We start from the raw sequence: 60,948 nt of genomic DNA, 5'->3' as shown, positions 1-60,948 counted from the left end.
CAAGACCAAAGAGCTGTCAAAGGACACCAGAAACAAAATTGTAGACCTGCACCAGGCTGGGAAGATTGAATCTGCAATAGGTAAGCAGCTTGGTTTGAAGAAATCAACTGTGGGAGCAATTAGTAGGAAATGGAAGACATACAAGACCACTGATAATCTCCCTTGATCTGGGGCTCCACGCAAGATCTCACCCCATGGGGTCAAAATGATCACGAGCAAAAGTCACAGAGCCACACGGGGGGACCTAGTGAATGACCTGCAGAGAGCTGGGACCAAAGTAACAAAACCTACCATCAGTAACACACTATGCCGCCAGGGACTCAAATCCTGCAGTGCCGGACGTGTCCCCCTGCTTAAGCCAGTACATGTCCAGGCCCGTCTGAAGTTTGCTAGAGAGCATTTGGATGATCCAGAAGAAGATTGGGAGAATGTCATATGGTCAGATGAAACCAAAATATAACTTTTTGGTAAAAACTCAACTCGTCATGTTTGGAGGACAAAGAATGCTGAGTTGCATCCAAAGAACACCATACCTACTGTGAAGCATGGGGGTGGAAACATCATGCTTTGGGGCTGTTTTTCTGCAAAGGGACCAGGACGACTGATCTGTGTAAAGGAAAGAATGAATGGGACCATGTATCATGAGATTTTGAGTGAAAACCTCCTTCCATCAGCAAGGGCATTGAAGATGAAACGTGGCTGGGTCTTTCAGCATGACAATGATCCCAAACACACCGCCCGGGCAACGAAGGAGTGGCTTTGTAAGAAGCATTTCAAGGTCCTGGAGTGGCCTAGCTAGTCTCCAGATCTCAACCCCATAGAAAATCTTTGGAGGGAGTTGAAAGTCTGTGTTGACCAGCAACAGCCCCAAAACAACATTGCTCTAGAGGAGATCTGCATGAAGGAATGGGCCAAAATACCTTGTTAAGACTTACAGAAAATGTTTGACCTGTCACGTTCTGACCATCGTTCGTGTGTGTTTTTCCTTGTTTTAGTGTTGGTCAGGACGTGAGCTGGGTGGGCATTCTATGTTGTGTGTCTGGTTTGTCCATTTCTATTTTAGGCCTGATATGGTTCTCAATCAGAGGCAGGTGTTAGTGATTGTCTCTGATTGGGAACCATATTTAGGTAGCCTGGGTTTCACTGTGTGTTTGTGGGTGATTGTTCCTGTCTCTGTGTTTTGCACCAGATAGGGCTGTTTTTGGTTTTCCACGTATATTGTTTTGTAGTGTTCATGTTTATCTGTTTTAATTAAACATGAATCAATATAACCACGCTGCGTTATGGTCCTCCTCTACTTCACCACAGGAAAACCCTTACATGACCTCTGTCATTGCCAACAAAGGGTATATAACATGTTGGGGCTAGGGGGCACAAGGAGAGGGAACACCCCCTCCCATTCAACTGAAAAAAATATTCTTTAGAAATATTTAACTTTCACACATTAACAAGTCCAATACAGCAAATGAAAGATAAACATCTTGTTAATCTACCCAGAGTGTCCGATTTTTAAAATGTTTTACAGCGAAAACACAACATATATTTATTTTAGATGACCACCAAATTCAAAAACACACACAGCGATTTTTCACAGTCACAAAAGCATAAATATAGATAAAATGAATCACTAACCTTTGATTATCTCTATCAGATGACACTCATAGGACATCATGTTATACATGTATTGTGTGTTTTGTTCGATAATGTGCATATATATATATATATATATATATATATATATATATATATATATATAAAATCTCAGTTTACATTGGCGCGTTATGTGCAGTAATGTTTTGATTCCAAAACATCTGGTGATTTTGCAGAAATACTCACAATAAACATTGATAAAAGATGCAAGTGTTATTCACAGAATTAAAGATAAACGTATCCTCTATGCAACCGCTGTGTCAGATTTTGTAAAAAAAATTACGGAAAAATTATAATCTGAGAACGGCGCTCAGATCCCAAAGAAATAGCCGCCATTTTGGCGTCAACAGAAGCTACAAAAACACTATAATTATTCACTTACCTTTGAATATCATCATCAGAAGGCAGTTCCAGGAATCCCAGTTCGACAATAAATGACTGATTTGTTCCATAAAGTTCCATAAAGCCCACCATTTAGCCACTTGTTGTTAGCTTGTTCAGCCCGGCATTCAATATTCAAAAAGCACGAGCAATTCCTCCAGACAAAAACTCAAAAAGTTCCATTACAGGTCGTAGAAAGTCAAATGATGTATGCAATCCATATTTAGGATGTTTTAAACATTAATCAGAAATAAAGTTCCAACCGGAGAATTTCATTGTCTGAAGAAACGCATAGGAACGCAAGAACACTCTCTCGTGACCAGGCGCAATGAGACGGAGGCTTTCTGCCAGACCACCCACTCAAAGAGCTATTATGAGCCCAACCTTTTTGCCCCACTGTATATCTGTCATTCTCATTGAAAGCAAGTCTAAGAAGTGGTAGATGTTAGCCATTTCAATGCTTCCTGTTTTTAAGTTTTGTTTTTGTGTCTTTTACTTTCAGTTTTGTACACCAGCTTCAAACAGCTGAAAATACTATATTTCTGGTTATTGAAAAGTTATTTTGGTATGATTCGGTACAATGATTCTCTACACTATACATAGCTTGTTATGTCAGAAAAGCTGAAATTGGGAAAACTATTAGAATTGTAGCAACCAGGAAATGGTGATTTCTGCATAATGCACCTTTAACCAGTAAGAATTAATGCCTACACCCAGCCATGATGTTTTTACTGTTTTAGACCTATCCTAAACCTTAACCCTTACCTTAACCAGTAAGAATTAATGCCTACACCCAGCCATGATGTTTTTACTGTTTTAGACCTATCCTAAACCTTAACCCTTACCTTAACCAGTCAGAATTAATGCCCAAACTTAACCCCCCAAAATTTGATAACTGTTGAATACTGAAATGAGACTATGAGATCTTGTTGGGAACAGAGGTCCCAGCCACGATGGAATAAAGAATGTCTGTTTCATGTGAATGAATGCCAAGTGTGACAGGCAGGTAATGAATGCAGAGATTTGCACAAATTACTGACCCTAACAAATTTGTGTTTTTGTTTTCTGAAGCTATGTGTTGTCTATCCTCCTGGGCCGACTTCAGTTAAAGATCTAGGTTTGTATTTACATTTGGTTGAATTGTCAACTAACCTGAATTCAAGGTGAAATCAACAAAAAAACGTCACCATGTCATTGGATTTAGGTTCAAAGTTGGGTGAAAAAAAGATTAAATTAAGTTAAATGGATTACTTTTTGCAAATCCAATTCGTTTTACACGTTGATTGAACATCATCACATTGACAATTCTAGGTTTGAAATGATGTGGAAACAACATTGATTCAACCAGTTTTTGTACAGTGGGATGGCACATTACTTAGAGAGAAGCCTAAGACAGTACTACAGGGAGACAGGATGGACAGCTGATCGTCCTCGTAGTGGCAGAGCACGTGTAACAACACCTGCACAGGATCGGTACAGCCGAACATCAAACCTGCGGGACAGGTACAGGATGGCAACAACAACTGCCCAAGTTACACCAGGAATGCACAATCCCTCCATCAGTACTCAGACTGTCCGCAATAGGCTTAGAGAGGCTGGACTGATGGCTTGTTGGCCTGTTGTAAGGCAGGTCCTCACCAGACATCACCAGTAACAACGGCGCCTATGGGCATAAACCCACCGTCAGTGGACCAGACAGGACTGGCAAAAAAGGCGCGGTTTTGTCTCACCAGGGGTGATGGTCGGATTTGCGTTTATCATCGAAGGAACGAGCATTGCACCGAGGCCTGTACTCTGGAGCGGGTATTGATTTGGAGGTGGAGGGTCCGTCATGGTCTGTGGCAGTGTGTCACAGCATCATCGGACTGAGCTTGTTGTCATTGCAGGCAATCTCAATGCTGTGAGTTACAGGGACGACATCCTCCTCCATCATGTGGTACCCTTCCTGCAGGCTCATCCTGACATGACCCTCTAGCATGACAATGCCACCAGCCATACTGCTCGTTCCGTGCGTGATTTCCTGCAAGACAAGAATGTCAGTGTTCTGTCATGGCCAGCGAAGAGCCCGGATCTCAATCCCATAGTGGACGTCTGGGACCTGTTGGATCAGAGGGTGAGGGCTCGGGTCATTCCCCACAAAAATGTCTGGGAACTTGCAGGTTCCATGGTGGAAGAGTGGGGTAAAGTCTCACAGCAAGAAAGGGCAAATCTGGTGCAGTCCATGAGGAAGAGATGCAATGCAGTACTTAATTCAACTGGTGGCCACACCAGATACTGACTGTTACTTTTGATTTTGACCCCCCCTTTGTTCAGGGACACATTATTCAATTTCTGTTAGTCACATGTCTGAGGAACTTGTTCAGTTTATGTCTCAGTTGTTGAATCTTGTTGTGTAAATATTTGTATGAACACATATTAAGTTTGCTGAAAATAAATGCAATTGACAGTGAGAGGACATTTCTTTTTTTGATGAGTTTATGTTTTCTATGGCGCAAAATAGTGTTCCGTTTAGCATTGCATGAGCTAGGCCTGCTGTTACTTGCACACAGTGTTCATTAAACACATGGAGCCAAATCATCCATCTATCATGGAAACAGGACTAGTAATTATAACAGCCAGTGTTCTCGTCTGCACTCCTTACTGCAGGATAGCCTCAAGTTTACTCGTCTCGAAGGGAAAGAGCGCGGTGGATACGTGCGCTGTCCATGGTGCTGGTTATCCATGGTGCTGATTAGCATAAACACAATGAGGCAAGGCGGAAAAGACAAAAACCTAAATCTCTGTTGAAGTGTGTTTTACAGACATTCATAGAAAAAAACATGTTTGTCTTCTCTGTGGCAAACATTTCATGAAACAACGATTGATATGCTTCTATTAAATGGTGTGTTTTTTTTTACAGCAACATGGATAATAGTTATATAATATAGGCTTGTTGAGACTACAATCAGGGACGTGCGGTAACATAAGTGTTCACACCACCGCTGGGAGGCGTCTCTCTCCCTTAATTTAGAATAGCCTGATAGGAAGATCTCATTCTCACCTATCATTACGACTAGCCTATGATATAAGCTCGTTTTTTATGTGGTGTTACAATCAATTAAACGGGTCGAGATAAATCAAGAGCACTACCAACACCTATCACTAAATACAAATATACAATTTGTTTGCTGCCCATCACATAACGGTACTGAGATGCGTATTACCCACTGGGCACAGACATAATTTCAACGTATAGTTGTGATTTACATTTGATTGAGTTGTCAACGTGAATTTAACGTTAAATCAACAACAAATGTCACCATGCTATTGGATTTAGGTTAAAAGTTGGGTAAAAAAAATAGACTTTTCACTAATCAAATCAGTTTTCCACATTGATTCATCGTCATCATATTGTTTCGTTGTGTGTTTTTTAATGACGTGGAAACAACGTTGATACAACCAGTTTTTGCCAAGTGGATGTCGTTTGTTGCGATCATCGGTTCTGCGTGTTGTTGTTCAAGGATATGGGTTGTGATCAAAGAGTACAGAGAAGTTCAGCAACACCAACATAATTGCTGCGTTTACACAAGCAGCCCAATTCTGATATATATTTCACTAATAGGTATTTTAACCAATCAGATCAGCTCTGAAATAGATCAGATGTCAAAAGATATGATGTGATTGGTCAAAAGACCAATTAGTGGGAAAACAATATCAGAATTGGGCTGCCTGTGTAAATGAGTCCATGATCTCAGTTGCCTCCTCACGTTCTGGCTCAAAAAGACGCCCGCGCGCCTGCATCTCCCCACTGCCCTGTCTTGTTCTAAGCTGCTAGAGATGCGCAGGTCTTTGGATACCCACCTTCACAAGCCAACCGACAATGAACTACTCATCTAGGATAACTCTGCGTTGGAAACCACACGAAGGATGATTGGATATATGACTGTTCTTAACCGTGGACAGCTGCTGGTTTTAATTCTGTAGCCCATTGGATTGCTGCCACCCGTGCGTTTATGTGGTCCGTTTGGAGACGTTCCTTTGGGTTGCCTGTATTCGGATGTAAATCGGAGGTTTTGTTCCCTGCGCACCTCTCAAATGACTAAGCGTGGCGCGAAGAGGAGACTGCGTTCTCCATCTCGCTTCTATGTTAGAACCTTGGGCTAAAGTTTTCATGGACGGTGCCCTGGATTTTCCACTGCTGTCCCTCTGAACAGGGTCTTTGCTTTTCAAGCAGAGAACAAGTATTTTACCACGCACACAAGAGGTGCCTTCTTTTGGAATCTATCTCCAAAATGAAGTCCGTTTTTATCCGAGGTACGTATGGGATACGTTTACATCAGATCCGAATGTGTCGTGTGTTTGCTTGTTTGTTAGTCTTTTACTGGTTTAGCAAACTCTGATTCAAATTGCAGACGATTTTATGTTGATTTGCAGAAACATATTATATAAATATCAGTGCTTGCTATTGTAAGTCTGAACACAACGTATTGATGTATAGCCTAGGCCTACTGAATGTGTACTTAACTTGTTTAAATGAGAATATACAGCCTGTAACATGCCAATGTAGGCTAATAGATATATAATAAGCAAAGTATTTATCGACGTTTATCTTTGAAAATGATATTGTAGCCTAATGTTGCATGCTAGTTGGAACACATGAAACATGCCTAGTAAACATGTAATGTTGTTTTCTAGTTACCCAAAAATAATCAATGTGTAAACACGTGACATCCCAAGGGCTCCATTTGTCAGATAAAAAAGTGGGGGGGTTCTGTTTGCACTAAGCTTTCTCTCTCTATCGCTCTCTTCTTCTTTTTTTACCAGCGCCTTTGAGACTATTGTGCACGGTGACCAATCACCCATGTCGTCCTAAATGTTGGCGAAGACCACCAGAGCTCATGAAAATGATTTATCAGTGTTCACTGCTCATTTTGTATATCGCATCTAGTCACGCGGTGGGGATTTGGGGACTGGGGAGTTGGGGATTGGGCGGGGTGTTTGTCTTACCTAATAGCAATTAAATAATATGGTTTTTTGTTTGTATGAGTGAGTGCATGCCTACTTTTGTCTTTGTTCTTTTTCTGTCTGTGCATGTGGGATGCCACTGCATGCCTCTTAAATGTTAATTCCTGGAGAGCCCAGGTCACAATACATAAAGTGTGATTCACCACCAGACCCAGGGAGGGAGGCTGCCAGGCTGGATCTCTGTCTATCACACCAGCTGGGGGGTAGAGGAGAACAGTCCTGAATAATGAATAATAATCCCAACTAAATGCCCAGTGTGATGAAAATACATCAAATGATCCATAGCTCAAAGGAAGCAGAGAAAGAATAGAGAGATAGGGAGAGAGCATAGGTTGTAAGTGTCTAAGTGTGTGCTAGAAAGCTAGACAGCAAGAAACTAGGGTGTGAAGTGTATGTGAATGAGAGAATGAGAGAGAGAGAGAGAGAGAGAGAGAGAGAGAGAGAGAGAGAGAGAGAGAGAGAGAGAATATGCGAGATATTGCAAACAGGGTGTTGGATTAGACTCATTAGAGACATGGAGAATACTTGAGAGCAGATGGTGAAAACCATCAAATCAAATGTTATTTGTCACATGCTTAGTAAACAACAGGTGTAGACTAACAGTGAGATGCTTACTTACTAGCCCTTCCCAACAATGCAGAGAGAAAAATATAGGACAAATAGTAACATGAAGAACAAGTACACAATGAGTAACGATAACTTGTCTATATACACAGAGTACCAGTACCAAGTTGATGTGTAGGGGTATGAGGTAATTGAGGTAGATATATACATATAGGTAGGGGTAAAGTGCCTAGGCAATAGGATAGATAATAAATAGTAGCAGCAGCGTATGTGATGAATCAAACGAGTTAGTGCAAAGAGGGTCAATGCAGATTGTCCGGGTAACTATTTGGTTAACTATATAGTAGTCTTATGGCTTGGGGTTAGAAGCTGTTCAGGGTCCTGTTGGTTCCAGATTTGGTACATCAGTACTGCTTTCCGTGCGGTAGTAGAGAGAACAGTCTGTGACTTGGCTAGCTGGAGTCTTTGACAATTTTTAGGGCCTTTCTCTGACACTGTCTGGTACAGAGGTCCTGGATGGCAGGGAGCTCGGTCCCAGTGATGGGCAGTATGCACTACCCTCTGTAGTGCCTAGCAGTCTTTCCAGCCTCTTGAGGGGGAAGAGGCGTTGTCATGCCTTTTGGTGTGTGTGGAAGCAAGAGCAAAGATTATAGGATAAAAGACAGTGAGGATGCAGGAGGAATGGATATGTAAGTGGTGTACTGTGTATTTGTCATTCTTACTTACTGGAGGAAAGACCCTGAACAGCCTGCACTGTAAATATAGAATGTTTTTGCAAATGAGAACAATGCACGAATCCTTTGCTATCCAATAAAATAATCGTAACTCCTCTGTTATGGCTCTGCTGTGTTTGGTCAGGTATAAAGATCAGACAAATGCTCATATGATATGGTATGTTGAGTGGAAACAGGAATCTCATCAGTGTAAAGGTCAATCCATCCCCAAACCCATCACCTTTCAAAGATTGAGCATGTCGTCATTACACTCAGCAGTGCGTGATGTCCCTCTAGTAGAAAAAAACACTGAGATGTGCACAGCTCCTCACTGTGCTTCCTGTACATCAACCACTCTCCCTCCACAGTTCAGCACACATAAATCAACGTCCCAATTGTCTGTTGCAGCCAGCCTCCTTTATTGAAATCCATTAGGCTATGCCTTTGGCCTCAGATTAGCTTTAATTGCAGAAGGGTTGAATCCATTCCTGTGTGTGAGCATGTTGTGGGTGAGCCCCTTCCATTAGCTCGCTGGAGACTTTATGGTTCAATCAGTTGTGGACACGGACGGGCGGTATCTACCATGAAAGTGTCTGGGAGGGTGGAGGGTATGTTGGTGGTTTATTGGTGGAAGGCATGTTCTTCTCATTATTATGCGTGTTGCAGAGGAAGGGAGGAATGGTTTGGTTGATTGATAATTGAGCCAAATGGAAGCAGCCATTTTAGGGGGGAATGAGGGTGTGGCAAATGTACATCATCAACTAGATATCACACACACCTGCATGGTTAAACCTGTGTTTTTACTTTATTTGCTTGGGTATTGTAGCGTGAAGTCACAGACCATTGACTGTGCTGTGAATGGTTTCCACATAAACTGAACATTGCTGCTCAATGGAGTTCGAATTAAACCAATGGGATTTACTTAGCTTAATCTGTAACTTCCTTTTAATTTAGAACACATTTTGGTTCATGGTCCATTCATGTTATTATAGGCAGAGCTCTGTGATGCAATAAGGCATTTTGTGATGGGTCTGTGAGAGTTTGATGATTATTATGACATTGATGACATAGGAGCATGTACCAGTAAACCAATATTCAGTGTTTCAATAAATATGTAATGCAGCATTAAGACTTTCTACTTGTGATCTACCCTTGCTGATTTCAGGCCCTGATACCCCAGGCTTGAGCTTCCTGACTGGGTAAGGGGAAAGAGGGAGCATCTTAACAAATCTATTTATGCCAATTAAAGTAATGTCAACTGAGAATATTTTATGTTCATAATTATTCTGAAGAAAGTCAGACTCAAAAGGTTGCACAGCTACTAGCTACTTTGTTATTCTGACGCTGATGGGCTTTTCAGAAGAGCTTGAAGGTGATGGTTCATACCTCTCCTCTGCATCGTAAATGCATCCCAGGAAAAATCCCAATTACAGTACATGTAATGACAGCATGCCAGGGTGGACTGCAGAGGTCTTGAAAAAGAACGGTCAACACTGCAAATATTTGACACTTATGAAATGCTTGTAATCATACTTCAGTATTCCATAGTAACAACTGACAAAAATATCTAAAGACACTGAAGCAGCAAACTTTGTGGAAATTAATATTTGTGTCATTATCAAAACATTTGGCCACGACTGTATAGGTTTAGACTGCAAACATTCACGAAAATTACAATTCTGTAGGCATATTTCTGTAGAAAGTTTCATAGAAGTGATCGATAGAGACAATGAAGAGCTTCAGCAATATTTCAGTGTTTTTTCTCAGTGTAGAAGGTTTGAAAATGGATCATCTGCCTTCCTTGCAGACGAAGCCTTTAGGTTTCATAATACCCTCAGCAAGTCAAACCTGTAGTTAAAGCAATTATCAGCTTTTTTTAATAAAGCCAATAATTATTGACGAGGTGTGAAAATGACGAGCTGCAAAAAATAAATGCTTACATGAGGGTTGTTGCCTGAACAATTTATGGATTGTTGATGTAAAAAAATGTTTTTATAAAACTGTAATAAACTGGAGCCTGTATGTTATTGTGATTATTGTCATGGCTGTGCAATTTGCCAGTATTTAGTGATTGGAGCAGAGCCGGCAATCATAATAATCAATAAAAAAAACATTTGAATGCCTTATCGTTGTATTGACATCATGTGATATCTAAATAAAATAAAATCAAATTTATTTGTCACATACACATGGTTAGCAGATGTTAATGCGAGTGTAGCGAAATGCTTGTGCTTCTAGTTCCGACCATGCAGTAATACCTAACAATTTCACAACAACGACCTTATACACACACAAGTGTAAAGGAATGAATACGAATATGTACATAAAAATATATGAATAAGTGATGCCCGAACGGCATAGGCAAGATGCAGTAGATGGTATAGAGTACAGTATATACATATGAGATGAGTAATGTAGGGTATGTAAACAATATATAAAGTGGCATTGTTTAAAGTGGCTAGTGATACATTACATCAAGATGCAGTAGATGGTGTAGCGTACAGTATATACATATGAGATGAGTAATGTAGGGTATGTAAGCATTATATAAAGTGGCTAGTGATAGATTGATTACATCACATTTTCCATTATTAAAGTGGCTAGAGTTGAGGCAGTATGTTGGCAGCAGCCACTCAATGTTAGTGATGGCTGTTTAACAGTCTGATGGCCTTGAGATAGAAGCTGTTTTTCAGTCTCTCGGTCCCCGCTTTGATGCACCTGTCCTGACCTCGCCTTCTGGATGATAGCGGAGTGAACAGCCAGTGGCTCGGGTGGTTGTTGTTCTTGATGATCTTTTTGGCCTTCTTGTGACATCAGGTGGTGTAGGTGTCCTGGAGGGCAGGTAGTTTGCAGCCGGTGATGCGTTGTGCAGACCTCACTACCCTCTGGAGAGCCTTACGTTTATGGGTGGAGCAGTTGCTGTACCAGGCGGTGATACAGCCCGACAGGATGCTCTCGATTGTGCATCTGTAAAAGTTAGTGAGTGTTTTTGGTGACAAGCTAAATTTCTTCAGCCTCCTGATAATGAAGAGGCGCTGCTGTGCCTTCTTCACCACGCTGTCTGTGTGGGTGGACCATTTCAGTGTGCCCATGATGTATACACCGAGGAACTTAAAACTTTCCACCCTCTCTACTACTGTCCCATCAATGTATATAGGGAGCTGCTCCCTCTGCTGTTCCCTGAAGTCCACGATCATCTCCATTGTTTTGTTGACATTGAGTGTGAGGTTATTTTCCTGACACAACACTCACACACAGTTTGGAGGGTACTATGGTGTTAAATGCTGAGCTGTAATCGATGAACAGCATTCTTACATTGGTATTCCTCCTGTCTAGATGGGATAGTGCACTGTGCAGTGTGATGGCGATTGCATCGTCTGTGGACCTATTGGGGCGGTAAGCAAACTGGAGTGGGTCTAGGGTGTCAGATAGGGTGGAGGTGATATGGTCCTTGACTAGTCTCTCAAAGCACTTCATGATGACGGAAGTGAGTGCTACAGGGCGGTAGTCATTTAGCTCAGTTACCTTCGCTTTCTTGGGAACAGGAACAATGTGGGCCTCTTGAAGCATGTAGGAACAGCAGACTGGGATAAGGATTGATTGAATATGTCTATAAACACACCAGCCAGCTGGTCTGCGCATGCTCTGAGGATGCGGCCGGGGATGCCGTCTGGGCCTGCAGCCTTCCGAGGGTTAACACGTTTAAATGTTTTACTCATGTTGGCTACAGTAAAGGAGAGCCCGCAGGTTTTGGTAGCGGGCCGTGTCAGTGGAACTGTATTTTCCTCAAAGCGAGCAAAAAAGTTGTTTTTATTCTGCCTGGGAGCAAGTGATTGACTGTAGACCCTCTCACATACCTCTCGTGTCTGAGCCTTTGAATTGCGACTCCACTTTTTCTCTATACTGACGCTTAGCTTGTTTGATTGACTTGCAGAGGGAATAGCTACACTGTTTGTATTCGGTCATGTTTCCGGTCACCTTGCCCTGATTAAAAGCAGTGGTTCGTGCTTTCAGTTTTGCGCGAATGCTGCCATCAAACCACGGTTTCTGGTTGGGGAATGTTTTAATAGATGCTGTGGGTACAACATCACCGATGCACTTGCTAATAAACTCTCTCACCGAATCAGAGTATTCGTCAATGTTGTTGTTCGTCGCAATGTGGAACATATCCCAGTCCACGTGATCGAAGCAATCTTGAAAGGTGGAATCTGATTGGTCATACCAGCGCTGAACAGACCTGAGCGCGGGTGCTTCCTGTTTTTGTTTCTGTCTATAGGCTGGGAGCAACAAAATGGATTCGTGGTCAGCTTTTCCGAAGGGAGGGCGGGGGAGGGCCTTATATGCGTCGCGGAAGTTAGAATAACAGTGATCTAGGGTTTTGCCAGCCCTGGTAGCACAATCGATATGCTGATAGAATTTGGGGAGCCTTGTCTCAGATTAACCTTGTTAAAATTCCCAGCTACAATAAATGCAGCCTCAGGATATGTGGTTTCCAGTTTACATAGAGTCGAATTAAGTACTTTCAGGGCTGTCGATGTGTCTGCTTGGGGGGGAATATACACGACTGTGATTATGATCGAAGAGAATTCTCTTGGTAGATAATGCAGTCGGCATTTGATTGTGAGGAATTCTAAGTCAGGTGAACAAAAGGACTTGAGTTCCTGTATGTTGTTATGATCACAACATGTCTCGTTAATCATAAGGCATACACCCCCGCCCTTCTTCTTACCAGAGAGAGATGCTTGTTTCTGTCGGCGCGATACGTGAAGAAACGAGGTGGCTGTACCAACTCAGATCAGATGCCTCGAGTGAGCCATGTTTCCGTGAAACAAAGAACGTTACAGTCTCTGATGTCTCTCTGGAATGCTACCCTTGATCGGCTCCATCACTTATCAGGGGTACATTGGCATATTTTCCCTCCTACCTCCATGTGAACAGACGGAGCCCATGCTGTTGGTATGTGGACAATGTGTGTATAAACTATGGACACAGACAAGTGCCAGAACTCTTGTGTTGCGATATATTGATGTACAAAGAAAGTGCTCCTACAACTTTCAGAGATAAAACATGATGCCATCAGGGTTTTCAGAGTAAAAACTGGTCTTTGTTATTCTACCATGAATCCGGTCAGAGTGCACCAAGCATTTGCATACCCACTCAGTATGGTAGAAGAGTAACCTTTAACTTAAAAACAGAATAATAACCAAGGCGTACAGCTGTCAGCTTCACAACATTAAACTTGCTCTTTTAAACAAGTGCAATACAGCTTACGTCTACGAAACTCAGCACAGTAGCAATTTAATATACCTTCGTGAGCTTGAGAGACTTAATATATTTATATATCACCTTTATTTAACCAGGTAGGCCAGTTGAGATCAAGTTCTCATTTACAACTGCGACCTGGCCAAGATAAAGCAAAGCAGTGCGACAAAAACAACAACACAGAGTTACACATGGGATAAACAAACGTACAGTCAATAACACAATAGAACATCTGTATACAGTGTGTGCAAATGAAGTAAGGAGGTAAGGCAATAAATAGGCCATAGTGGCGAAGTAATTACAATTTAGCGATTAACACTAGAGTGATAGATGTGCAGATGAGAATGTGCAAGTAGAAATACTGGTGTGCAAAAGAGCAGAAATACAAAAACAAATATGGAGATGAGGTAGGTACAGTTAAAGTCGGAAGTTTACATACACTTAGGTTGGAGTCATTAAAACTCGTTTTTCAACCACTCCACAAATTTCTTGTTAACAAACCAGTTTTGGCAAGTCGTTTTGGACATCTAATCTGTGCATGACACAAGTAATTTTTCAACAATTGTTTAGAGATTATTTCACTTATAATTCACTGTATCACAATTCCAGTGGGTCAGAAGTTTACATACACTAAGTTGACTGTGCCTTTAAACAGCTTGGAAAATTCCAGAAAATAATGTCATGGCTTTAGAAGCTTCCGATAGGCTAATTGACATCATTTCAGTCAATTGGAGGTGTACCTGTGGATGTATTTCAAGGCCTACTTTCAAACTCTATGCCTCTTTGATTGACATCATTCGGAAAATCAAAAGAAATCAGCCAAGATCTCAGAAAGAAATTCCGATATCGACATAACCTGAAAGGCCACTCAGCAAGGAAGAAGCCGCTGCTCCAAAACTGCCATAAAAAAGCCAGACTATGGTTTGCAACTGCACATGGGGACAAAGATCGTACTTTTTGGAGAAATGTCCTCTCGTCTGATGAAATAAAAATAGAACTGTTTGGCCATAATGACCATCGTTAAGTTTGAAGGAAAAAGGCAGCATCATGTTGTGGGGGTGCTTTGCAGAAGGAGGAACTGGTGCACTTCACAAAATAAATGGCCGGAAAATTACGTGGATATATTCAAGCAACCTCTAATTACATCAGTCAGGAAGTTAAAGCTTGGTCTCAAATGGGTCTTCCAAATGGACAATGACCCCAAGCATACTTCCAAAGTTGTGGAAAAATGGCTTAAGGACAACGAAGTCAAGGTATTGGAGTGGCCATCACAAAGCACTGACCTCAGCCCCATTGAAAATTTGTGGGCAGAACTGAAAAAGTGTGTGCGAGCAAGGAGGCTTACAAACCTGACTCAGGTACACCAGCTCTGTCAGGAGGAATGGGTCAAAATTCACCAACTTATTGTGGGAAGCTTGTGCAAGGCTTCCCCAAATGTTTGACCCAAGTTAAACAATTTAAAGGCAATGGTACCAAATACTAATTGAGTGTATGTAAACTTGTGACCCACTGCGAATGTGGTGAAATAAATAATAGCTTAAATGAATCATTCTCTCTACTATTGTTCTGACGTTTCACATTCTTAAAATAAAATGGAGATCCTAACTGACCTAAAACAGGGAATTCTTACTCGTATTAAATGTCAGGAATTGTGAAAAACGTATGTATTTGGCTAAGGTGTATGCAAACTTCCGACTTCAACTGTATTTGGTTGGATGGGCTATTTACAGATTGGCTGTGTACAGCTGCAGCGGTCGGTAAGCTGCTCTGACAGCTGATGCTTGAAGTTAGTGAGGGAGATATACGTCTCCAACTTCAATGATTTTTACAATTCGTTCCAATCATTGGCAGCAGATAACTGGATCGAAAGGCGGCCAAAGTCATTGTTGTGGGGGGTGCAGAGCTGTTGGCCAGGGTTGGGGTAGCCAGGTGAAAAGCATGGCCAGCCGTAGAGAATAGCTTATTGAAATGTTTGATTATTGTGGATTTATCGGTGGTGACAGTGTTTCCTAGCCTCAGTGCAGTGGGCAGCTGGGAGGAGGTGCGCTTATTCTCCATGGACTTTACAGTGTCCCAAAACTTTTTGGAATTATTTCTGCGGGATGCAAATTTCTGTTTAATAAAGCTAGCCTTTGCTTTCCTAACTGACTGTATATTGGTTCCTGACTTCCCTGAAACGTTTCAAATTGTGGGGACTATTCGATGCTAATGCAGAACACCACAGGATGTTTTTGTGCTGGTCATGGCAGTCAGGTCTGGAGTGAACCAAGGGCTATATCTGTTCTTAGTTCAACTTTTTTTGAAAGGGGCATGCTTATTTAAGATGTTGAGGAATGCACTTCTAAAAAACAACCAGGCATCCTCTACTGACGGGATGAGGTCAATATCCTTCCAGGATACCCGGGCCAGGTCGATTAGAAAGTCCTGCTCGCAGAAGTGTTTTAGGGAGTGTTTGACGGTGATGAGGGTTGGTCGTACCCATAACGGACGCAGGCAATGAGGCAGTGATCTCTGAGATCGTAGTTGAAAACAGCAGAGGTATATTTAGAGGGCAAATTGTTCAGGATGATATCTATGTGGGTGCCCATGTTTACGGATTTGTGGTTGTACCTGGTAGGTTCCTTGATAATTTGTATGAGATTCAGGGCATCTATCTTAGATTGTAGGATGGCCGGGGTGTTAAGCATATCCCAGTTTTGATCACCTAATAGTACAAACTCTGACGATAGATGGGGGGCAATCTATTCACATATAGTGTCCAGGGCACAGCTGGGAGCTGAGGGGGGTCTATAACAAGCAGCAACAGTGAGTGACTTATTTCTTGGGAGATGGATTTTTAAAAGTAGAAGCTCTGTTTGGGCGTAGACCTGGATAGTATGACAGAACTCTGCAGGCTATCTCTATAGTAGATTGCAACTCCACCCCCTTTAGCAGTTCTATCTTGACGGAAAATGTTGTAATTGGGGATGGAAATTTCAGAATTTTTGGTGGCCTTCCTAAGCCAGGATTCAGACACGGTCAGGACATCATTGTTGGCGGAGTGTGCTAAAGCAGTGAGTAAAGCAAACTTAGGGAGGAGGCTTCTGATGTTAACATGCATGAACTCAAGGCTTTTACAGTTACAGAAGTCAGTTAATGAGAGGGCCTTGGGAAACACAGGGCCTGGGTTAACCTCTACATCACTAGAGGAACAGAAGAGAAGTAGGATGAGGGTACGGCTAAAGGCTATAAGAACGATTTGTCTAGTGCTGTAACGATGTTCTTCTGTTGAAGGAGGAGCGGACCAAAATGCAGCGTGGTGGTTACTCATGTTTATTAATGAAAATACGACTAGATATGAAAAAACTGTATGTACAAAACAACAGACGGAACGTGAAAAACTATACAGCCTAATCTGGTGAACATAAACACAGAGACAGGAACAATCACCCACGAAACACTCAAAGAATATGGCTGCCTAAATATGGTTCCCAATCAGAGACAATGATAATCACCTGACTCTGATTGAGAACCGCCTCAGGCAGCCATAGACTATGCTAGACACTCCACAAAACCCCAAGACAAAAACACACCACAATAACCCATGTCACACCCTGGCCTGACCAAATAAATGAAGATAAACATAATATATTTAGACCAGGGCGTGACAGAACCACCCCCCTAAGGTGCGGACTCCCGGACGCACATCAAAACAATAGGGAGGGTCCGGGTGAGCGTCTGTCCATGGTGGCGGCTCCGGTGCTGGACGTGGCCCCCAATTCACCGTAGTCCTCCCCCACCTTGTCCGCTTCCGTGACCTCCTAGCCACGGCAACCCTGCTAAATAAAACGGGACAGAGGGGCAGCTCGGGACAGAGGGGCAGCTCGGGACAGAGGGGCTCCTCAGACTCCGGCAGCAGCGCCGGACACGCGAGAGACTCCGGCAGCAGCGGAGAGGAGGAAAGCTCTGGCAAATCCTGGCTGACTGGCGGATCTGGAAGAGTCTGGCTGACTGGCGGATCTGGAAGAGTCTGGTTGACTGGCAGATCTGCAAGAGTCTGGTTGGCTGGCTGATCTGGAAGAGTCTGGTTGGCTGGCAGATCTGGAAGAGTCTGGTTGACTGGCGGATCTGGAAGAGTCTGGCTGACTGGCGGATCTGGAAGAGTCTGGTTGACTGGCAGATCTGGAAGAGTGGTTGACTGGCAGATCTGGAAGAGTCTGGTTGGCTGGCAGATCTGGAAGAGTCTGGTTGGCTGGCAGATCTGGAAGAGTCTGGTTGACTGGCAGATCAGGAAGAGTCTGGCTGACTGGCAGATCTGGAAGAGTCTGGCTGACTGGCAGATCTGGAAGAGTCTGGCTGACTGGCAGATCTGGAAGAGTCTGGTTGACTGGCAGATCTGGAAGAGTCTGGCTGACTGGCGGATCCTGGCAGACTGACGGCTCTGGCTGCTCCATGCTGACTGGCAGCTGTGGCTGCTTCATGCTGACTGGCGGCTCTGGCTGCCCCATGCTGACTGATGGCTCTGGCTGCTCCATGCAGATTGACAGCTCTGGTTGCTTCTTGCAGCCTGGCAGCTCTGGCTGCTCCATGCAGACTGGCAGCTCTGGCAGCTCCTTGCAGACTGGCAGCTCCTTGCAGACTGCGATATTATTATGTCATAATATTAATAATATTATGTCCTTATATCATAATATTCCTTACCGATCGGGCCATGATCACCTACATCTCTCTACTCTCGGGCAAGGCTCTGGCGTGGGCAACGGCGGTGTGCGAACAAGAGCCACCATCCTGCAGCTCCATATTAGCCTTCCCTGACACCAAAGGCCTCTTTAGCAAACTGACACCGAAGGCCTCTTTGGCTCCTCTGACCGGGTCATCGGGTGTGTCTCTCCACCCATGATCGTCCGTTTAAGGTGGACTCACAGAAGCTCGCTCCACTCTACATGGGACCATTCATGCTCCTGAGTCGCATCTACCCGGTCTCCTATCGTCTCCAGCTTCCCAGGTCTATGAGGGTCTGGCCATCCTTCCATGTCTCCCATCTCAAGATGGTAAGGACCAGTCCCTTCTCTCTGCCCACACCTGCTCCTCCACCCCCTTGACTTATGGATGGCCATCCACCCTACACTGTCCGGAGTCTGTTGGAGACTCGTCGGGTCCAAGGCACCCTGCAGTACCCTTGTGGACTGGGAGGGCTATAAAATATTATGTTTATCTTGAACCACCAATTCCTCGCCTGGTCACTTCTCTGCGCCTGGGTCCAACCTCACCACTACACCCATACAGCATGTAAAGTGTTTTATTGGTGTTTCCAATGGTCAGGCTTAGCTTTGTGAGGAATTACAATGTATGCAGAGTTGTCTGCAGAATGAATCGCTGGTGGTTCCATGCGGATGTGGTTCCTGAGTCAATTAACCATCATGCTTGGGGTCATGTATAAAAATGCCCAGTTGACTATTATTTTTCGCTACCATGGCTAGAAGAAGAGCTATCAGTGACTTTGAAAGATAGGTTTTAAAGGAGGATAGGGGGTTGGGTGGGTGGGTGTGTGTGTGTGTGTTAGTCACCAGATCTCAACTCAATTGAACACTTATGGGAGATTCTGAAGCGACGCCTGAGACACCACTTGTAGACTCCATGCCAAGGTGCATTGAAGCTGTTCTGGTAGCTTGTGGTGGCCCATCACCCTATTAAGACACTATGTTAGTGTTTCCTTTATTTTGGCAGTTACTGTACCTGCAGATTTGCATTGTGCTGTATGGACGCATGAAAAAATATGGCATCCCTCTGTCTCTCCCAAGAATACTTGATGGCCTAACTTTCTGAACACCATAAACCAGGAAGGCCAGAAGCATGGTCCATTTCTACGCCATGATGTGTTAGCACCCCAATGAGCTATCCAATATGTTCCTGCGAGAGTACTCTATCAATTAACTGTTTAGTATGGACAACTGCTGTTAAAGCTAGCATGAGGAACCTATAGAATGTATGGTGGGAGAAGAACATGTCAGTAATCTTAATCTTCATTAATGTAAAAAGTTAGACATAATCGGGGTTCCTATTCCAACCACATTCCTTTTCCAGCCCATGCAGAGGGATCTCTTTACCAGACAGTCCTGACAATGCATGTTATAAATAATGCCAGAGCATTTGTTTTTTTCACTTGAATGAATTCCTCCCTAAAAATACTGCACAAACATAGCCTGAGAGAGAGTGGGATATCTCAGGCCTCTCTGGGAGACAGGTTCGGCTAGAGAACAGAGGATGCTCAAAAGCTCCCTCTCTGTAACGATGTGCGCTGAGAGTCGGGAAGCAAGTTTGGGGAGTGAGTGTTTTAATAAATAAATGAAACATAATACTAAACAAGAAACACGAACAACGCACAGACAGGAAACAGAAACAATGACGCCTGGGGAAGGAATCAAAAGCAGTGACATATATAGGGCAGGTAATCAAGGAAGTGATGGAGTCCAGGTGAGTGATGACACGCAGGTGCGTGTAACGATGGTGACAGGTGTGCGCCATAACGAGCAGCCTGGTGACCTAGAGGCCGGAGAGGGAGCACACGTGACACTCTCAAAGAATGGGTGTAGACAAAGGAAAATTCTGAAGAAAATAGGTCATATGTTGCACGTCACTACTTCACAGGAGAGGCACTTGAAGTTTCTGTAAAAATGTCTATCAAAAGACATTTTTGGGCACAAATGGAACATGTGGAACATGTGAACTTTCATGTGCCTTAATAACGAACTTGTATGCCATCTGTAAATACGAATAAAATTACTAAATAACGAGCCTAGTTGGCTTAGCCTCGAAAAATACAGGAACCTTCCTGCTTGCCGTGATTGGCTGAGATAATGGTTGAGTTGGACATGCCGAGAAATGAGTTCGGATTGCTCTGCTATGTAGCATGCTTCTGTCTATAACATGAGCTGCTAAATATGTGTGGATAATCCTGTTTTCCACGGCTTAAAAAAATATATCATGAAGAACTGAATAAATGTAGCTACTGTTCTCAACATTGCTGCCCTGAAGGTAATAGCGCTATCAACAAAGCACAGTGTGAAAACGTTGTGATGGACTACATTCTGGAGGATGATCGTGCTCTCTTTGACCGGTGGAAGCAGAGAGATTATTGCCAAATGCAGAGAGAGTCCAAAAAGAAAACACAGAAAGAAGGCTGTTGTATAAAACTCCAGATCACATCAAACTAAGGGCAACCATGGCATCCATGAGGGAGAAGCGTTCATCCATGTATATGGGTAAGAGTTTAGCTACCTTTTAATATGTGCTTCTAATTTGGTCAGAAAGTCATTTTCGTTGCAAGTTAAAGCATACTGTTAGCTATCTACTGTAGCTAACTTTAGCAGGCTGGCTCGCTAGATAACATTACATGTATGACCTCTGTAGGAGCTCTAGAAAGAGGCCCGAGGTCCTGAAATGAAATTCTGAGTTTATTATTTTTTTGTTCCCTGTTGTTTTGAATGCGGCATCAAAGTTGGTATTATGGTTATTGTTTAGTTAGCTAGCTAGCTACATGTCTAAACAAAAGACTCCACTATTCAAGTAAACATTTCACTGTACCGTTTACACCTTCTATATCCTGTACATGTGTTAAATAAACTTAGATTTTTTTTGATATGGGGTGTGTTGACCAGAGATGGTAATGTGAGGAACAACATGACCTGCACCAAAGTTAGGATATAGGCCAAGTACTAGATACAATTAATGTTTACTACTACTTTTTGCTACTACTTTCATCACTTTTTGTTCGAAATCTTGCTTTTTTTACTACACTGTGAATCATTAACGAGATGGGTGGGGCTGAGGCTTAAGAGGGTGTGAACGATGCTGCATGGGTGTAAACAAAGAGCACTCGAGTAGGTGTACCAAAACATTCATGGGACATTTTCTCAAAAGTGAGGTTACAAGTATGTCAACTTTCAAAGCAGAACAACTTTCTCATTGTTCCTCAACTGCAGTGTATGATTTACAATTTTCTTGTACCTGTGAATGTATTTCAAGGCCTACTTTCAAACTGAGTGCCTCGTTGCTTGACATCATGGGAAAATCAAAATAAATCACTCAAGAACTCAGAAAAATAATTGTAGACCTCCACAAGCCTGGTTCATCCTTGTGTAACAGCATGACTTTAGACCGTCCCCTCGCCCATACCCGGGCGCGAACCAGGGACCCTCTGCACACATCAACAACTGACACCCACAAAGCATCGTTACCCATCGCTCCACAAAAGCCTCTGCAAGGGGAACTACTACTTCAAGGTCTCAGAGCAGGTGACGTCACTGATTGAAACGCTATTTAGTGTGCACCGCTAACTAAGCTAGCCGCTTCACATCCGTTACACTTGGGAGCAATTTCCAATCGCCTGAATCTACCACATTCATCTGTACAAACAATAGTACGCAAGTATCTACACCATGGGACCACGCAGCCGTCATACCTCCCAGGAAGGAGACGGGTTCTGTCTCCGAGAGATGAACGTACTTTGGTGCGAAAAGTGCAAATCAATCCCAGAACAACAGCAAATGACCTTGTGAAGATGCTGGAGGAAACAGGTACAAAAGTATCTATATCCACAGTAAAATGAGTCCTATATCGACAAAACCTGAAAGGCCGCTCAGCAAGGAAGAAGCCACTGCTCCAAAACCGCCATTAAAAAAGCCAGACTACGGTTTGCAACTGCACATGGGGACAAAGATCGTACTATTGGGAGAAATGTCCTCTGGTCTGATGAAACAAAAATATAACTGTTTGGCCATAATGACCATTGTTGTTTGAAGGAAAAAGGGGGAGGCTTGCAAGCCGAAGTACACCATCCCAAACGTGAAGCATGGGGGTGGCAGCATTATGTTGATCATGAAGCAGGAAAATTATGTGGATATATTGAAGCAACATCTCAAGACATCAGTCAGGAAGTTAAAACTTGGTCGCAAATGGGTCTTCCAAATGGACAATGACCCCAAGCATACTTCCATAGTTGTGGCAAAAAGGCTTAAGGACATTAAGGACATTAGGATATTATGAGGTTTCCCCAAAGCAACCTCTACTGTATGTTAGCAGGCCCTATTGATAGAAGTGACATAGTGATAGTGATATCACTGCTCACTTTTCAGTCAGGAACACTAAGAATAGATGGGGAAGAATATGAGTTTCTTAATGGAGCTCCAATGACTTTAAATGTGACTTATGTATGAGCTAATCCAATAGACTATATTGACGGGGTGGACCACAGTATGGTGCATTAATATGATCAAGCTTTATCTGACAGGAAACGGGATCAAATCCTTTTATATTGGATCTCTGCTGTCTGTTTTCCACTAGTCTGTCTGGCGGCATTCTGTTCTTGTATTTATCCCTGTTGGCCAGAGACTCGGAGCATCTTCCTCTCAAAAAACAAAAAAACCCATCTTCAGCAAATCCTGTCTCATGGAAGGACAAGTTGCCCAACACAGAATTGTGCCAACACAGGCATGGATTAATGCCACACAAAGGAACACATTTCTAAACTATTTCAATCCATTGTTTGCTTTCCTCCTTCCTTCCCTGCTTCCCCTTTTTGGGGTTCAGTTTAAAATAGACTCCTAAATTAGTTTTCGTCTTAGATTTTGCAGTTCCTCTTCAATGTTTTACAGTAAACTGGAAGCTTTTCCAAAGGGGTGATAACATTTTGGACACACATTATCAGCTGTAAATAGCAGATGCTTGTCTTGAGTTTGCAATGTTCATTTGTGTTGTGCGGATTCATTTTTTGGGGTTGTTTCCTTTTAGATAACTATGGACTTTTTGAGTTTTGCTGAATCTGAAAATAGTTTAGCTGACTAATTGAAGCTTAGGTTACCTACATAACTGTTTGTGTCATAACTAAGTCAGTTGCTATCATTATTGTTTATGTCATGGTGATAACTATGTTGGACAATTATGTCATCAGTACTGTAGCTTTTTAAGCCTGGCAGTCTCAAGTAATTGTTTTGCTACAGACTCCCTCTCTTCACCTACTCTCTATCTCTCTCTCCATTTCAGTGGGATGACCCATTTGCTATGTTGACTGGAGCTAATGGCATAATTAAGTGAGTTTGAACTGCCAGGCAGTTCTGTCAGCGTTGTTTCAAGTCCCGATCACAAATCACTTGAGGAACAAAGACATCAGGTCACCCACATGTTTACAGAATAAAACATTATGATAGCATAGCTTAAAGCAGTTTACAGGTGCACCTTTCCACGTATTCACAGCCAGGAGCTTTTTCCGAAAGGATTACCTTCTCACTTTGATGTTTTCCCATAATATGGTTTAGAACATCAGCTTCTAGACTGCAGGCTCCGCGAGAGGCAGATCAACTGTATTTGCGCTGTTTTCTGAGAAAGTACACTGAGTGTACAAAACATTAGGAACGCCTGCTTTTTCCATGACATAGACTGACCAGGTGAAACCAGGTAACCTGTTAAATCCACCTCAATCAGTGTAGTTGAATGGGAGGAGACAGGTTGAAGAAGGATTTTTAAGCCTAGAGATAATTGACAAATGGATTGTGTTTGTGCCATTCAGATGGTGAATGGGAAAGACAAAATATTGAAGTGTCTTTGAATTAGGTATAGTGGTAGGTGCCAGGCACACTGGTTTGAGTGTGTCAAGAACTGCAACGCTGCTGAGTTTTTAATGCTCAACAGTTTCCTGTGTGTATCAAGAATGGTCCACCACCCAAAGGACATCCAGGCAACTTGACACAACTGTGCGTTCTTCAGCTGTCCCCATAGGAGAACCCTTTGAAGAACCCGTTTCTAAGAGTTTGGGCTTATACCATGTAGCCTAAACTAGTATGCAAATTAAAACTGGGTGATCATAAAGTTGCATAATGTGTATGGAGAATAAGATTCTACGGGCACAACGCGCATATGGCTCTACACAATCATTTAGTGTTTAAATTAGTATTCATTGAGGGGTGCTATGCTCTGACACTGTACTGTTCTGATCATTAGATGCATACATGCAGCAGTGTAGTGTTGGGGCTACTTTCACAGATAGCTCATCTACTGTGTGTTCCTCTTGTGAATACAATGTGTGACATCTTCAGCAGTTGATGAGAGAGGGAGGGGTGTGTGTGAGAAAGAGGGGAGTGGGAGAGGGGAGTGTGTGATAGAGAGGAGTGGGGAAGAGAGGGAGAGAGAGGGGGGAAGTGATAAAGAGAGAGAGGGAGAGAGAGAGAGAGCGAGAGAGAAGAGGGGGGCGGGCAGAGGAGATCCCAGTTCAGATCGTCAAAGGCGCCCATGTGCAAACAGATTTCCCTCTTGAGTTTGTGGTTGTGAATACACAAAGATGAAAGGAAAGGAGGGGGAGGGCAGATGAATGATGCAAGGACACTCAGAGTGGGAAGGTAGAGGAGACTTATGGAAGTAAGAAACCGAGGGTGGGATGGTAGATGGATGGAGAGAAGCCGAGAGAAATGGAGAGTGTGAGATGCTTATCAAGTTGTCGTTGCTGATTCATAGACGCTTGGTAAAGTACAGCTTAAATTTAATCTGCCAACGTACATAAAATATTTTATACAGACAGAGTTTATTCATATCTGAATATAATGTTGTTTGATCAGTAGAATGTAACGATATAACACAATTATTAATATTTATGTGTGTATGCATTGAGTGTACAAAACATTAGGAACACCTTCCTAATATTGAGTTGCACCCCCTTTTGCCCTCAATTCGTCAGGGCATGGACTCTACAAGGCGTTCCACAGGGATGCTGGCCCATGTTGACTCCAATGCTTTCCACAGTTGTGTCAAGTTGGCTGGATGTCCTTTGGGTGGCATTCTTGATACACACTGATTGAAGTGGATTTAACAGGTGCGGTTCACCTGGTCAGTCTGTCATGGAAAGAGCAGGTGTTCCTAATGTTTCGTACATGTTTGTGTACACTCAGTGTATGTGACATACAAAACCCACAATATATTTCAATAGGCTAAGCCACATAATAAACCATATGGAAGAACTATGGAAGATATGCAGGGTTTTTACGAGGGCCGTTAAGATGCAACGTCACACCTGTGTCAAATCACTTTCATCCTTTTTTCTCTGCTGTATGGCATCGTTCTCTGTAACTGTTTTTAGTTGTGTATTTATGCAAGGCATACATAGCAGGAACCTGCTCCCTGTTCACCCATGAATGCGTGGCTATGCATGTCTCCAACTCAATAATTAAGTTTGCTGACGACACAACAGTAGTAGGCCTGATTACCAACAACCACGAGACAGAAGAACAACTGCTCGTTCTGCTATTAGTATTATTATTATTTCATATATTTCTTTTGCTAGGTTGCTAGGTTACCGCAGTGTTGGGACTAGAAATAAGCATTTCACTGTACCTGCGATAACATCTGCAAATCTGTGTACGCAACCAATAAACTTTGATTTTGGATGGATTCAAAAGGCACGTTAACATGTTAACTTCAGATCCACATTTCTTGTTAAACATAGCTGCATAATAGATGCATTGTGAGACTATTTGCAGTGAAGGTGGAGACTGGTGATTTATGACTCAACCCTTCAGCCTCCATGAAGAACATATACATTTAGAGCTTTGTTCTATTATCAATGGGAGGATGGAAGCTGAGACAATAGGTTTGGCTTATATGGGACCCAATAGACTCGCTTTGAAGTTTTCACGAAATACATGCTGTAGCATGCATACCCTTGTTACCCATTGTCAAATAAAATCGTGAAATGATTTTGGGCAATGTGAAAATACCAATTGTGCTCTTCTCACAGATATTTGAAAATTGAAGTGGACCCATGGAAAATATCCAAAATAGGATGAATTCAAGGCAGCACCTCTTTTTGAACAAACAAAAAGCAGGTTGAGCTTACATAATCATAGGCTTCATTCCAAATGGAACATATGTGTGGAGGCACAGGAGTCACAAGTAGATCCTTCCAGATTTCGTTAGAAAACAAGTGTGTGCACTGACACTATTGTAAACAAAGCTGATCCATAAATATTGCAGGTTTTAATAGGCACAGTATTCATAGCCATTATTCGAGTACCACCAGGCTGTGGTGGGGCCAGAGAGCAGGCTCTGTTCTCCAGCTGCAGGCATGTTTACCCCCTTCAGTACAGCAGTACCAAGGCAGCTTAGACTGTCTGTGACAGGCAGGAGGAGTGTGGGCTCAGCCTCTCCAACTCTTCTCTGTGACCGCCTGAACAGTGGAGGTAGGCAGCAGATAGGGGCCCTTACAGCTGTGCGATCCTCCACCTTCGCAGCTGCCGCCTGTCGAACACAGACACTTATCGAATCACCGCTGACGCTGCCTTAGGCTTACTCAACACCCCCTACCCCTTTCTTCAGGGCGGGCCATGTCGAGTGAGGAACACAAACTAATTTCATGTCTGCTTGCATTTCGGTTGTTGTTCAGCAGCGGTGAGATAAGGGGATGAGAAAAGGGGAAGGGAACAAGACCAAGAGTGATGGCTGTCTGGGCTGGCTAGCAAAGGAGCTGTGCTGTGCTGTGGAGAGCAAGGCAGGGCTTAGACTGGACAGCCCTCTAAATGAAAAGGTGATGGATCAATAAAAGGCTGTGGCTGAGAAGTGTCCTATCAGCTGAGCAATGAGAAGCTCCAGAGCGCGTCGTGCGATGATCTAGAGGTGGAGAGCGCCAGGGTTCAGTGGCCTCGTGCCTTATCGCTACTATTTACTGCAGAATCTATTTTTCACCACAGGGCTTAGTGCACCCAGGAGCACCCGAACAAGAGCAGCTTGTCAATAATGCAGCACCTTTTCCCCCTCCATAGGATGTTCAGCACAACATGGGCCCCACAACACAGGCATGTATAAAGAAAACCTTTAAGGGCACAGTCAAACTTTTCTGTATTTCTTTGTGATGGATTGGGGCCCACCTCTCTCTCTTGCATGTCAGTGCAAATGTAATCCCCCCCAAAAATGTTGTTTTAGCTTTTTTTCTGTTGACGTGCACTTCACAGTCAGATAAAACAATTTCACACTGTTTCGTGACACGTCAAAGAGGATGAAAAAAGCACCGGTCTGTCAAGAATGTAGCTGACGCACAACGATACACCTATGTCTATGCACATAGTCTATGCACACTGATGCACAACGATACACCTATGTCTATGCACATAGTCTATGCACACTGATGCACAACGATACACCTATGTCTATGCACATAGTCTATGCACACTGATGCACAACGATACACCTATGTCTATGCACATAGTCTATGCACACTGATGCACAACGATACACCTATCTCTATGCACATAGTCTATGCACACTGATGCACAACGATACACCTATGTCTATGCACATTGTCTATGCACACTGATGCACTTAACACCTTTAATTCATTTGGGATATTCTTGCAGTATATTTTTTAGTATAGTCTGTGACTGAGCGATGTTCTGCACCTGCCTGCAATTTGACTTCAACAAGAACATAGTTGTTACAATATGCTGCCAGATCTGCAATTACTGTATAGTTAATATCTGCAGATTGTCATTTTGTTTATAAACCCCCCTGCCACCAACTCGGTAGCTCCCATGCTTTCATTTGCTGTTTACCAGATGTTGGTTGTCATCATTTGACAGGGTTTTGTCTCAGTGTTCTGCAAATCAGGGCTTTCGACTAAAGTATATTTAAGAAATAAGGTACAAGAGGCAGTGCTATATCATGAATACAGTGAAAAGTAAATGGCGTTGTTCTACCCAACACGATAGCGGACGGCCAGTCAACCCATTTACCTGTACCTGTATTCATGATACAGCACTGGCTCGCCTTTCTTGCTGCTTTTATACGGTTACCAAGATATTAAAATAACAATGAATAACATATTTTCATTAAAACTTTATTTTGACAAGTAAATTCAAACAATTTCATTATTACACCAGAAAAATATAGTCTGGACAAAAATCTGGTTGTTAGATTTTTTGGTCATGTTATTACAGATGCGACCCACTCGTAAATAATTTTTGCAAATAAATTGGATGTATGTTCTAAACAATATGGTTGCTATGAAGGCTGGATAACGTCCTTATCACTTGCTAGTTATAGCCAACTGAAGCTAACTCAATCATGTCAAACATTGCACCTGGAATGACACTAGCTGCATTTTCGTTTGTTTTTTTCTATTGGGCATTCTCAGAAAAAAATGTCTTCTCGTCTAGTCTAGCCTAGGCATCATTCACTCTCTATGTCTAGACAGATTTTGTATTCTGATCATTGAGTTCTGATCATGGAATTGCGTACACGTCATGAGTCTACAGCTATATTTAAATGTGTCTACCGTGTCCACATTAACCTTTTTTTTCATAGCGAATTAAGAAGGAATGTCAATGTAACCTGTAGCGACATAAAACAAATTTAAAAAAAAGTTTTTGACATAAAAAAGCTTAATAAAGAATTTGCATATGTTGCAAAACTAAATAGAATTGTTCCTTATTATATTCGCCATATCATTTTCCATCAATGGATGTCGATTTGATTCCTTTGACTGCTAGTGATTGTAAATACATGTTTGCTTTTTTGCATTTGCATAGCTATGGATGAATCGGTCAGGAAAGAGTGATGAAAGTTGGACCGAGGATCTCGAAATCTCTGCCCAAGGAACACTTGGACGAAGAAAAAAAAACGCATTATATTTTCTGGCAATTGTGCCAGAAGTTATACACACCGTTATAAATGGATAATGCAATAGTTAGGCCAATTTGCGTGATTGACTTGTATTTTCAATGGTCCTAGGCTATTTCAAATGGCCCAATCTCCTGTCCCTTCCCAATTGATAACTTCCCATTTAAACTAAACTTTGCCATTCATAATTGCATAATAACAGAACGTTACAGCAATAAACTGAATTTATAGGCTATTTATTAAATCTGTTTACCAGCTCCAAATCAAATGCAAGCTACAGTAGCCTACAATGGCATAGAAATGGACACTGAACAAAAATATAAACACAACATGTAAAGTGTTGGTCCCATGTTTCATGAGCTGAAAAAAAATCCCTGAAATTTCCCATATGCACAAATTGCTTATTTCTCTCAGATGTTGTGCACAAATGTGTTTACATTCCTATTAGTGAGCACTTATCCTTTGCCAATATAGGCCATCCACCTGACAGGTGTGGCATATCAAGAAGCTGATTAAACAGCATGATCATTACACAGGTACACCTTGTGCTGAGGAGTATTTCTGTCTGTAATAAAGCCATTTTGTGGGGAAAACTCATTCTGATTTGCTGGGTCTGGCTCCCCAGTGGGTGGACCTATGCCCTCCCAGGTCCACCCATGGCTGCACCCCTGCACCCCATCCATAGATCAGGGCCTAATGAATTTATTTCAATTGACTGATTTCCTTATATGAACAGTAACTCAATAAAATCTTTGAAATTGTTGCATGTTGCATTTATATTTTTGTTCAGTATGTACTCGGCAAAAAAATAAACGTCCCTGTCATTCAAAGATAATTCGTAAAAATCCGCTCTTCACTGATGAGTCGCGGTTTTGTCTCACCAGGGGTGATGGTCGGATTTCCGTTTACCGTAGAAGGAATGAGCGTTACACCAAGGCTTGTACTTTGGAGCGGGATCGATTTGGAGGTGGAGGGTCCATCAAGGTCTGGGGTGGTGTGTCACAGCATCATCAGACTGAGTTTGTTGTCATTGCAGGCAATCTCAACGCTGTGCGTTACATGGAAGACATCCTCCTCCCTCATGTGGTACCCTTCCTGCAGGCTCAACCTGACATGACCCCCTAGCATGACAATGCCACCAGCCATGCTGGTCGGTTTGTGATTTCCTGCAAGGCAGGTATGTCAGTGTTCTGCCATGGCCAGCGAAGAGCCCGGATCTCAATCCCATTGAGCACATCTGGGACCTTTTGGATCAGAAGGTGAGGGCTAGGGCCGTTCCCCCCAGAAATGTCCAGGAACTTGCAGGTGCCTTGGTGGAAGAGTGGGGTATCACGACAAGAACTGGCAAATCTGGTGCAGTCCATGAGGAGGAGATGCACTTCAGTACTTAATGCATCTGGTGGCCAAACCAGATACTGACTGTTACTTTTGATTTTGACCCCCCCCCCCCCCCCCCCCCGTTCAGGGACACATTATTCCTCTTCTGTTAGTCACATGTCTGTGGAACTTGTTCAGTTTATATCTCAGTTGTTGAATCTTGTTATGTTCACACAAATATTTATGCATGTTAATTTTGCTGAAAATAAACACAGTTGACAGAGAGTGGACATTTATATTTTGCTGAGTTTATACGTGATGGCCATCAGATGCAAATGTATCATTCTCCACATTTCAGTTTCCTGTAACTTTTCCACATAACAGAAGCAGGCAAGGGAGCTCCATAGCTTCCATTTCAAATGTCCTTTCGCCCAGTGCTCGAGACCCAACAACTGAGCATAAAACCCTTAACTCTCTTGATTCGGTTTCTCAAAGTAATGTTTACATTAAAATGGAGTTAAAACCACTTCTTACAAGCAAATTTATCTTATGTGCTCTAGTGCGTCTAAAGATGATTTAAGCAGTTTTCCAGTACATTTGTCGTCGTTATTTCTTGATGCTCGTCAGTTCTAGCACATTACTATTTTTATATGGAAAATGGTTATAGACGTGTTAAAGAGGTCTATCGAACTCAACCAAAACAATGGAATTGACAAATTTAGGCTATTGTTTATATGTGTATTTCACATTATGTTGATATACAAATCTGAGTATAATGCTTGTATGGCTGTCAACCCCAACACATATTCATGCATCATCGCCAATCAACTGCATTACAGTTAAAAAATACTTTGACTACCGATTTCTGTATGCTAGTTATGCAAACCAGTTTATACCAACTGGAGTTAGCATTTAGCAGTCACTTCTTCTAAACCTGAAAAGGGACCACTTACATGTATACAATGTTGTGCAGTGAAAACAGCCAAATATATCAAAATCAGACATAAGTAACCACATTGTGGGCTTTTTACAATAAATCAATGATAACGATTTTAGAAAAATCCACTTAGTTAGATCAGACTTGATGAATGTGCTCCAAACTGGTTGATGGAACCGTCTGCTTTCATTTGACTCTTTTAGTACATGTATAGTGTCCATGTACCCTTTTCCTACACTATATTGAAATACCAGTATACATTCTGCAAATGGTGGAACAGGCTAAATCTGAAAATAACACAACAACTTGATGGCACTAGCCAACTACTGTAGCTAACTAGCCAGCTAACCTCTGTAACTAGCCAGCAAGCTAGCTAGTAAAGCTAAGGGTATTGCAAACAGGTTAGCATATCTCCCCCCCAAAAATGCTTTACCTAATAAGCTAGCTGGCTAGCATTTATAAAACCAGCAAACACGTTCCTCACACGCTAGGAAGGTATTTCCTCCAACGTTTAATGAAAAGAGGTGCCTGCCGCTCCCAAAACACAAGATTTGTGCTGATGAAGTCGCACACTCTATGCGCTTTCAGGTGGCCTGATTGCATCCAGACTGAGAAGAAATCCGCACACAATGCGTCCCTGACCACCTACTGAAGTAGTATGCCAGATCTGAACACAATCTGACCACAATGCGACTTTTGTGCATCTTAACCTGTTATGACCTTCAATGCGATCTTCGTATTCTGATAGCAGCAACCGCATGTAAGTGTCAAGTGTAGACACAGCCTCTGATGGTACAGAGATCAAAACTCAAAAGTGAAACATTGTTTCCGAGGTTGCCCACATGAATACTATGGTATGCTTAAGCAATAAGGCCTGAGGGGGTGTGGTATATGGCCAATATACCATGGCTAAGGGCTGTTCCTTTGCACAAGTGCCTGGATCCAGCCCTTAACCATGGTATATTGGCAATATACCACAAAAACCTGATGTGCATTATTTATATTACAGTGCATTTGGAAAGTATTCACACCCCTTGACTTTTTCCACATTTTATTGCGATACAGCCTTATCCTAAAATGTATGAAATACATGTTTTTCCTTATCAATCTACACAAAACACCCCATAATAAATGTTTTGCAAATGTATTAAAAATAAAAAAACAGAAATACCTTATTTACATAAGTATTCAGACCCTTTGCTATGAGACTCGAAATTGAGCTCAGGTGCATTCTGTTTCCATTGATCATCCTTGAAATGTTTCTACAATTTGATTGGAGCCCAGCTGTGGTAAATTCAACTGATTGGACATGATTTGGAAAGGCACCCACCTGTCTATATAATATCCCACAGTTGGCAGTGCATGTCAGAGCAAAATCAAGCCATGAGGTTGAAGGAATTGTCCGTAGAGCTCCGAGACAGGATTGTGTTGAGGCACAGATCTGGCGAAGGAAGAAACCGATGCTGACAGCATTTCAGAGTTGCTCTGTGGAAATGGGAAAACCTTCCAGAAGCACAACCATCTCTGCAGCACTCCACCAATCAGGCCTTTATGGTAGAGTGGCCACACAGAAGCCATTCCTCAGTAAAAGGCACATGACAGCCCACTTGGAGTTTGCAAAGGTCACCTAAAGGACTCTGACAATGAGAAACAAGGTTCTCTGATCTGATTGAACTCTTTGGCCTAACTGCCAAGCGTCACGTCTTAAGGAAACCTGGCACCATCTCTACTGTGAAGCATGGTGGTGGCAGCATCATGCTGTGGGGATTTTGTTCAGCGGCAGGGACTGGGAGACTAGTCAGGATCAAGGGAAGGATGAATGGAGCAAAGTACAGAGTGATCAGAGGGTTAAATACACAACAGGTAATGAATGGGATTCAAAACAGGTGTGTGGGAAGACAAGACAAAACCAATGGAAAATGAAAAATGGATCAATGATGGCTAGAAGACCGGTGACGTCGAACGTCGAGCACCGCCCGAACAAGGAGAGGCAATGACTTCGGCAGAAGTCGTGACAGATCCTTGATGAAAACCTGCTCCAGAGCGCTCAGGACCTCAGACTGTGGCGAAGGTTCACCTTCCAACAGGACAACGGCCCTAAGCACATAGCCAAGACAATGCAGGAGTGGCTTCAGGACAAGTCTCTGAATGTACTTTTTTATTTTTATTTTTTATTTCACCTTTATTTAACCAGGTAGGCTAGTTGAGAACAAGTTCTCATTTGCAACTGCGACCTGGCCAAGATAAAGCATAGCAGTGTGAACAGACAACACAGAGTTACACATGGAGTAAACAATTAACAAGTCATTAACACAGTAGAAAAAAAGGGGAGTCTATATACAATGTGAGCAAAAGGCATGAGGAGGTAGGCGAATAATTACAATATTGCAGATTAACACTGGAGTGATAAATGATCAGATGATCATATACAGGTGGAGATATTGGTGTGCAAAAGAGCAGAAAAGTAAATAAATAAAAACTGTGGGGATGAGGTAGGTGAAAATGGGTGGGCTATTTACCAATAGATTATGTACAGCTGCAGCGATCGGTTAGCTGCTTAGATAGCTGATGTTTGAAGTTGGTGAGGGAGATAAAAGTCTCCAACTTCAGCGATTTTTGCAATTCGTTCCAGTCACAGGCAGCAGAGTACTGGAACGAAAGGCGGCCGAATGAGGTGTTGGCTTTAGGGATGATCAGTGAGATACACCTGCTGGAGCGCGTGCTACGGATGGGTGTTGCCATCGTGACCAGTGAACTGAGATAAGGCGGAGCTTTACCTAGCATGGCCTTGTAGATGACCTGGAGCCAGTGGGTCTTGCGACGAATATGTAGCGAGGGCCAGCCGACTAGAGCATACAAGTCGCAGTGGTGGGTAGTATAAGGTGCTTTAGTGACAAAACGGATGGCACTGTGATAAACTGCATCCAGTTTGCCTAGAAGAGTGTTGGAAGCAATTTTGTAGATGACATCGCCGAAGTCGAGGATCGGTAGGATAGTCAGTTTTACTAGGGTAAGTTTGGCAGCGTGAGTGAAGGAGGCTTTGTTACGGAAAAGAAAGCCGACTCTTGATTTGATTTTCGATTGGAGATGTTTGATATGGGTCTGGAAGGAGAGTTTGCAGTCTAGCCAGACACCTAGGTACTTATAGGTGTCCACATATTCAAGGTCGGAACCATCCAGTGTGGTGATGCTAGTCGGGCATGCGTGTGCAGGCAGCGATCGGTTGAAAAGCATGCATTTGGTTTTACTAGCGTTTAAGAGCAGTTGGAGGCCACGGAAGGAGTGTTGTATGGCATTGAAGCGGCCCAGCCAGAGTCCGGAGTTGAACCCAATCAAACTTCTCTAGGGGGACCTGAAAATAGCTGTGCAGCGACACTCCCTATCCAACCTGACAGAGCTTAAGAGGATCTGAAGAGAAGAATGAGATAAACTCCCCAAATACAGGTGTGCCAAGCTTGTAGCCTAGCTAAAGATGCTTTTAACAAAGTACTAAGGGGTCTGAATGTTTATGCAAATATGATATATATATTTTATATGTATATAAATGTGCAAACATGTGTAAAAACCTGTTTTTGCTTTGTTATTATGGGGTATTTTGTGTACATTGATGAGGGGGAAAAACAATTTAATCAATTTTAGAATAAGGCTGTAAGGTAACAAAATGTGGAAAATGTCAAGGGGTCTGATTACTTTCCGAATGCCCTGTATAAACTGGTCACCAACATAATTAGAGCAGTAAAAATACATGTTTTGTGATACCTGTGGTATACGGTCTGATGTACCATGGCTTTCAGTCAATCAGCAAGCAGGGCTCGAACCACCCAGTTTATAATATGGTATAAATACTGTAGTATTCACTGTAGTGTTTTTAGGCCTACTATAGTATTTAGTGTAGTATATTATAGTATACTGTAGTATTTACAGTTAACTATAGTATAAATACTGTAGTAAAATAACTGTAGTATGTATTATTCTATAGTAATTAATATACTGTTTTTGCAGATTGTAGTGTACTGTAGTATTTACTGTCAAATTTTTGCAGACATTACTAAACGGTAGTATTTATTGTAGTGTTTTTGCAGAATCTATTGTACTGTAGTATTTACTATAGTGTTTTGGTATTATTACATTTGACATAGAAGCAGAGCCTGTTTCCTTGAGGAAACCTACTGGAGAAATACTAAAAGAGCACATTCTCCATAACTAGTAGGTAGGTAGATCTGAACAGATAGTTCAGCGCTTCTGCTCTTTCATATTATCTGTAGGGAACACAATACAGTATATAATCTATACTTGGCATGTAGGTTTCTCACTTATGGGTGGTACAAACTGTGATATGGGGAAGGGGAATGGGCAGGGTATATACAAATTAGATACTGTAGTATTTACTACAGTGTTTTTTAGCATAATACTGTAGTGTTCACTATAGTATCCTACTGTGAATAGAGTTTCCATCATGATCGAGGGATAGTGTGTAGTATAGTATTCTACGGTATACTACAGTTTACTATAGGTAGACAGCTCGCCCAATTAGCAACCGGGATCTAAACAACCAGTTTTATAATGGAATTGAAAGTTTTAAGTTCATTCTAACTGATTTGTATGATTGAATAAAGGTGAATAAATGTGTTATCAACTCTGAAACATCTGGAGGAAAAACATATTTTTCATAAATACTGATACCGTATGCTTGGGTGTCGAGTTGACTTCATGTACTGTATATTTACTGCAAACACTTCTTCCTGAGCTGATCTCAATGCTTTGCAGTTTGAATGACTTGTTGTGACTGTCTGTACTGTGGTGTCCTGTCTAGCATGCATCAGCTTTTTCTTCTTGCATGGCTCGATGCTGAAAGCTATGCTTTTTTTCTCCCTCTGAAAAGAACCAGCGGAATTGCTGCCAACTATAATAGCCATAGACTCCCAAGCAGTTCAGAAACAATGGGTGTCCTGAAAATCTTTATACCAATAATAAATTAAACCCTGTTAAGACATTTGATTATGAGTTTCTATGAATGTACTGTAAATACATGTACAGTATGTCAATACCGACGAACATCTTTATGAGTGCAGTTGTACAATTTCAGGTTTCGTTTTAATGTCGGAAAATGCACACGTGCCATTTTCACTGTGAGTAAATACGCTATGTGGCGGCAATTCATTTGGGAGTCACCTCTCAGTTCCTGAAATGATGATGGCTTCATTTACAGGATAATTACTGTAGCTGTGGGGACCTTTACGAGAGAGAACATAATGCTGAAGCTGTGCGCATCTCTTCTGAGAGGTCTCCTAGTCCCAAAACTGGCACCTGTGCCAGAGGAATATTTAACTTAGATGACTAAGGCCTGCCTTTATCACACTGAGGACCGATGGGCAATGCCCACATCCCAGAACACGTTGGGCAATGTTGATGAAATAACTGTCTGGTTGGAATGGCTCTAAAAAAAATCCTAGAATACAAATAGATTATATTGTGTTAATTAATAATGGTGTCAGAGGGGATGGCTGCCGTTTTACTGGATCCTAACCAACTGGGCTATTTTGTGTGTTTTTTCGCGTTGTTTGTAACTTATTTTGTACATATTGTTGCTGCTACCGTCTCTTATGACCGAAAAGAGCTGCTGGATATGAGAACAGCATTTACTCACCTCGAACTGGATGAAGATTCTTTCTTTAATGAGTTCGATGCGAAGGATATACTGCTTCTCCGAGACCAGGCCCAAATCCCTGTCATTCGCGTGAAGAAAAGACAGAAATACAGGGGGCGGAGATCGGGGTGCCTTGTGAGAATTCGTTGGCGAGTGGGTAAACCGCCTCTACCATCCTTTCTATTGGCCAACATGCAATTGCTGGAGAATAAACTGGATAATCTCTGTTCAAGACTATCCTAACAACGGGACATTAAAAACTGTAATATATTAGGTTTCACCGAGTCGTGGCTAAACAACGACACAGATAATATACAGTTGGCTGGAATTTCTGTGTATCGGCAGGACAGAACAGCTATGTCTGGTAAGACGAGGGGTGGGTATATGTGTCTATAACAGCTAGTGCGCGATGTCTAATATTAAGGAAGTCTCAAGGTATTGCTCGCCTGAGGTAGAGTACCTCATGATAAGCTGTAGACCACACTATCTACCATGAGCGTTTTCATCTATATTTTTCGTAGCCGTCTATTTATCACCACAAACCGATGCTGGCACTAAGACCGAGCTCATCCAGAAGTGGCACCCCTAGTGGCCAGGGACTTTAATGCAGGCAAATTTAAATCCGTTTTACATCATTTTTGCCAGCATGTCACGTGCAACCAGAGAAAAAAAAACTAGACCATTTTTACTCCACACACACTCTCCCTCGCCCTCCATTTGCCAAATCGAACCATAATTCTATCCTCCTGATTCCTGCTGATAAGCTAATTCTAAAGCAGGAAGTACCAGTGACTCACTCAATACAAAATATGTTCCGGGTTTCATCCAATGGCAATGACCAGTATACCACCTCAATCACAGGCTTCATCAATAAGTGCATCGAAGACGTCATCCCCACAATGAGCGTACGTAGATATCCCAACCAGAAACCAAGGATTACAGGCAACATCCGCACCGAGTTAAAGGGTAGAGCTGCCGCTTTCAAGGAGCAGGGCACTAATCCGGTTGCTTATAAGAAATCCTGCCATGTCCTCAGACGAACCATCAAACAAGCAAAGAGTCAATACAGGATTAAGATGGAATCCTACTAACCGGCTCTGACACTCGTCAGATGTAGCAGGGCTTGCAAACTATTACAGACTACAAAGGCAAACCCAGCCAAGAGCTGCCCAGTAAGGTGAGTCTACCAAACAAGCCAAATGCCTTTTATGCTCAATTCGAGGCAAGCAACACTGAAGCGTGCATGTGAGCACCAGCTGTTCTGGACAAATGTGATCCCACTCTCCGTAGCCAATGTGAGCAAGACCTTTAAACAGGTCAACATTCACAAGGCTGCGGGGCCAGGCGGATTACCAGGATGTGTCCTCAGAGCATGAATGGGCCAGCTGGAAAGTGTCTTCACTGACATTTTCAACCTCTCCCTGACCACGTCTGTAATACCTACATGTTTAAAGTAGACCACCATAGTCCCTGTGCCCAAGAAAGTAAAGATACCCCCCCTCCCCCTAACAAACAGATCACCAACCATTTTGAATCCCACCGTACCTTCTCCGCTATGCAATCTGGTTTCCGAGCTGGTCATGGGTGCACCTCAGTCACGCTCAAGGTCCTAACAATATCATAATCGCCATCGAGAAGAGACAATACTGTGCAGCTGTATTCATCGATTTGACCAAGGCTTTCGAATCTGTCAGCACATTCTTAACAGCAGACTCAACAGCCTTGGTTTCTCAAATGACTGCCTTGCCTGGTTCACCAACTACTTCTCAGACAGAGTTCAGTGTGTCAAATCGGAGGGCCTGTTGTCCGGACCTCTGGCAGTCTCTATGGGGGTGCCACAGGGTTCAATCTTTGGGCCAACTCTTTTATCTGTATACATCAATGATGTCGCTCTTGCAACTGGTGATTCTCTGATACACCTCTATGCAGATGACACCATTCTGTATACTTACATTTACATTTACATTTAAGTCATTTAGCAGACGCTCTTATCCAGAGCGACTTACAAATTGGTGAATTCACCTTCTGACATCCAGTGGAACAGCCACTTTACAATAGTGCATCTAAATCATTAAGGGGGGTGGTGAGAAGGATTACTTATCCTATCCTAGGTATTCCTTGAAGAGGTGGGGTTTCAGGTGTCTCCGGAAGGTGGTGATTGACTCCGCTGTCCTGGCGTCGTGAGGGAGTTTGTTCCACCATTGGGGGCCAGAGCAGCGAACAGTTTTGACTGGGCTGAGCGGGAACTGTACTTCCTCAATGGTAGGGAGGCGAGCAGGCCAGAGGTGGATGAACGCAGTGCCCTTGCTTGGGTGTAGGGCCTGATCAGAGCCTGGAGGTACTGCAATGTTCCCCTCACAGCTCCGTAGGCAAGCACCATGGTCTTGTAGCGGATGCGAGCTTCAACTGGAAGCCAGTGGAGAGAGCGGAGGAGCGGGGTGACGTGAGAGAACTTGGGAAGGTTGAACACCAGACGGGCTGCGGCGTTCTGGATGAGTTGTAGGGGTTTAATGGCACAGGCAGGGAGCCCAGCCAACAGCGAGTTGCAGTAATCCAGACGGGAGATGACAAGTGCCTGGATTAGGACCTGCGCCGCTTCCTGTGTGAGGCAGGGTCGTACTCTGCGGATGTTGTAGAGCATGAACCTACAGGAACGGGCCACCGCCATGATGTTGGTTGAGAACGACAGGGTGTTGTCCAGGATCACGCCAAGGTTCTTAGCGCTCTGGGAGGAGGACACAATGGAGTTGTCAACCGTGATGGCGAGATCATGGAACGGGCAGTCCTTCCCGGGAGGAAGAGCAGCTCCGTCTTGCCGAGGTTCAGCTTGAGGTGGTGATCCGTCATCCACACTGATATGTCTGCCAGACATGCAGAGATGCGATTCGCCACCTGGTCATCAGAAGGGGGAAAGGAGAAGATTAATTGTGTGTCGTCTGCGTAGCAATGATAGGAGAGACCATGTGAGGTTATGACAGAGCCAAGTGACTTGGTGTATAGCGAGAATAGGAGAGGGCCTAGAACAGAGCCCCTGGGGGACACCAGTGGTGAGAGCGCGTACGAGGAGACAGATTCTCGCCACGCCACCTGGTAGGAGCGACCTGTCAGGTAGGACGCAATCCAAGCGTGGGCCGCGCCGGAGATGCCCAACTCGGAGAGGGTGGAGAGGAGGATCTGATGGTTCACAGTATCTGCCGATAGGTCTAGAAGGATGAGAGCAGAGGAGAGAGAGTTAGCTTTAGCAGTGCGGAGCGCCTCCGTGATACAGAGAAGAGCAGTCTCAGTTAAATGACTAGTCTTGAAACCTGACTGATTTGGATCAAGAAGGTCATTCTGAGAGAGATAGCGGGAGAGCTGGCCAAGGACGGCACGTTCAAGAGTTTTGGAGAGAAAAGAAAGAAGGGATACTGGTCTGTAGTTGTTGACATCGGAGGCCCTTCTTAGGGCACTGTGTTAACTAACCCCCAGTCAAGCTTCAATGCCATACAACTCTCCTTCCGTGGCCTCCAACTGCTCTTAAATGCAAGTAAAACTAAATGCATGCTCTTCAACCGATCGCTGCCCACACCTGCCCGCCCATCCAGCATCGCTACTCTGGACGGTTCTGACTTAGAATATGTGGATAACTACAAATACTTAGGTGTCTGGTTAGACTGTAAACTCTCCTTACAGACTCACATTAAGCATCTCCAATCCAAAATTAAATCTAGAATCGGCTTCCTATTTCTTAACACAGCCTTCTTCACTCATGCTGCCAAACATACCCTTGTAAAACTGACTATCCTACCGAACCTTGACTTCAGCGATGTCATTTACAAAATAGCCTCCAACACTTCAACAAAATGACTGAAGCTGGAGACTCATATCTCCCTCACTAGCTTTAAGCACCAGCTGTCAGAGCAGTTCACAGATGACTGCGCCTGTACATAGCCCGTCTGTAAATAGCTCATCCAACTACCTCGTCCTCATACTGTTATTTTTTCATTTAATTTTGTTCCTTTGCACCCCAATATCTCTACTTGCACACTCATCGTCTGCACATCTATCACTTCAGTGTTTAATTGCTATATTGTAATTATTTCTCCACTATGGCCAATTTATTGCCTTACCTCCCTTTTCCTACCTCATTTGCACACATTGTATATAGACTTTTTTTTCTATTGCATTATTGACTGTATGCTTGTTTATTCCATGTGTAACTCTATGTTGTTGTTTGTGTCACACTGCTTTTCTTTATCTTGGCCAGGTCGCAGTTGTAAATGAGAACTTGTTCTCAACTAGCCTGGTTAAATATCGGTGAAATAAAGTTTAAAAAATAAAAAAATGTGAAAAATGCCTCCATGTTGCCAGTCTGACAGCCTTTGCAAATCTCACACATTTTAAATTGATCCAAGGTATTTATTAAAATCATATTACATTTCTCTTCTTTTCTTCTAATAAGCTAATAAATTACAATGCACATCAATTGGCAAAAACCTGTAGTCCACATGATATTTTGGTGAGATGGCATAGTCCTGCAATGTAAGACCATTCAGCACACAGTTTGTTTATGTTTTTTATGGATATTATGTTTAAGAAAACATATCTGTTTTATCAAATTGAGTTGTCCTTTACTATAAGAGTAAAGTATAGTAACTGTAGGAGGAAAGTGCATCCTGCACTGGACACGAGTTCTACTGTAGGCACTCATGTGATGTCAGTACTGATGTGAGAGCCCTATGCCAACTTTCCTTTCTCCACCCCATCACTCCTGATACCATTGAAGCAAGAAAATCCACTCTGAGATCTCTAGCACAGGCCAAGTGGCAATTCCCAGCTAACCTCAAATGTGATTTGCTCTGTTAGTCTGAAGCAAATTTTCTCAACCCACTAATGTTTTGTTAATTTGTCAAATAGTCCACACCCCCCCCCCCCACACACTCCTGCATTCTCTCCCTACATCTCCCCTCTGTCTCTTTCCCTATCTCTCTGGCCTGTGCTTCCAGAACAGGAATCAAAATGAAGTGGTCAAAAGCTACCAAATTTGGTGTGTATTCCAGCCGCTATGCACTTTATAGGGTATGCTTTACTTATACAGGGACATGTGGATTTTTATGTGAATTGACTGAGTGAGTACATCATGTGTGCATTATATCCATTTCACTTAATAAATGTTGTTTTCTATAGTAAATAAAAACTCAATTTGAAGACATCATAAGGGGATTCTATAGTAGTAAAACAGAGGAAGAGACTGTGATACTGCAGTAGTTGGAGAGCTGAACAGAGATGACATGTTGAGGCACAGTCAGTGAAAACTAAACCAGGATCTTCTGCTCTGATTAGACTTGCACAACTGATTCCTTCTAAGGATTGTAAATATCGCCATTTTATAGAGAGTGTTGTGTTCTGCTGCTTCATTCAACAACATCCCAAAACGTAAAGATCTAAAGAGCGCCACATTTTTAAAATCATGAATTCCATGCTCCACGCTACTATTATTGTGTTTTATTTTCCATTGATTAAATATATTCTAGCTTTAATAGGTAAATTCGAACTTTATAAATGTACTGTGAGGTAGTTTAAGAGACTGTTTAAATATTCTACAGTATGTGTTAGATCAGCTTTCCCAAACTTGGTCCTGGGGCACCCCCTGGGTGCACTACACAGGCGATTCAAATAATCAACCAGGACTGAGTTTGGGAAACCCTATGCTAGAACAAAGTCATACAATATGATTTTAAACATAACCCTAACCTTAACCATACTGTTAACCCTAATGCCTAACCCTAACCTTAAATTAGAAACAAAGAACACATTTTTTGGGTTCATACATTTTTACAATATAGCCAATTTTGACTTTGCACCTGGCCTTCCTTAAAGGAAATTGCTCAGTTCTGCCTCAAGGACAGGACTCTATTCATGTTGTATGATTTACAGCAGGCTGGGTGTTTGGAAGTTAACACAAATGCTTTTCTTCTAAGTCCAGTAGAATCCCAACATATTCTCATTACCCACTTGTTTATTCCTCTTTTGCAGTTGGCGAACTCTACTTTCTGGTCCTTTGGCTTCAGTCAGTGCCTCGGATGGAAGGTTGGGTGGAGGGCTGCCCAGCGCCATGCATATGCCACAGTGAGCCGCGGCCCACCTTGGCCTGCCAACAGCAGGGCCTCTACTCCATCCCCACAAAGATCCCCATCCACAGCCAGCGCATCTTCCTCCAGAACAACAAGCTTACCGTGGTCCGCTCCACCAGCTTCAGCCCCTGCAGAAACCTCACCGTACTCTGGCTCTACTCCAACAACATCAGCCACATCGAGGCTGGTGCCTTCTACGGCCTAGAGAGGCTGGAGGAGCTGGACATAGGGGACAATGACCTGAGGATCATCAGCCCCACTGCCTTCCGAGGCCTGTCTAGACTGCACACCCTGCACCTGCACAGCTGTGGCTTGTCTGTGCTGCCTGTAGGCGTTTTCAGGGGACTATTTTCCCTGCAGCACCTCTATCTCCAGGACAACAGCTTACTGACTCTCCATGACGATACTTTTCTGGACCTGGCCAACCTGACCTACCTGTTCCTCCACAACAACAAGATAAAGACTGTGACGGATCACATGCTGCGAGGCTTGGTGAGCTTGGACCGCTTGCTGCTGCATCAGAATCGAGTGACCTTCGTCCAGCGCAATTCTTTTCATGACCTACGCAAGCTGACCACTTTGTTTCTGTTCTTCAATAATCTAACAGTGCTGACAGGGGAGACCATGGACCCCCTGGTGTCCCTCCAGTACCTGCGTCTGAATGGGAACCAGTGGATCTGTGACTGCCGGGCCAGGACCCTGTGGGACTGGTTTAAGGGATTTAAAGGGTCTAGCTCAGAGCTTGAGTGCCATGTTCCGGCCAGACTGTCCGGAAAAGACCTGAAACAGCTAAAGATCCCTGACCTGGAAGGTTGCTATGACAGCTCTGACCATACTTGGATTAGCGTGTTCAGTTCCAAGACACGATCTGGAAAACTCACCACGGAGAGTCCACTTAGGGCTGGTATTCCCAGGTGCTGCCTCTCAGATAAAGACAAGTCGTCCATTATCTCCAGCAAGGGTCTCCCAGATCCCTCCTCCTACAACAGCAGACAAATCACCAACAATCCTCTGAAGGAGAAAGAGAACATCTCCAAAACTAAGCTGTTGGAAGCTGACCCCAACAAACCCCAGAACAAACAGAGTTTGAACGATGGGCCAGTGGAAACATTATCTAACAACCTGGACCAGTCCTCAGAGGATCTAAGCCCCTCCAATGACCCTGAAAAGAAGAAAAGATGTGCAAAGGAGAACATGTCAGACCCTCTGTGTCTCAAGTCCCACGGATCTACAATTGGAGCATGGAGGCTTGTCTTTCTGCCTATGTTTTGGCTATCCTTAGACTTCTGTTAGAAGTTACAACAACAGAGGGATAATATGGGCCAGTGTAAGGCCAGTGCAGGAGGCCCTGCTAAGTGCCAAGGGTGGGAAAGGGGAACAGAACTTTCATTCAAGTAACTTCCAAAAAACTGGAAACACTTGACTAAATGAGGGATACAAAGTATTCTGAAAGCAGGGGCTTTCACACAGGTGTGGTTCCTGATTTAATTAGGCACTTAACATCCCGTCATGCTCAAAGGCTCTGCATGATCAATCTGCCATCTTCAGTGGCCGTACAGCATTTAGTGTGATATGGCCTCACCAGAAGTCAGGGCATTGGGGCGGCAGTGTAGCCTAGTGGTTAGAGCGTTGGACTAGTAACCAAAAGGATACAAATTCAAATCTCCGAGGTGACAAGGTATAAATCTGGCGTTCTGCCCCTGAACAGGCAGTTAACCCACTGTTCCTAGGCCGTCATTGAAAATAAGAATTTGTTCTTAACTGACTTGCCTAGTAAAATTTATATTTTTTGCACTTTGCGGTGCAGAGCAGATCTGTTGTGAAGGAAATTGTCAAGGAAGTAAGTTTGTGTTTATATAGGACCTCTCACCCCAGCTACTGTCAACCAATCATGTTAATGCAGAGCTATACGGAGAATTACAGAGCGCACAGCGATGCTGTACAGAGCTCAATTTGATCTCCGCAAGCCTTTCGCATTTATGGAGCAAGCATAAATTGGCCTTTAGTGTCATCTTTAAAATGACTGGGCAGACCTTTATTTTGGCCAATAATTTGGCTACCATGGCTATGCCCCCATAGGATGGCAATGCCCCCATACATAGGACTTGAGTGGTCACTGAATGGTTTGTTGAACATGAAAATTATGTAAACCATATGCCATGGCATTCTCAGTCACCAGATCTCAACCCATTTGAACACTTATGGTAGATTCAACATAACACCAAATTATGTAATTTCTCGTGGAATGGTGTCACTTCCCTCCAATAGAGCTCCAGACACTATAATATATTCCAAGGTGCAATGAAGCTGTTCTGGATTGTGGTGCCCCAACACCCTATTAAGACATGTTATGTCCGTGTTTCCTTTATTTTGTCAGTTACATGTAGATCTGATGATATGAATTTGGAAAGAGAATTGGAAGAGCTAAAAAAAGACAAATCAACAAATGGATGCCTTTCTACAGTATGTCCATTCCAAATGTATATATGTAATGGATTTGTTCCCAGGTGATACTGTATGTTCTGCCCAGCTATAAAGCAATTATTCTGGGAGGCCCTATCCTCTCTAGGTTTACTCTGCCAATGGTGGTGATTGGTTATTACAAAGACATTGAAACAGCACAAGCTGTTTAAAACTAAGAATGTTTTGAGGTTTCCTTCATGACAACCCCAAAGATGTGATAGATCGTATTCCTCCATTTATTTTTGTTAATCTTTTTTTAGAGTGGAACATTGATTTAAATGCTATTTTTATGTTTATAAGTGTAAACGTAAGACAAATACTTAATGTTTCTTGTCACGCTGTGGTTATGGGTAGCATTCTCAAAAGAGTACTGTCTATTTGTTCACTGAAGTTGCTGTGTACTATAGATATGCATTTTATTTTACTTGTGTAAAAGTATAAATATATTGCAAATAAAGTATTCTTTTTCTTACATTCGTTATGCTATTTATTCAAGCAAATAAAAAAAGTATGGTCACCAGCTTGCTTTGTATGAGTAGGAAATATAGCCTCCTACTGTGGTCTCCTGAGTGGCGCAGCGGTATAAGGCACTGAATTTTAGAGGCGTCGCTGTCGCTGCAGCCTGGTTCGAATCACAACTGGCAGCGTTCCGGAGTCCCATTGGGCGGCGCACAATTGGCCCAGCGGTGTAGGCTAGCATTGTAAATAACAATTTGTACTTAACTGACTTGCCTCGTTAAAAAAATATATTGATTATCAAGTCCACACAGGGGACAGACAACATTGCAGATGGTGATTGTCTTGTCTCTGGCAGCTTTGTAACATAATAACAATTTCTATTGAGATAAATACAATGTTTAACCTGCTGAGAGCAAACCACTCATTTTTCTTGATCACGATGGAATGCGTAAATACACTATCTAATTATGTCAAAACCCATGAGCGAGACCTGCTGGAAACACGATGACACAGACATATATCAATGTGGGGTCGCTGATGCACCGGTCAATTCAAGGTCAATCGGAGGGATATTGACAACTTATTAAGTTTAATGATGCATATCTGATTTCATAGAAGGGTATGACTGACTCCATTAATTTAAATGGACTTTCAAATTCATATTTTTAGTCCAATTGTTGCTGGATTACAAACCAATTTAATTGCACCACTCCCAGTAGTATTAGCCAATATGACAGCAATAACATGATACTTAGTACAGAAAATCTGAAGAATGTAACATATTATAGCAATAGATCACTTCAATAACTTACAGTGAAGATTTTTATTATATTGTTTTAATGAAGGAATTCATTCAGATTTTATCCAGAGCAATTAGAGTTAAGTGTCACGCCCTGACCATAGAGAGCTTTTATTCTCTATGTTGGTTAGGTCGGGGTGTGATTTAAGAGTGGGTTATCTAGGTTAATTATATTTCTATGTTGGCCTAGTATGGTTTCCAATCAGAGGCAGCTGTTTGTCATTGTCTCTGATTGGGGATCATATTTAGGTAGCCATTTTCCCATTGTGCTTTGTGGGATCTTGTCTATGTATAGTTGCCTGTGAGCATTATAGTAGTGGTTTGTTTCGTTGGTTTTGTTGTTTAAAGTTTTCTATTCCAAAATAAAGGATGGAAACATACCACACTGCATCTTGGTCCACTCCTTATAATGATCGTGACAGAAGATCCCACCACAAATGGACCAAGCAGCGTAGCCAGGAGGAGAAGACATCCTGGACTTGGGAGGAGATAATGGCAGGAGATGAAAGCCTTCCATGGAAGCAGATGCAGGAGGATCAACGGCAACTCAGAAGTTCACGACCACGACGGAAGCCTGAGAGGCAGCCCACAAAACAATTTTTGGGGGGTGTACACGGGTTGGTCGGTGAATCTGAGAGCGAAGAGGAATATTGGGATAGCCTGAGCGAGGAGTATTGTGAGATAGTTGAGGGGAGTGATGAGGTAGAGTGGATGTTTTTGAGTGTCTGGAGCAAGACAGTCGCCGTGAGGAGCATGGGACCAGTCAGGCGCCATGTTTTGCGGAGATACGCAATGTGTCTCCAGTGCGCATCCACAGCCCGGTGCGTTCTGTGCCAGCTCCTCGCACTTGCCGTGCAAAAGTGAGCATCCAGCCAGGATGGGTTGTGCCGGCTCAGCGCTTCTGGTCTCCAGTACACATCCTCGGTCCAGGATATCCCGTGCCGGCTCTACGCACTGTGTCGCCAGTGCGCCTTCACAGCCCAGTGAATCCTGTGCCAGCGCCCCGCACTTGCCTGGCTAAAGTGAGCATCCAGCCTGGACGCGTTGTGTCAGCTCTACGCTCCAGACCTCCAGTGCGTCTCCACGGCCCAGTATATCCTGCGCCGGCCATACGTACTGTGTCTTTAGTGTGCCTCTACAGTCCAGTACGTCCTGTGCTTCCTCCCCGCACTCACCCTGAGGTGCGTGTCATCAGCCCGGTGCCACCTGTACAGGTCCCACGCATCAGGCCTCAAGTGCGCCTCCATAGTCCAGTACGTCCTGTGCTTCCTCCCCGCACTCGCCCTGAGGTGTGTGTCATCAGCCCGGTGCCACCTGTACCGGTCCCATGCATCAGGCCTCCAGTGCGCCTCCACAGTCCAGAGCTTCTGGTGACAGTTCCCAGTCCGGCGACGGTCTGCGTTCCGGAGCATCCGGCGACTGTCACGCCCTGACCATAGAGAGCATTTATTCTCTATGTTGGTTAGGTCGGGGTGTGATTTAAGGGTTGGTTATCTAGGTGATTTATATTTCTATGTTGGCCTAGTATGGTTCCCAATCCGAGGCAGCTGTTTATTGTTGTCTCTGATTTGGGTTCATATTCAGGTAGCCATTTTCCCATTGTGGGGCGGCAGTGTAGCCTAGTGGTTAGAGCATTGGACTAGTAACTGAAATGTTGCAAGTTCAAATCCCAGAGCTGACAAGGTACAAAATCTGTCGTTCTGCCCCTGAACAGGCAGTTAACCCACTGTTCCTAGGCTGTCATTGAAAATAAGAATTTGTTCTTAACTGACTTGCCTAGTAAAATAAAGGTAAAAAAATGGTGCTTTGTGGGATGTTGCCTGTGAGCATTATAGTAGCTTCACAATTTGTTGTTTAAAGTTTTCTATTCCAAAATAAAGGATGGAAACATACCACGCTGTATCTTGGTCCACTCCTTATAACAATTGTGACATTAAGTGCCTTGTTCAAGGGTACAGACAGCAACCAGCAACCTTTTGGTTATTGACTCAACACTGTCAACCGCTAGGCTACCTGCCACCCCATAATTAATTTTAGTCCACTTCTGACAGTTTCTGTGCTGCATTAAACCTATGAGAACACAGCTACATTATATGCTTTAGGCATCTGCCAGCACATAGCAAAACGAGGCAGCAATGTAATGGTAAATGTACCTCTTGCATATGGTTCCTTTCCAAATAGTATCATCTAAGCTATCATTGTCATCATTACTATTACATTCAGAGGAATATGGTATTTTAGATACCTTCACACATTTCTTGGCATAATGTACAGTAGGTTAAACAGATTAACAAAACAATGCAGGATATTTTGCAGGCAAGTCAATCATACAAACTCAAAGAAGGTTCACTTTCTAATAGAAATGAGTTCAGGTGGGTCTTCGCGCTTCAACAAACAAAGGAAAGGAGGGCTGCTCAACAACCATGACAATAATTATGAGAATAGCTTACCAAGAAAAACTTCCAAAAGGACTAATTCAAAGTAAAAGAGTTTGAGCACTGCTAACTTTAATCCACTGTACAGGATGCAAACAGAAGTACTAACGTTTTGACGTCAAGCTGACGTCTTCTGGAGTGACCTGACCATTGCACTTAGCTCCTATTTATAGCCAACTGGCCCATTGAGACACATAAAATTATAATATGTTTCAAGGTAAATGGCAAGTTACAGCACAAAATAATTACATAAATAGTGTGTCTCGTTAATCAACAGGCAAGTAAAAATATACATTGGTGATATTCTGTGAATCCGCATTCATAGACACCCAAATATCACCTATGTGCAGTATATTTTGACATGGCCTATTGACTAACGAGACACACTATTTTACCTTGAAACATATTATAATTATACTTGTTTTACATTGTTGTTTCACAATGGGCTATTAGGCTATTAATAGGAGTTAAGTGCAATGATCAGGTCACTGAGGAAGACGTCAGTTTGATGTCGAAACGACAGTCGTCTGTTCTCATCCTGTACAGTGAAATAAAGTGAGCAAAATAAATCACTCTGCATTTTTTTAATCGGGTGTTCCAACTCAATCTTGTCTCATCGCTGCAACTCCCCAACCGGCTCGGAAGGAGAAGGTTGAGTCATGAGTCCTCCTAAACATGACCCGCCAAACTGTACTTCTTAACACCTGCCCACTTAATCCAGAAGCCAGCCGCACCCATGTGTCGGAAGAAACACCGTTCAACTGACGGCCGGGGTCAGCCTACAGGCGCCCAGCCCGCCACAAGGAGTCGCTAGAGCACGATGAGCCAAGTAAAGGCCCCGGCCAAAACCTCCCCTAAGGTGCTGGACCAATTGTGCGCCGCCCTATGGGACTCCCGATCACGGACAGTTGTGATACAGCCCGGGATCGAACCTGGGTCTGTAGTGATGACTCTAGACCACTGCGCCACTCAGGGGGTCCACTCCAACTAATTTTTACTTCTAATTAGTCCTTGGAAGTTGTTCTTGGTAAGCCATTCTCGTTTCTAATAGGAATATTTAATAAATTCAATATTTAACCTTAAAAATAATTTTAGATACCATTCACTAGACCACAAACACATGTTTTTGAGTAAAATAGTTGTTAACGGTTTCAACATATACTTGCAATGATGCATATAATGAACACTAGTAATTGTATCTCAATTTTTTTAAATAGATCCCATTTGTATACGATAAAGCAATTTTAGGAACACATGAATCATTCAGGAACACAAACATTTTCAGGAACAATACTGTAAAGGTCTACGGAAACATTACAGGACCAATAATAGACACATGATTTTATTTGCATTACTCATTACTCAGAACCTTGAGATAGGATCTTAATTTGATCACCCTGTTGGAGCAGAACTTTCTTGCAATGCAGAAAATTTAACATTTGTTTGGTATTTTAGGTTTTAAAACACTTCTGAAGTTTATAATTTCCACTTTGAAATTTCAGACTTCATTTTCCCCTTATGAAAAACGTATCAACCCTTACAAAAAAGTCCATTAATTGTAATCCACATAATGATTCCAATTTCTGTTGCTGCTGTGAGAAGCAGAGTCAAATTAAGATACACCTTCCGGAAGGTCAAGAACACCAGGGATGAATAGGATATTCCCACATAAGTAAGAAATTAAATCCCTATTCGAATAGCTCCAGAAATACAGAGCACAAGTAAATCCCAAGTGCGTTTTAGCTGCATTATTCTTTACCATGGCTTTAGCTATAACAACTGTACTGCAATGGCTCAAATAATAATAATTGAACCCCCGTTTATATATGTTGTAAATAAAAGTCATCTGATCATTTAAAATGCTTTTCATTGAGGTCAATACAGTACCTCACAAAAAAATATTTTATTAACTGTTATTGCTGTTAGTGTCACGCCCTGGTCGTAGTATATTGTGTTTGTCTTTATTTATTTGGTCAGGCCGGGGTGTGACATGGGTTTATTGTGGTGTGTTTTGTCTTGGGGTGTTGTTAGGTGTTGGGTGTGTGGCTTAGTGGGGGTATGTAGCATAGTCTATGGCTGTCTGGAGTGGTTCTCAATCAGAGGCAGGTGTTTATCGTTGTCTCTGATTGGGAACCATATTTAGGCAGCCATATTCTTTGAGTATTTCGTGGGTGATTGTTCCTGTCTCTGTGTTTGTGTTCACCAGATAGGCTGTATAGGTTTTCACGTTCCGTTTGTTGTTTTTGTATTGTTAAAGAACATTAAAGAACATGAATAACCACCACGCTGCATTTTGGTCCGCTTCTCTATCGACAGACGAGAACCGTTACAGTTAGTACATTTACAATGTTCTTAAGGTGTGTAATGACATTTAAAAAGACTGATCAACAAGAGGTCTGACCACTTTATTGACAATGTCCTCACTGCAGAGCATGGATGATGCAGTTGCATGTCCCAGCCTAGCCCACCAATCATTGCATTAGTCAAACCTGAACATTAAAGCTGGAATCCTTAATGGTGAAACCACCACATCCATTCCATCTTTAAATAATATTCATGTTCATGGATATAATCATTCACTTCCTGTTTGGTGACATGAATATGGCCTGGCACTGCAGTAAGTGTCATACATATCCAGCTACTGTTAATTGAAATGTATCACCAAGGGCAAGACATTCTTCATCCATCTTTAATTCATTCATCGTTACTGTAGGACACTTGGTCTGAAATTATGTAGACCATATGAAATATTGATCATATTGTCCACTGTGGTTGTTGAAAACACATTAGTGTACCGCAAATAATTATTACAATAATGAGTTAGATGGTATCATTTGTCAATCTATGAAATACAGCATTTCTCTCTTCTGGAGTCTAATTTGCATAGAAGAAAGAAACCACAGTGAATAGGCATATGCACTGTACAGTCTAAGAACCTTTGTGAAACCGAAGTGTATCTACAGTTAGGGCCTGACGGCCATGTCGTCAGATGTTCTGCTCAAACAAGAGCTTTTCAACAATCAACATTACTTATTTTTTTACCTACCTGCTGCTAGACTTCTTTGAATAACGCACTTGATTCGTTTTGTTGTTGTTGATATAACACAGTAGAAAAACTTCTAACACAAATGGCTTGTCACAATCTCACACTCATTCAATATTCAGAACATGAAACCTTGCAGAAGTGATCCTGTCTCCCTAAGAGAGCTGATTTGTGCCTTGTCTGTTACGTGTTAGTACCACCACTCCAACTTTTCAAGCTGAGGGACTTTCCTCTCTTGTGTCTCGTACCGAGTTGCATGGAATAAAGTGACACGATTAGTCCTGCTCCATAGAGGATTGATATTTAAACCTGGCTCCTGCCCCATCCATTAATCTTAGGCAGGTCAGTTAAGAACACATTTTTATTTTCAATGACAGCCTAGGAACAGTGGGTTAACTGCCTTTTTCAGGGACAGCACAACAGAGTTTTGCCTTGTCAGCTCAGGGATTTGATCTTGCAACCTTCCAGTTACTCGTCCAACGCTCTAACCACTAGGCTACCTGCCACCCCATCCAAGCAAACTCTCTCTTTGTTATGATCTGTAAGGACAAGGTTATTACAGTGAAAACTTAATATAGAAAACATTTTAATCATTTGTTTTAAAGTTAGCAAAAACGACATATCACTTTGTATCTAGCAAGATACACAGTGGGGTCCGACATTTTTGACACCCTTGATAAAGATGAGCAATAATGGCTGTATAAAATAATTCACATACTGAGCTACATTATATGCAAAATGGGGGAAATTATATTTGATAATGTTTTTACCATTACCAATAACAGGGGAGGTTAGCATGTCTTGGGGGTATGACACTTGAGTCTCTAACTTTCCTCACTAATTCACAATGCATTCAGGGTTACCTGTAATCATGGTATGATCTACATTAAAGGGATACTTCAAGATTTTGGCAATGAGGCTTTTTATTTACTTCCCCAAAGTCAGATTAATTTGTGGATACGATTTATATGTCTGTGTCCAGTATGAAGGAAGTTAGTAGTCTTGCGAGCCAATGATAACTAGCGTTAGCACAATGACTGGAAGGCTATGGGTAACGCTAGTTGCACCAGTTAGCAACTTCCACCCAAATAAAAATAGTACATTGACAAAACCAAAACAAATGTGCCTTTTCAGGCTCTAGGGCCTGAGAGGGTGGTACGGCTTGTGACAATACTCCATGCAACTCCTCCACCAAGAAATCTTTCAGTCCCAGGAAACACTCCGATGCATATCCACAATGATATCTATTTTTCTGGACCTTCCCTCCACCTGGGCAGTGCCATTAATCACCATAGCTACAAAATCCACCTTCTTAACCTTTAAAATATATGTGTTCTGCTGGTGAAAGGCAACCCCTGCTGCTTGCAGTGAAAGCCAATCCACCACCATGGACTCTTCAGGATCACCATTCAAACCCTCAACCCTTTTAACAGCCGCTGCATATGAAATGCTCTGGACAGCTCTGACTTTGGCCACCTCATTCTCTTTCACCTTTGTTAGGCATTCCAAAGACGTGGCGGCATTTTTCCAACCACAATTGCAACATGTCACAATTTCATCACTTTTAAAACACATGACATTATCTTTTCAACAACTTGGACATCTCTGCTTCTCCCTTCTGCAAACACTTGAAACATGTTCAAAAGCTTTACAGTGACCACACTGCATTTGTCTTGGGATAAATCCTCTGACTCTGCAGTTTATATACCCCAACTGCACTTGAGTAGGTAGAGACTCCATTTCAAAAACAAAAGAACAGATACTCTAAACTTCGTTATCATTCACCACACGATTCAGCCGACGTGCATTAATCAAATAATTCTAATCTCTTCAACAACAACTTCCCACTAGACGCCAGATATTACCCCCTTGAGGGGTGCCCCATTCCAAGGAGACACACACGACAGGTCAAATGTATAAAATCAGGTGAGAAGCAGAAGTACAACAAAATCGGAACAGGCCGGCCTCTCGTGATCCTCACAGCCTTCCCTTTACCCAGCACTCTCTCAAACGGATTCTTCAAGATTGGTAATCCGATCAGATGCTCTTCATCAACAAACCATACTCCTAGATGATACGAAGGGACCTTCTCAGCACTGTTCACTACTTTGCTCCGTTTTCCATTCTTTTGGATAATATTCAAATTCTCTTTAATTCTACTGCCATTCAATTCACAATCCATCTCAACGTCCGCATTCGCCAACTTTTCCTTGCAGCGTAGCTGCCGGAAGTGAGCTGATAACTCCTTTTTGTATGGTGCACATGGCTCATTAAGCTCATCAGACTCAGGTGTGGTAGCTCCCAGGTCTGCTGGTTGCCATGGTGACCAACAAGGGGTTCTATGATTAAAACATTAAGAAGCCACAGAGAAGAAAAAGCAAGCTAAATGAACTGCAAACCAAGGACTCAAAATATGTAGTGTGACATTTCAGACCTCCCCAGTGTCTGCATTACAGGTGGAGATGGGGGATATGCATTGCAGATTAGGACACAACAGCTGACAATTAATTATTGGGTTAACCTACAGGGACATGGGATGTCTCATCCTGCGAAAGGGATTCTACAGGAACATGAATGAGGACAGAACACGGAGATTAGCCCCACGGTAGCTAATCCTGTGAACCCACCATGGCTACTCCCACCTCCAGTAGTTGATCCAGAAGTGTTTTTTTAATATATATTTTTTTTATTTCACCTTTATTTAACCAGGTAGGCTAGTTGAGAACAAGTTCTCATTTACAACTGCGACCTGGCCAAGATAAAGCAAAGCAGTTCGACACAAACAATAACACAAAGTTACACATTGAATAAACAAACACACAGTCAATAATACAATAGAAAAAGGCTATATACAGTGTGTGCAAATGAGGTAAGATAAGGGAGGTAAGGCAATAAATAGGCCATGGTGGCAAAATAATTACAATATAGCAATTAAACACTGGAGTGATAGATGTGCAGAAGATGAGTGTGCAAGTAGAGATACTGGAGTGCAAAGGAGCAAAATAAATTAAAAAAATAACAGTATGAGGATGAGGTAGTTGGATGGGCTATTTACAGATGGGCTATGTACAGGTGCAGAGTAAAGTGTTTGCTGAGTAAAGTGTTGGAGGCTATTTTGTAAATGACATCGCCGAAGTCAAGGATCGGTAGGATAGTCAGTTTTATGAGGGTATGTTTGGCAGCATGAGCAAAGGATGCTTTGTTGCGAAATAGGAAGCCGATTCTAGATTTAATTTTGGATTGGAGATGCTTAATGTGAGTCTGGAAGGAGAGTTTACAGTCTAACCAGACACCTAGGTATTTGTAGTTGTCCACATATTCTAAGTCAGAACCGTCCAGAGTATTGATGCTAGACGGGTGGGCAGGTGTGGACAGTGATCAGTTGAAGAGCATGCATTTAGTTTTACTTGCATTTAAGAGCAGTTGGAGGCCACGGAAGGAGAGTTGTATGGCATTGAAGCTTGTCTGGAGGTTAGTTAACACAGTGTCCTAAGAAGGGCCAGAAGTATACAGAATGGTGTCATCTGCATAGAGCTGGATCAGAGAATCACCAGCAGCAAGAGCGACATCATTGATGTATACAGAGAAAAGAGTCGGCCCGAGGATGGAACCCAGTGGCTCCCCCATAGAGACTGCCAGAGGTCCGGACAACATGCCCTCCATGTTGGAGAGACCAAGGAAAGATAGGGAGGCGGTTGATCCATCTGATTTCTTTAATAGTCTGGATATTGTATATCAGGATTTTGTGTACATTCACACAGGTTGTTCAAAAGATCCACGGACAGGACATACTGGGTCAACATTTGTAGTGCGGGAATGTGGGGTGTCAGTCAGGGAACGTATTACAGATCCCCTGGCTGTATATATGGTGGAGCTGATGGCTGTACATTTGGCTTTGCAGTGGGTGGAAGAAGTCAAGCCAGACAGAGTAGTTATTTGCTTTGACCTATGTGTAGTGTTGATGAGTCTGCAGTCCTTTAGCTCACGTAGCAGACAAGACCTGCTGTATGAGGTACTACAAACCCATGGCAGGCTTAGACAGATGGGAATACAGACATGGTTTACTTGGGTCCCAGCCCATGTGGGGATGGAGGGAAACGAGGCAGCTGATGTACTGGCTAAACAAGCACTTAGTAGTGGAGATGTCGATGTTGTAGTTTTTGCTCTCTGCAAGGCAGAAGCAAAAAGCCTGATATGGACAGTGGTGGTGCAGAGATGGCAGGAGCAGTGGAATAGAGATACTATGAGCAGGCGTCTATTCCAAGTACAGAGGAAAGTCGGGAGGGGAGGACGGCAGGAAGAGACAGAAGAGAGGAGGATATTTTCTACAAGACTAAGGGTGGGACACAGCCGGTTGAATAAGACTTTAAATGTTAAAGGAAAGCATCTAACAAGAAAGTGTGAGTTTTGCCAGGAAACAGAGAGAGTGGAGCATGTACCGCTACAGTGTGGGCAGTATGAGGGGGGAAATATAGAGGCTGAAATCCAGTATAAGTGAGAAGGGGATACAGGAAATGCACCATAACGTTGAATGCCAACCACAGATACACCCCACTGAAGAAGAAGATCCACAATGGCCAATATCAACATATATCCTATGACGACATCGTTTTTAGTTGCTAGGAATTTAATTCAGTCATGGCCGCTAGCATGTCTTTGTGAGCCAACTCTAGAACGAGGCCAAAACAGGAAGTGCAGTCTCCCTTTAAAACTAACTAAGGACATGTTGCACCTCTACCTTGCAGATGAGCCAAGGAGGAGGAAGATGAGAACAGCAGGCCAGTGGAGCAGCTAGGGGCAAATGGTAGGGAGCAGGAGGATTTACTCCAGTAGCTTGTGTGTTTGTTTTGTCTCTGTATTCCAGCACTTTGGATTTGTAATTAAACAATGACTATGAGGTTAAGGTGCCGACTGTCAGCTTTAATTTGAGGGTATTTTCATTCATATTGGGTGAACTGTTTAGAAATTACAGCAATTCTTGTAAATAGTCCCCCCATTTTAGGTGATAAAAAATATTGGAACAAATTCACTTATACGGTATCAAATCAAATTTTACTGGTCACGTACACATATTTAGCAGATGTTATTGCGGGTGTAGCAAAATGTTTCTAAGTATTAAAAAGTGAAGTATTTGGTCTAGGGATTGACAATCAACCTTGACAATCAACCGTTCTCTGTCGTGGGTGATGTTGGCTTTCGCTGCTGTGCTATTTTTCAGATGTTGCCCTACCAGAGTTACACAGTAATAGCATCACTATTAGCTTCATGACATACATACTATGGAACGCCGTTTGGGTCTTTGCGTGTCAAAAAAGATACAGTAGCACTGTCAAAGCTGTACAAAAAAGTCTGCAAACAAGCAAATACCGGCCCCAAACGATGTGTTTACAATACCGCATTGGTATTAAAGCATCATTTGTTCGACCGCAACTTCTGGGGTAGATAGCGTTAGCTTGGTACCTAGCTAACATCAATACAACCAGCCTGAAAACAATGAACAGTAGAAACTGCTGTCATTTTCATTATGATTTAGGAATCCTTGTGAGTAAGTATTGTTCGCTTATTGAAATTGAACTTCAGTTCAGGAAAATAAATAGCTAGCCAGCTACTTAACCCTGCTGCCCAAAGCTAACGTTATAAGCAGCCAGCGAGCTTCATCTGGCTAGTGAGGCTCGACCGGACCGGGTTATGTGTTGTGAAGCTACCCACAATAACGATTAGCCACAATAGTGGAATTTGCAGTTTGCCTTCAAAATAAAATGATGTCATTAACAGTAATGTAAATGAATACAAATAGTAGAATTATGCCATACTTTTATTTTTAAGGCTAACCGCAAAGTCCACTATTGTAGGAGGCACTTCTCATCCCATTACCACAAAAACACCTTGATGTAGATTTTTTTATTGTAGTTTTACATAGATGGGTCTGACCACCATTAATCAAATAAGAACTGTCTTATAAATAAGAGTTATTTTAGATGATGACATCTAGCTCTGTAGTTACCTGAGCTAGTTTTTGGGGAAGAACATTGTTTGCATTTTCTCATGACCAGCACTGTAGGTGTGCGAGACTATTTTACCAGCGTCATAACATATGTATTGATGAATTGTTGTGACATACAAATGTGAGTGATAGTGTAATCAATGTGTAATAACTATGTAAAAAATGTATGAACGAGTTAAATTATTATCTGACATGCAGCCATATTCAGGTCCTGATTGGTCAACAAGCTTATTTGACAGGTCAAATAGTGGTACTTGACACGTCAAATAGTGTTGACGTATATCTTTTTTTGACACGCAATGACCCAAACGGCGTTCCATAGAAATCCTGGTTGAGAATGAAACGACTGAACAAATTAACCACGAAACAGCACAGCAAGTAAGTGAAAGAAATAGGTTTTGATTATGCTTTACTGGTAATGGGGACATACATAAATGCCAGCAAAATAACTTTTTGGTCAGTGTGGTGTGTGTGTGTAACCTTTATTTAACTTGGCAAGTCAGTTAAGAACAAATTCTTATTTACAATGATGGCCCGGACGGCACTGGACCAATTGTGCGCCGCCCTATGGGACTCCCAATCAATGCCGGATGTGATACAGCCTGGATTCGAACCAGGGACTGTAGTGATGCCTCTTGAACTGAGATGCAGTGTCTTAGACCGCTGCATCTGTGTTTGTGTGTTAACTACTTAACTGTACTAGAATCCTAAAAGGGGCGCAAAAATGTTAAATATCGGTTATCGGTATCAGTATCTGTTTTTTTGGCAAGGAAAACATTGGATATCGGTAAAGGCCAAATGTAATATCGGTGCATCACTAATTTGGTCCCATATTCATAGCACACAATGACTACATCAAGCTTGTGACTCTACAAATTTGTTGGATGTTTTAATATTGTGTGGTTCCCAGTTTCAAACAAAGTTTGATGTGCCCACAGCGGACCTCAGTTGTCCACCGACTCCGTAATATGAAACAGTTGATGAATATTAAAGGTCATGTGATTCATGGCATACAAACCTGGGACTTCTGTGAGAAAAGGTTCTCAACAAAGAATTTGCTCTCAACAGGTAATTTGGACTTATTGATTCTAGAAGCAGCAAGTCAATACCTTTAACTTGAAGCAGAAAGTGCCTTAGATAGATCATTGGAAGAATACCATTAACACAAATGAGTGAGTAAAACAAAAGCCTGTTTCTTCATTCAGAATCTTTTCAGGTATTAACCTTGGAGTTGCGCTTTTCAGTCATTTAGTAGAAACTTATCCAGAGCAACTTAAATTAGTGAGTGCATGCATTTTTCAAACTTTCCCAAACTGATCTTCTGTAGGAATTGAACCCCCCACTCTTGCATTGCAAATGTCATGGTCTACCAACTGAGCTACAAAGGTTTTATTCGTTGGAGGTATTACACTCTTCAACTGTTTGTCAACATGACCAACTTTTCTTCCACTGTACCATGGGGAAATATGATGTACAGAGTCAAACCACAAGTGTGTCATCTACTTAGTAACACCTAAGAGGACACAGTGCATAACAACAACCGTAAAAACTTTGACAATGTCAATGAGTCGATAAGCAAGAGAGGTGATGCACCTTCAACACCATGTCTTAAAGTGTTGTATCTTACTGTTTTTTCTGCGTCCCTTATGAAATTGTCTTTACTTCATTTGGGGTACTCTTATGACTCATAAACCCTTACAAAACCATTGCCCTTGGGCACCACTTCAACTGGATTAAGATACCACACACAGCCAAATTTATCATGAACCTGTTTCACATTCTGAAAAATACTGAAAGCTATTGTGATGCATGAACATACCAAATTAAAAACTTTTGTTCTCTTAAAATGTTATGAAGTCTAACAAAACTAGGATAAACCCTTCTCTTGAAGTAATCTGCACTCAGCCACAAATTGTTTTAGAAAAGAGGACATAGCAGGCTTTGATGGTCCAAACCATAACCCTGTCAGAACTAGGTGAGCACGCCGGATCTTAAATAAAGGGCATCTCAGAAATCAGAATTACATGTCAATGAAATATTGTTTACATCAAATAATCCTTTGAAAGTTGTGTATTGTTTTGTTTGCAATTGTGTATTGTATTGTTTGCAATGATATGTGATAAGACCAGACAGATTGCTATTCTTAAACATGTCACGTAACTGTTGCTTCATTGGAATTTCAATGACAGTGTGTCCGACCTTGTCTCTGTATGGCAAGAACTGAATGTAGATTTTACTGTTAGGACCTATGTATGTAGAAAATTCGGGACAAACTAAATAAAACTCCACTAAAGCCGTACACACTTTGAAAAATGTTCTGAACAGGTACTTTGTGGTAGGCAGGTTGGAGTTTGGCATCAATGAACAGAGAAACATAAACAGCCCTTGCAGAGTGTGGAGGATGAATCAGAATTAGTTGGGTAACATAGATAAATAAGATGTTTTATTTACATAATATAGCTTATGTGAGATACTTGTCATTAGAATGTATCCCTTTGGACTATACTGTTGGCAGTTGCACTTT

The 60,948-nt window shown here is 42.5% G+C and overlaps 1 protein-coding gene across 1 annotated transcript; it reads left to right on the top strand.

Annotated features, from left to right (window-relative positions):
- Positions 1 to 5,722: 5,722 nt before the first annotated feature.
- On the top strand, positions 5,723 to 46,156 carry LOC135547928 (reticulon-4 receptor-like). The gene is made up of 2 exons (XM_064977137.1): positions 5,723 to 6,324; positions 43,124 to 46,156. The coding sequence occupies exons 1-2, from the start codon at positions 6,303 to 6,305 to the stop codon at positions 44,512 to 44,514; spliced, it is 1,413 nt and encodes a 470-aa protein (XP_064833209.1). The 5' UTR covers positions 5,723 to 6,302; the 3' UTR covers positions 44,515 to 46,156.
- The last annotated feature ends 14,792 nt before the right edge of the window (positions 46,157 to 60,948 follow it).

This window comes from Oncorhynchus masou, chromosome 11, assembly GCF_036934945.1.
Source record: "Oncorhynchus masou masou isolate Uvic2021 chromosome 11, UVic_Omas_1.1, whole genome shotgun sequence".
Lineage (NCBI taxonomy): Eukaryota > Metazoa > Chordata > Actinopteri > Salmoniformes > Salmonidae > Oncorhynchus > Oncorhynchus masou.
The sequence above is the reverse complement of the archived record's forward strand: the minus strand, read 5'-3'. Positions and strand labels throughout refer to the sequence as shown.

Coding starts and splice junctions, on each gene's coding strand:
- LOC135547928 (XM_064977137.1), top strand. CDS start 6,303: ATGAAGTCCGTTTTTATCCGAG. Junction 6,325..43,123: donor GAAGTCCGTTTTTATCCGAG/GTACGTATGGGA, acceptor CCTCTTTTGCAG/TTGGCGAACTCTACTTTCTG.